This window comes from Ovis canadensis, chromosome 9, assembly GCF_042477335.2.
Source record: "Ovis canadensis isolate MfBH-ARS-UI-01 breed Bighorn chromosome 9, ARS-UI_OviCan_v2, whole genome shotgun sequence".
Taxonomy (NCBI): Eukaryota; Metazoa; Chordata; class Mammalia; order Artiodactyla; family Bovidae; genus Ovis; species Ovis canadensis.
Genome location: NC_091253.1, coordinates 69,796,136 through 69,868,224, shown reverse-complemented (window position 1 = coordinate 69,868,224; position 72,089 = coordinate 69,796,136).

Here is a 72,089-nt window from a genome sequence, read left to right as displayed (position 1 = left end):
TCTTGAAATTATTTGTTCTAGCTCCGTGAAAAATATGGCTGGTAGCTTGATAGGGATTGCATTGAATTTGTAAATTGCTTTGGGTAGTATACTCATTTTCACTATATTGATTCTTCCGATCCATGAACATGGTATATTTCTCCATCTATTAGTGTCCTCTTTGATTTCTTTCATCAGTGTTTTATAGTTTTCTGTATATAGGTCTTTAGTTTCTTTAGGTAGATATATTCCTAAGTATTTTATTCTTTTCGTTGCAATGGTGAATGGAATTGTTTCCTTAATTTCTTTTTCTACTTTCTCATTATTCGTGTATAGGAATGCAAGGGATTTCTGTGTGTTGATTTTATATCCTGCAACTTTACTATATTCATTGATGAGCTCATTGGTGGAGTCTTTAGGGTTTTCCATGTAGAGGATCATGTCATCTGCAAACAGTGAGAGTTTTACTTCTTCTTTTCCAATTTGGATTCCTTTTATTTCTTTTTCTGCTCTGATTGCTGTGGCCAAAACTTCCAGAACTATGTTGAATAGTAGCGGTGAAAGTGGACACCCTTGTCTTGTTCCTGACTTTAGGGGAAATGCTTTCAATTTTTCACCATTGAGGATAATGTTTGCTGTGGGTTTGTCATAGATAGCTTTTATTATGTTGAGGTATGTTCCTTCTATTCCTGCTTTCTGGAGAGTTCTTATCATAAATCGATGTTGAATTTTGTCAAAGGCCTTCTCTGCATCTATTGAGATAATCATATGGTTTTTATTTTTCAATTTGTTAATGTGGTGAATTACATTGATTGATTTGCGGATATTGAAGAATCCTTGCATCCCTGGGATAAAGCCCACTTGGTCATGGTGTATGATCTTTTTAATGTGTTGTTGGATTCTGATTGCTAGAATTTTGTTGAGGATTTTTGCATCTATGTTCATCATTGATATTGGCCTGTAGTTTTCTTTTTTTGTGACATCTTTGTCAGGTTTTGGTATTAGGGTGATGGTGGCCTCATAGAATGAGTTTGGAAGTTTCCCTTCCTCTGCAATTTTCTGGAAGAGTTTGAGGAGGATAGGTGTTAGCTCTTCTCTAAATTTTTGGTAGAATTCAGCTGTGAAGCCGTCTGGACCTGGGCTTTTGTTTGCTGGAAGATTTCTGATTACAGTTTCAATTTCTGTGCTTGTGATGGGTCTGTTAAGATTTTCTATTTCTTCCTGGTTCAGTTTTGGAAAATTGTACTTTTCTAAGAATTTGTCCATTTCTTCCACGTTGTCCATTTTATTGGCATACAACTGCTGATAGTAGTCTCTTATGATCCTTTGTATTTCTGTGTTGTCTGTTGTGATCTCTCCATTTTCATTTCTAATTTTATTGATTTGATTTTTCTCTCTTTGCTTCTTGATGAGTCTGGCTAATGGTTTGTCAATTTTATTTATCCTTTCAAAGAACCAGCTTTTGGCTTTGTTGATTTTTGCTATGGTCTCTTTTGTTTCTTTTGCATTTATTTCTGCCCTAATTTTTAAGATTTCTTTCCTTCTACTAACTCTGGGGTTCTCCAACTCTTCCTTTTCTAGTTGCTTTAGTTGTAGAGTTAGGTTATTTATTTGACTTTTTTCTTGTTTCTTGAGGTATGCCTGTATTGCTATGAACTTTCCTCTTAGCACTGCTTTTATAGTGTCCCACAGGTTTGGGGTTGTTGTGTTTTCATTTTCATTAGTTTCTATGCATATTTTGATTTCTTTTTTGATTTCTTCTGTGATTTGTTGGTTATTCAGAAGTGTGTTGTTCAACCTCCATATGTTGGAATTTTTAATAGTTTTTCTCCTGTAATTGAGATCTAATCTTAATGCATTATGGTCAGAAAAGATGCTTGGAATGATTTCGATTTTTTTGAATTTATCAAGTTTAGATTTATGGCCCAGGATGTGATCTATCCTGGAGAAAGTTCCATGAGCACTTGAAAAAAAGGTGAAATTCATTGTTTTGGGGTGAAATGTCCTATAGATATCAATTAGGTCTAACTGATCTAATGTATCATTTAAAGTTTGCGTTTCTTTGTTAATTTTCTGTTTAGTTGATCTGTCCATAGGTGTGAGTGGGGTATTAAAGTCTCCCACTATTATTGTGTTATTGTTGATTTCCCCTTTCATACTTGTTAGCATTTGTCTTACATATTGTGGTGCTCCTATATTGGGTGCATATATATTTGTAATTATTATATCTTCTTCTTGGATTGTTCCTTTGATCATTATGTGTTGGCCTTGTCTCTTTTTACAGCCTTTGTTTTAAAGTCTATTTTATCGGATATGAGTATTGCCACTCCTGCTTTCTTTTGGTCTCTATTTGTGTGGTATATCTTTTTCCAGCCCTTCACTTTCAGTCTGTATGTGTCCCTTGTTTTGAGGTGGGTCTCTTGTAAGCAGCATATAGAGGGGTCTTGTTTTTGTATCCATTCAGCCAGTCTTTGTCTTTTGGTTGGGGCGTTCAACCCATTTATGTTTAAGGTAATTATTGATAAGTATGATCCCGTTACCATTTACTTTATTGTTTTGGGTTCGGGTTTATACACCCTTTTCGTGTTTCCTGTCTAGAGGATATCCTTTAGAATTTGTTGGAGAGCTGGTTTGGTGGTGCTGAATTCTCTCAGCTTTTGCTTGTCTGTAAAGCTTTTGATTTCTCCTTCGTATTTGAATGAGATCCTTGCTGGGTACAGTAATCTGGGCTGTAGGTTATTGTCTTTCATCACTTTAAGTATGTCTTGCCATTCCCTCCTGGCCTGAAGAGTTTCTATTGAAAGATCAGCTGTTATCCTTATGGGAATCCCCTTGTGTGTTATTTGTTGTTTTTCCCTTGCTGCTTTTAATATTTATTCTTTGTGTTTGATCTTTGTTAATTTGATTAATATGTGTCTTGGGGTGTTTCGCCTTGGGTTTATCCTACTTGGAACTCTCTGTGTTTCTTGGACTTGGATGATTATTTCCTTCCCCATTTTAGGGAAGTTTTCAACTATTCTCTCCTCAAGGATTTTCTCATGATCTTTCTTTCTGTCTTCTTCTTCTGGGACTCCTATAATTTGAATGTTGGAGCGTTTCATATTGTCCTGGAGGTCTCTGAGATTGTCCTCGTTTCTTTTAATTCGTTTTTCTTCTTTCCTCTCTGATTCATTTATTTCTACCATTCTATCTTCTATTTCACTAATCCTATCTTCTGCCTCCGTTATTCTACTATTTGTTGCCTCCAGAGTGTTTCTGATCTCATTTATTGCGTTATTCATTATATTTTGACTCTTTTTTATTTCTTCTAGGTCCTTGTTAAACCTTTCTTGCATCTTCTCAATCCTTGTCTCTAGGCTATTTATCTGTGTTTCCATTTTGATTTCAAGATTTTGGATCATTTTCACTATCAATATTCGGAATTCCTTCTCCGGTAGATTCCCTACTTCTTCCTCTTTTGTTTGGTTTGGTGGGCAACTCTCCTGTTCCTTTGCCTGCTGAGTATTCCTCTGTCTCTTCATCTTGGTTATATTGCTGCGTTTGGGGTGGCCTTTTTATATTCTGGTAATTTGTGGAGTTCTCTTTATTATGGAGCTTCCTCACTTTGGGTGGGGTTCTATCAGTGGCTTGTCAAGGTTTCCTGGTTAGGGAGGCTTGTGTTGGAGTTTTGGTAGGTGGAGCTGGGTTTCTTCTCTCTGGAATGCAGTGGAGTGACCCGTAATGGGTTATGAGACATCAAAGGTTTTGGGATAATTTTGAGCTGCCTGTATATTGAAGCTCAGGGGAGTGTTCCTGTGTTGCTGGAGAATTTGCGTGGTATGTCTTGTTTTGGAACTTGTTGGCCCTTGGGTGGAGCTTGGTTTCAGTGTAGGTATGAAGGCATTTGATGAGCTCCTATTGCTTAATGTTCCCTGAGTTCAAGAGTTCTCTAATGTTTTCAGGCTTTGGATTTAAGCTTCCTGCTTCTGGTTTTCAGTTTTATTTTTACAGTAGCCTCTAGACTTCTCCATCTATACAGCACCGATGATAAAACATCTAGGTTAAAGATGAAAAGTTTCTCCACATTGAGGGACACTCAGAGAGGTTGACATCTCTGCAAGGACTGAGATGAGGCATGACTGCTGCTTTTTTTTTTTTTAAAGTACCACAGTAACAAGCAGCTTTTGTATGAAGCGACCTCTCCAGGTTGTTTGATGCAGTACAGCCAGAATGATGTTTCTAGAAATCTGTTCGAACCAAATCCATTTGCCCAACACGACAGCCAAATGCTGATGCCAATTCACTTGCAAGACTTGCTGTGGAGGAAAAGCTTATTCACAAGGCAGCACAGCGATAACACCAGAGAACAAGCCCCACTCACCTTCTCAAGGTGAGGGGGTTGGGGTATTTATGGGCTAAGTAGGCAGGTCTTTGGCATGGGGAAATGTTATTGGAGGTAAGGGGGAAAGGGAATTAAACTGTTCTGCGCAGGCACAAATGGTGGCCCTTAGAAGGCTAGGAAGGTCTAAAGTTGTCTTTAGTTCAGTATGTCAGCTGTGTCTCAAAGAACGAGTTTGTCAGATAAGATGAACTAAAAGAGAAGAAGCGAAGACTATTGGTAAAAGCCCTTGGCTAATAGGCATAATTATTTTTTATGCTTTTCAAGGGAAACCTTTGGGAAGAGCCTAAAACGAATATGATTCTAATGCTTTATGAGAAAAATATTATTTTTCAATAAGATATAAAATATTTACTATCTGCCAGTGATGGTGTTCTGAGTGATTTGTAGCTATTACTGTGACAGTGTAGTGTTTAAGGATGTATTTCATCCTACATAAACCATAATTTGAGCAGTATATCAAAACCTTAAAAAAAAATTCAAACCCCAGTAGAGTAGAAATTGACTATTTCTGAAAATAAATGTGTGCATATCCTCAATGTTACCAGTTTTCTGTGGGTTTTTTCAAATATTCTCATTTAGATTTTCCCACCAAACTAGTAAATTTTGATCGAACATCAGGAAGTGATGTACTATATAAAAATATGCAAAAAGGAAACATGATACACTTACTGCCATATTTATTTGATTTGCCAGAATGATTTTCTTGCCTTTGGGTTTCTCTCTGGGTCCTGAAGGAATACTCTGTCTTTCTCTAGAGTGGGAGTGCAGTGCATGAATCTTCCCCAAACCTGGCTTACATTTTAGCCTCTTACTAATAGAAAACAATCTCTCTAGTAGGCATTCAACCTTCTTACATTAATGATATCACCTCACTGACCCAACCTCAACCCATCAACTTGGCCACGGTGGCCTCTATTCCACACAATGCCACTCCCGACACTTTGGTCGACTACTGTCTAACCTGTCTCTTTGCCTTCTCTTCTGCTTAATTCCTCTCCCCTTGCATTTGTCTTTCTTGTTGGTCTTCTAGAATGTCCTCTCTCTACCATTTGTGATTCCAAGCTCTATATTTCCTTTATGGCCAGCTCCACATCCCAGTCCACCTTTCAACATTCTTTTTACCTTGACTAATGATGGATAATTTTCAAAGCCCTATAGATCAGGCACATCCAGTCACCTCACACTTTCTTACATGATGACATGGAATTATTTACTCTTTAGCTCTGTAGATAGATAAATATGTCTGACTTACCCAACTGGTATCAGTAGAAAATTATCAGACTAGGAACTATGGTTCCATAGCCCACCACACAATTCTTTGTGAATACAGTTACACAGAGCACCAAACAGCTGTTCCTTTCTGTCAAAAAGACAGTGCTGATTTACCATAATATTATTTCACACCTAGTATTCTATGAATCCTACGACCCCTATGAATGTCTTTTGTTTCCCTTATATCTCTATAACATCTACTACAGAGCTGGACAAATAGTACTTTAATAAATGTAATTTAAGAAGAAGCTGTTGCTAGATAGATGAATGAATGGGTAGGTGGACGAACGAACAGAGTCAGTTTTTTGATCTTATTAACTTTATAATCCTTCATTTCTCTGAAACAGCTGAAGTAAAAACTATCAAATATTTAACATTTTCTTTCTATACTGATTACATATGCTCCTAATGAATATTACACTCATTCTTCTTTTGTTTGCTTCCCAAATATGCTCTAATAAAGCAACTGTCTCCTTTCAGGAAAGTCCTGTGGAATCTACCTGCCCCAATGAAGATATTGAGTTGCTTTTACAACTTTAATTACTAAAAAAGAAAAAAATTCAACACTGAGAAATGTTACAATTTTTTAAAAAAATAATTGGTTCTTATGAGATGAAATGATGCTGCATAACCAAGACCCAAAATTTGATTCTCATCTTTGGTAAGTTTGGATGTTTCAATTTTGTAAAATAATTTTCACCAACAATTTGACAGAGGAAAGCAACAGAGAACTATTTTGTGTCTTCTAACAGCTGCAGATTTGTGAACAGAGAGTAAATGGCAGGAGTATATTTGGATGAAAGTGTGAAGATGTACTTAATTCTCTTCTAACACTCATTCTCAATGCCATTTTTAAGATATAAGAATTAATTTCTATGTACACAAACCAATTCAGATTTCCATGTGATTTGATGCTTTACATTTCCAGCAAAAACTGCCTGTTAAAAACAAAGGAAACTATTCAGTTCAGTTCAGTTGCTCAGTCATGTCCAACTCTTTGCGACCCCATGAACTGCAGCACGCCAGGCCTCCCTGTCCATCACCAACTCCCGGAGTTCACTCAGACCCATGTCCATCGATTCAGTGATGCCATCCAGCCATCTCATCCTCGGTCGTCCCCTTCTCCTCCTGCCCCCAATTCCTCCCAGCATCAGAGTCTTTTCCAATGAGTCAACTCTTCACATGAGGTGGCCAAAGTTTTGGAGTTTCAGCGTTAGCATCATTCCTGCCAAAGAAATCCCAGGGCTGATCTCCTTCAGAATGGACTTGTTGGGTCTCCTTGCAGTCCAAGGGACTCTCAAGAGTCTTCTCCAACACCACAGTTCAAAAGCATCAATTCTTTGGTGCTCAGCCTTCTTCACAGTCCAACTCTCACATCCATACATGACCACTGGAAAAACCATAGCCTTGACTAGATGGACCTTAGTCGGCAAAGTAATGTCTCTGCTTTTGAATATGCTATCTAGGTTGGTAACTTTTCTTCCAAGGAGTAAGCATCTTTTAATTTCATGGCTGCAGTCACCATCTGCAGTGATTTGGGTGCCCCCAAAAATCAAGTCTGACACTGTTTCCACTGTTTCCCTATCTATTTCCCATGAAGTGATGGGACCAGATGCAATGATCTTCATTTTCTGAATGTTGAGCTTTAAGCCAACTTTTTCACTCTCCTGTTTCACTTTCATCAAGAGGCTCTTTAGTTCCTCTTCACTTTCTACCATAAGGGTGGTGTCATCTGCATATCTGAGGTTATTGATATTTCTCCCAGCAATCTTGATTCCAGCTTGTGTTTCTTCCAGTCTAGCGTTTCTCATGATGTACTCTGCATAGAAGTTAAATAAGCAGGGTGACAAAATTCAGCTTTGATGTACTCCTTTTCCTATTTGGAACCAGTCTGTTGTTCCATGTCCAGTCCTAACTGTTGCTTCCTGCCCTGCATACAGATTTCTCAAGAGGCAGGTCAGGTGGTCTGGTATTCCCATCTCTTTCAGAATTGTCCACAGTTTATTGTGATCTACACAGTCAAAGGCTTTGGCATAGTCAATAAAGCAGAAATAGATGTTTTTCTAGAACTCTCTTGCTTTTTCCATGATCCAACAGATGTTGGCAATTTGACCTCTGGTTCCTCTGCCTTTTCTAAAACCAGCTTGAACATCAGGAAGTTCACAGTTCACGTATTGCTGAAGCCTGGCTTGGAGAATTTTGAGCATTACTTTACTAGCATGTGAGATGAGTGCAATTGTGCAATAGTTTGAGCATTCTTTGGCATTGCCTTTCTGTCTCTTTAGGTCTTTTTCCCACTTTTTGATTGGGTTATTCGTTTTTCTGGCATTGAGTTGCATGAGCTGCTTGTATATTTTGGAAATTAATTCTTTGTCAGTTGTTTCATTTGCTAATATCTTCTCCCATTGGCTATAAGCCAAGGAAACTATAAACAAGGTGAAAAGACAATCCTCAGAATGGGAGAAAATAATAGCAAATGAAACAACTGACAAAGAATTAATTTTCAAAATATACAAGCAGCTCATGCAACTCAATCCAGAAAAATGAATAACCCAATCAAAAAGTGGGAAAAAAAGACCTAAACAGACATTTCTTCAAAGAAGACATAGATGGCTAACAAACACATGAAAAGATGCTCAACGTCGCTCATTATTAGAAAAATGCAAATCAAAACTTCAATGAGATATCACTTCACACAGGTCAAAATGGACCTCATCAAAAAGTCTACAAACAATAAATGCTGGAGAGGATATGGAGAAAGGGAACCCTCTTGCACTGTTGGTGGGAATTTAAACTGATACAGCCACTATGGAAGACAGTATGGAGATTCCTTAAAAAGCTAGGAATAAAACCAACATATGACCCAACAATCCCACTACCAGGCATATACCCTGAGGAAACCAAAATTGAAAAATAAACATGTACCCCAGTGTTCATTGCAGCACTATTTATAATAGCTAGAACATGGACGCAACCTAGATATCCATTGACAGATGAATGGATAAAGAAGTTGTGGTACATATACACAATGGAATATTACTCGGCCATAAAAAGGAACACATCTGAGTCAGTTCTAATGGGGTGGATGAACCTAGAGCCTATTAAACACAGTTAAGTAATTCAGAAAGAGAAAGATAAATATCATGTACTAACACATATATGTGGAATATAGAAAGATGGTACTGATGAATTTATTTGTAAGGCAGCAATAGAGAAAGAGACATAGAGAACAGATATATGGACACGGGGGGAGGGGAGGAGATGGTGAGATGTATGGAGAGAGTAACATGGGAACTTACATTACCATATGTAAAATAGATAGCCAATGGGAATTTGCTCTATGTCTCGGGGAACTCAAACAGGGGCTGTGTATCAACCTAGAGGAGTGGGATGGGGAGGGAGATGGAAGGGAGGTTCAAGAGGGAGGGTACTTATGTATATATATGGCTCATTCATGTTGATGTTTGACAGAAAACAACAAAATATTGTAAAGCAATTATCCTTCAATTACAAAATAAATAAATGTTAAAAAAAAAAATGCCTGTAGAAAGCTTGTAGGTTCACGGGACGAACCTACAGGGAAATTGCATCTGCGAATCCATTCTGGAGGATCAGGGTCCCCTGCAAAAAGACTGAAATACTGTCTTTCTGGGAGTTTTTTCTTTGCTGGTCTTTAGCCTCCATCCTCACTCTGCCCTCTAGTTTTCAGGTTCCTGTCTACAATATCAATAGAGCACCCATGGGACAGTAAACGTTGTTAGGACCTAAACCCTTAATCCTAATATCTAACATTTAAGACAGTTCTCTTTCTCATTTATACAACACCCCACCCTGTTTTCAGGCATAATTAAAATATCTGTCTCCTCCAAAGTCAAGATATTTCATGATGAGGACTTCCCTAGCAGTCAAATGGTTAAGACTCTCTGCTTCCAATGCAGGGAGCACAGGTTCCATCCTTGGTTGGGGAACTAAGCTCCTGTACAGCATGGTACGAAAAAAAAAAAAAGATATTTCAAGATGATGAAAGAAGGGACCACATATTCTGGTTTTTTTTTTTTTTACAGGGAGTTCTAACTTTAAATATTGTATGTGATTTTTGTCCCATTATATAACTGTTTATCGGGTCATATTTCAACTTTTAGTTACATGGTCACCAAAGCCGGGGATGATAAACTGATGTGAGTGATGATCCTGTCATTATAATCTCAAACATGTATTCATTCAACAAACATTTACTGGTTAGATATTTATTCACTCAGTCTTTACTGAGTGCCAGGTATCGTGCAATGATTTGAGATACAGTGATGAATAAAATACAATGTCAGCCTTTTAGGACAGAGGTCAGCAAACTTTTCCTAAAAAGGACCAAGAGTAACTATTTTAGGCTTCTGGGCCATATAGTTTCTATCATAACTGTTCAACTGTGCTGCCCTACTGGGAAAGAACCACTAAGAATATGTAAGTGAATGAGCCTGGCTGTGTTCCAATAAAACTTTATTTACAAATACAGGTGACAGAACAGATCTGGCCCATGGGCCACAGTTTGCTGACCCCTGCTCTAGCTGATTAGCAGGTAGGCCAGTGACATCCAATAGGAATAAGATGCGAGGCACAAAGGTGAGCTACATTTATAGTTTTAAATGTTCTGGTAGACATGTTTTAAAAAGTAAAAAAGCATCAGGTGAATTTTATTTTTAATAATTATTTATTTGACTTCCTGAAATATTTCAAAATGCAACCAGTATTAAAAAATTAATTGATATTTCACATCTTTTGTACTGTTTTTGCAATATGGTATTTTACACAAATGGTGTGTCTCACTGTATCCTAGCTATGTTTCAAATGTTTAATACCACAGTAATTACTGACCACCATGTTGGACAGCCAGATCTAGATAAATAAACAGTTGGCTAATGGGAATAAGTACAAGGTACTTTAGAGTGAACACAAAGGAGGAAAAGACAATCTCAATTTCCATAGTGGTTGTGACTAAGGGCCAGAGTGGGCTTCTCTAAGGAGAGACATCCTGAGGGTGAACAGGAGTGCTTAGCTGAAGGCTGGGAGAAGGAAAGAAGGAGGATTCGGGGCGGAGGAAAGAGATGCATAAAAACCTGGAGACAGGGAAACGTGCAGCTTCTCCAAAGACTGTAAAGTAGCTCAATATGCACAGAGCCCAGGTGCAAGGGTGCTGACCCCCATTAAGGCAGTGGGAGTGAGAGCGGAGTGAAGTGAATTAGTTGCAAGTGAAATTAATGAGACAGAATTGATGGAACTTGGAGATTGATTGGACATAGGTGATGAAGAAGGTGAGGAAAGGATGAAGTTGAGGGTTCTGGCTCATACAAAATGCAAAGACAAAGCCATCATTAGTCAAGATGGGATACTCAAGAGCAGGGGCAGATTTGGGGAAAGATGAAGAGTTCAGCCTTTGACACTTTGAGCTCTGAGGCTTCAGAGAGACGCACACAAAGATAATGGGAGACACATTCAGGCAGCACCCACGTACAGAATATGTCTTCACACCCAGGAAAGCCCTTCATGTCGGCAGCTGCCCTCATTCTGTGATCAAAAGTTTCTCTCTCACCTCCCTCCAACCAAAACTTTTTCCTAGTGGCTCTGCCCTCACACAAATGCTTGAAATATCCTATCTGCCAAGAACATTGACTCTCTCCTCTTTACCTAATTAGCTACTGATCATTTTCAGGATCTCAATTCAAATGTCACTTCCCAGAGAGACTTCTCAGTCCCCTAAGAAAAGGTCAGAGCCCCTTGCTATATAGTTCCTATATCTTTTTCCTCAGTGGCAATTTCCACACTTGTAATTTTGCATCTATTTGTTAAATTAGTTGATTAATGACTTTCTGCCTTGAAAATAAAATGTATTCAGCAAGAACTGTGTCTATTCTTGCTCCAACTTCTCATACTAGTCTCTACCTCTTCTCTGGTACCTGGTAGAGAGATGCTCAGGAAATATTTGCTGAATGAGTGAATATCATATTAAAAGATCCCTGGCAAGGATTATAAATCTTAGCATGAATCGGTGCAATGGATTCCAATATTATCTACTAATACCATCAAGTAGGAAGTAATTACCTTTATTTTTCTATAATTTACCTGAATATTTTTTCAATGCCTCATTCACAGCTGAGATAAAGCAGAAATTTAATCCCAGTCATTGTCCAACATTGCTAATGGCATTCTCTGCCCAGGGAGCCTTTCCAACTGGAGTGAATTATGCCAAGAGTCCTATCCCTTCCTTTCAGGGAATAGGCTCTTAGAAACTAGAGCCAGAAGGACTGACCTTTCCCTATTTCCTGCCCTGTAATATCCATTTTCTTAGGCAATGTGTGGACCAAACTCTACATGAGTGGAGGGGTATGGTAGAAGACAGCAATCAAAAATAAAAGTAGGGGATGGGCAGAAATAGGTCAATAGTTGTATAATGTTATCCAATCACATTCAGTTCAGTTCAGTCACTCAGTTATGACTCTTTGTGACTCCATGAATTGCAGCATGCTAGACCTCCCTGTCCATCACCAACTCCCGGAGTTCACTCAGACTCACATCCATCGAGTCAGTGATGCCATCCAGCCATCTCATCCTCTGTCGTCGCCTTCTCCTCCTGCCCCTAATCCATCCCAGCATCAGGGTCTTTTCCAATGGGTCAACTCTTTGTATGAGGTGGCCAAAGTATTGGAGTTTCAGCTTTAGCATCAGTCCTTCCAATGAATACCCAGGACTGGTCTCCTTTAGGATGGACTGGTTGGATCTCCTTGCAGTTCAAGGGACTCTCAAGAGTCTTCTCCAACACCACAGTTCAAAAGCATCAATTCTTCGGTGCTCAGCTTTCTTCACAGTCCAACTCTCACATCCATACATGTCCACTGGAAAAACCATAGCCTTGACTAGACATTAGTTTATTTAAAAATTCAGAGCTCATAAGTGACTACCAATGACTGGATATCAGACTGGAAACATTTCCACTGCAAGAGGGAATATACAGCTGTGAGAAAGATGAAGAAAACCTAAAGTTCTTTCCAGGGAAGTCTAACTACTGAACAGAACAGACCCACATCTTCACTTCATGTCTGTGTCTTCCATGACACGTAGCACAGCCCAGGATGGAGTTCATAGTTCCTAAATTCAATAACATTCTAAATTTCTCCCTCATAGTTCCTCGTTAAATGTCTATTGAATGGCACCTCCCTCTATGGATCAGAGGTTGCATGAAGGTATGAACACTGAATCAGTGACACTGTGCCCCTTTTACTGCCTGCTGCATCTCTGACATCCCATGATGCCTGATGCAAAATAAGTGCTGGATAGTATTTATGGAATCAATAAATATGTTTAATTAGAAAAGAGCAGGTGAGAACATGTAGAGCCAAAATTCCCTTTCTTTCAAGCCCCAGCTCAAATTTTAAGGCTTTGTCATAGTAGCAGTTCCTCCTAGACAGACGTTTTTGCTCCTACCTCTGACTTCCTCAACCATCTTGCTTATCCCTCTTTGAGCATTGATTTAGCTGTTGTTTTTCCATCACTAAGTTGTGTCTGGCTCTTTTGTGACCCCATAGACTGTAGTCCACCAGGCTCCTCTGTCCATGGGACTTTCCAGATAAGAATACCGGAGTGGGTTCCCATTTCCTTCTCCCAGGGATCTTCCTGACCCAGGGAGTGAACCCATGTGCCTTGTTTGGCAAGTAGATTCTTTACCATTGAGCCGCCTGGGAAGCCACTAAGTTGCTCTGTACATAGTGGTTAAGGGTACAAGCTCTAGCAACAGAATGCTGTTGTTAAAGTACCAGCTCAGACATTTCTAAGCTGTAGCACCTTAGGACAATTACTTAAGGTCCCTGAATTCTGTTTCTCATCTTCAAAATGAATAAGGGTTGGTGTAGGACGAATGAAGTAATACATTCAACTGAGAAATTCTCAGCTGAATATCCAACACATAATAAGCATTCAAAAATTATCTATTATATTTATCACTCTACTTTTAGGATGATAGTTTTAAAAACTGCTACATTTATTGAATGCATAATATATTCTGAACATGGCAGAAAGCATTTTATATGGGTTTTTACAATGAAGCCATAATTGATCCTATGGGGCATAATTTCACCCACCATTATGAAGCTGAGGCTCACAGGGTTACACAAACTGTCCAAGGTTACATAGCTAGTAATTAGATTTGCTGTCACTGAGCCCAGCTGATAAAGCAGCAGCCCTGCTCACTGTCTCCATGAATGCACACATCTTAAGTCTCACACTAGGTTATAAATTCCATTGCAGGCAAGGATTTGATCTGATTTATTTTTGCATCCCCCAGAGGATCTAGCTTAATGCCTTATATGCCAATGATCGGTAAATATTTATTAAATGACTGAACACAAAGTGAAGGGGCCCCAAAGTCAAGTTTTATCAATGTCATCACTTTGTCCCAGCCCTGGCTGCAGAAGCTGTTTCCATGCATTTTGAATAGAGGGAATCCTTCCCATGTTTGAGAAGCATCTACACTCACATACACATTAAACAGAGCAGTGTTCCCCTAACAGAAACGTCATGTAAATAGGTCCTTCGTATTACCAAGTCTAACTGCATCTTGATTCATCAAATATGTAGTATCCAAAAAAGTTTGCTATATACCTCAAAGCTATCCTCCCAAATCATCCCACCCACTCCTTCCCCCACTGTGTCCAAAATGTCTCTGTCTCCTTTGCTGCCCTGCAAGTAGGATCATCAGTACTATCTTTGACTTAACTTTACTCTGTATAATAGGCTCTAGGTTCAACCACCTCATTAGAACTGACTCAAACTCGTTCTGTTTTATAGCTGAGTAATTCCATTGTGTATATGTACCAGAACTTCCTTATCCGTTCATCTGTCAATGGACATCTAAGTTGCTTCCATGCCCTGCTGCTGCTGCTAAGTCACTTCAGTCGTGTCTGACTCTTAGCGACCCCATGGACTGCAGCCCACTAGGCTCCTCCATCCATGGGATTCTGTACTGGAGCGGGGTGCCATTGCCTTCTCCGCTTCCATGCCCTAGCTATCGTAAATACTGCTGTGGTGAACATCGGCGTATATGTGTCTTTTTCAGTTCTGGTTTCCTCAGGGTATATGAATAGACAGCCAGTGGGAGTTCGGTGTATGATGCAGGGAACCCAAAGCCAGTGCTCTGTGACAACCTAGAGGGGTGGGAGATTAGGAGGGAGGTGGGAGGGGGGTTCAAGAGGGAAGGGACATATGTATACTTAATGCCGACTCATGCTGATGTACAGCAAAAACCATCAAACTATTGTAATTATCCTCTAATTAAAAAAAAAAAAACAACTTTGCTATATACCATGTCAGCAACAGTGACATACTTCATTAATGCCCTCTCTATACATTTGAATTTTTTTGTTGTTTTAAAACTTTTAAATTTTGTATTGGAGTTTACAAATAACATTGGCTGATTAACAATGCTGTGATAGCTTCAGGTGGACAGAAAAGGAACTCAGCCATACATATACATGTATCCATTTTTCCCCAAACTCCCCTCCCATCCAGGCCACCACGTAACAACTGAGCAGAGTTTCCTGTGTTATAAGTATAGGTCCTTGTTGGTTGTCCATTTAAAATATAGAAATGTGTACCTATCTATCTCAAACTCCCTAACTATCTTATCCCCCAGAAACTATAGTTTGTGCTCTAAGTCTGTTTTGTGAAGAAGCTCATTATCAAAATTATCATAAAAGTATCATAAATTATCAAAAGCATATATTCTGTATGATTTTGTTTGTATTAGACAGGCTGCCTTTGACAAGCGCTGGGAAATGGCAAGAGCAACTGGAATGATGATACAACCTTCCTCAGAAAACACCAATAGTGACCATTATACAAAATAACACGTAGAATTGTGTGGCCCTGCAGACCCAAAACAGGAGCAGGCAGTGAGTTGGTCACCAGCTCTGGAGAAGACATGATTTGAAGAGTATAAGTGTTCACAGGACCTTAAACATACTAGAGCAGCAGTTCTCAAAAGCTTGGCCAGTGAACCCTCAGCAGCGGCATCGCCTGGGAACTCGACAGTAATGCACGTTCTCAAGTTTCAGCCCTGCCTTCACACTCAGAAACTCTGGCTGGGGCTCTGAGAAGTCTTCTTGGTGATTCTCACGAACATTTGGGTTTGAGGACCACTGATACAGGGCATAGATACTCACCTTCTTCTTCTCCAGAAATGAATTCTGAGGCACATAATTTTTCTAAGATCACACAGCTACTTAGCAAGACCAGAATGTGCATCTCCTGGTTCACAGGAAGGAGGGTTGAGAGAGGTGAAGGCAGATCCAAAGGGACTTGATGTCCTTGGAGCCTAAGTTCCATTTATATCTAAAGACTGTGAAACAATTTAGCAGGTGTCTCTGGGTGAAGGCTGCATGCACGGGTTCTGACAACCGTTGGATTAATGGCTGGAAGCCCTGGAGTAAACAGAGTTAAGCCAGTGTTCTTTACTGTAGAACATTTAACATGATGGTATGTGATATTCATCTTCCAGAGGATAACAGAGTTATGCAGTCATTGCCAAAATTGTTTGACCACGACCTCCATATCAGGTTATTAAAAAAAAAAAAGTTGTGAAATGCCAATCTACGTTATGTCAAAATGGTAAACAATTTTTGTTATATAACTGGTTCATTTTTCAAATGCCAATCAAGTCATTGCTTATCTCGTAGCTCATATTTTCCTAAATGCTTCCTGGTTCCCAGGGATCTATAAACACCCTGAAATATAAGCAATGTTTTCTAAGTATGTGCAAATGTGATATTTTTCTGGAAGGTTTCCAGAGATTTTTCTTAAATTTACTAAGGGATCTAGGGCTTATTTGATCACTAGCTTCACTGGCTTCATAAAGACATAGCCAGTGAAATTTGGGCATCAGCTTTTCAAGATTTCTCACTTATGCCACTACAAAGTCTCCTGACTGCTAATTCTACTTCCCTTCCAGTCTTCCTGGTCCACCCTTCAATTTTCTCCAACTTCAAACTGATTTACAATCATGCTTAGAAACCATTGGCAACCAATTCGAGTATAAATGCTTCCGTCCTCTGCAACAGGCTTTTTCCCTGGACTCATCTTTCACTCTCTCATGTATCTAGTCAGACAGTTTGTTTTCCCCAGACACACTCAGTGTAACCACCTCTGTGTCTGACACTACCAACCTCTATTTCCTTTTCAGACATTTTTTTACACCGGTCTCTAAAGCCTTCTCTTCATTCAAGTCTCCTTGATTCCCCAAACATTCACAAATTTCTCCTCTAATCCAGTCTATTATGATATTAACCAAACTTGGAATATCTATGATCACTATTGGTATGCTCCTCACCCATCCCATGCTTGAGCACAGTAACTGCTTTTACCCTTGCCTTTCATTTGTACTGGATCTTTTTCCTGGGTCACCCACTCAGGGCTGTCACCAGGAAAGCAGTATTGACCTGTTAGATGTTTTACCCTCAACTGATCAGATTTTGTCAGGAAAAGTTCCTTTCAGTTCAGAAACAAATTCTTATCCCTTTAGAAACCAGGAGACCTTTAGATGCTTTGTATGATTCTGTTTGTATGAGAAGAGGCAGCCATTGACAAGGGCTGGGAAACGGCAGAAGCAATAGGAATGATGTGGATTCAGAAGCAGACATCTACCCAGCAGGTACAAGCAGAAGCTTTTGTGCAAGCTTATTTCTGAGATGAAAGAATTCAGTTAAGGAAGATCAATAACACAGTAAACATTTTCTCTTTTTTTTGTTCACCTTTTTCCTAATGTTGAAGATCTATCATGTATATTTTCAGAAGTCATGAGCCAAAAAGAATCATTTTGGGTTGTAATACATTAATTGATCTCTAGTATTCATCATTCCCTAGTCCCACTTTCTTTCTCCTTCAGTAGAAATGCCTTTATTTGAAATAAAAGAAAAGGATAAAATAAGATGTTGGGGGCAGAGGACAGGAGGCCAAAAAGACTTAATTACATGGACAGAAAATTCTAAAATACAAAATTCCAGCCAAAGTTGTAATTTCCCAGGAAGAAGTACAGAGAATTAAAATCCTATTTCTAGACTTAGTGGCAAGGCCAAACCCAAAGAAAGAAAGACACATGCCCTTCCATATACACCCAAACATCAACCCAGAACTCCAAGCAGTCTGCTTCAGCCAGAGACATAGTGTCGAAATCATAGCAGAGTTTGGGTTGGAACAAAACAGTGGGCAGCCATGACTGTGGAAACTGCATAGAAAGAGCTCAGAGTCAGCTCTGTCTGTGTATGTTAGGGGTTTGAAGGGTCCCAGCTGAGAGACTAAAATCCTCTGTGATCTAGGATTCCCTTTTGCTCATTCCAGTTGGAAAAGAGGATTGTAAATAAACCCTTTGGCTCTGGGTCTACTGACACAATCAAAATGTTTTCTGAAACAGAATGAGGTATAGAACTTTGAGTTTCCACACTGAAAAAATCTACCATATCCATCAATTTACACACTTATAAAAGATAATCTGGGTTTACTATTTCCCATTCCTGTCCCTCCCTTCTCTTGTTGGCTAGTAACAAATACCAATTGGCAGAGACCGATTACAAATGCAAACAGAATGATAGCTAAGTAAATACAGGAGTTTACCCACCACTCCTGCAATTATTGATACTTACACATCCCAACTACATTCCCAAGTTCAAAAATTAACTTTTTCTCAGTACATTTTATTTCTTCATGATATATATTTTCCCAGCAAGTTCAGCTTATGTACAAGTGAAAACAGCATTCTACCAAGGATAACCAAACTGGGTCCCTAATCGCCTCTCAAAATTTTGTCTGACTTTGAGCAAGTCTTTCCCCTCCCACCTGTCTTAGTTACTCTCTCTGTAAACTGGGAATGGAATGTCTTGCTTTTCTCATTAAGTCTAGTGTCTGCTCTAAGTCATGTGATGCTATAATTCAATAAATGTGAAATGATGCTAACAATTTGCATCATATCCTTCAAAAGCACCTTGAGTGCTGAGGATGAATCCAATAAGTAAACTAAAATAAATCTGATTCCCTAAGAGAATTGATTAATAGAAGAGGAACTGAGATACCCTCAAATTAATTACTACCACTCAGTGGGTGCAAGAAATGATTCGCTTCTTTCAACTTCAACTTGAAGGATTGATTTTATGGTTTCTCAGGTCTCTTTCACTGTTGAAATCCTACAAAATAAATGAATAATCAATAAAAGAAAAACCTGCTGTTGCTTATGCCTGGGTTTCTGCTCCCTTCATCTTTTTTTGTTTTTCCAAAATCAGTGTTGCCATCATGATAAATACCCCTTCTGTTCCAATCACAAATCTAGATGCACAGTTTTCTTTATATAATAAAATATGCATGGGTAGTGATATTCTTTGCCATTGCCTTTTACTGTGCTGTACACTATCCCAGAACACTGGAAAACTCTATATTCAAATATTAAACAGAAGACCTACATGAAATATATACTTATTTTCATTTAAGTTTATTTAATAAGCCATTTGATCCAGAAGATCCTTCCTTAGTGTGAGTGAAGTCTGGCTAATTTGCTGCCTTAGGAACCACTATAAAAGTTATGATATTGCAAAAGTCATATTATAATTTTATTTTATAATAATATAGAAAATATGTCCTGCACCACACAATAGCAGACTCAACGATATAGAGTAATGCCTCATTTATCCAGTATGGTTGGGTAATGAGGTGGTCCACTGTGATTCGTCCTGAGAACTCAAGCTTATTCCCTTTGCATGCCAAAAGGCTGTGTTTGAACTAATTTTGATGGAAAGATTTCCCAAACGTATTACACAATTTCTGGCTTAATCAAATATATACAAAAGCTATTAACATATTGTTAATGATGAAGTCAGCATGTGGCTATCAGCCATCGCACTGGGCAACAGCACAGTCAGAGCAAGGCCTGGGAGGGGAAGGCTTGCTTGCTTGCTCCTTTGCTAAATGTTCTCAGTTGGTTATGCTTTCCAAGTCATGCATATGAAAGACTTTATGTTTCCTTTCTCAATATTAGTTGCCCTTTTATCATTTCCAATGCTCCTGCTCCAAGCAATTTTCATTCCTTTAAATTCCTGTTTTTAATTTGTAGAAAGCTCTGTAACAAAGAGCCGCTAGGAGGCATTGCAATTTTTGCATATAAGCTAAAGGAGGTACAATTAGAGATCAGTAAGAATGAATGAGGGGCCCTGGGTAGTCAAGCAGCAAATGCTTCCACTGCCTAGTTCTTTACCAGGACCCGCAGAGTGAGGTTGCTAAGAATCATCCTCAAGAGCAAGTACCCTGATTCTGCCTCATATTTTTATCTCATTATTTCACCCAGATGGTGTCTCTTTAACTAGATTATAAAGTCTACACAGGAAGGAAATATATTTCATTCACTGTTCATCTGATTTGCCCCACTACTTACTATAGTGCTGAGTACATAAAATGTTTTCATTTGATTTGTTTTTGCTTTTCCCCAGAAACCTGGAAAAATCCACATTTAAATGTTAATACAATATAATACTTAAAATTTCTGTCATTAACAGCATTAATTTTGCCAAAGCTTCCCTCCAATAGAGCTGACTGACTTGCCCTAGGCATTGTTGTAAGTAAAGATTTCTTGTTTAATTTGTGGCACTATAATTAGAAACCAACCTCCGTATCAGTTACTCTCTTTTCCTGATTCACATTTTTTTTTCAGAGAATTTTTTTTCTGTCTGTGTAATTTGTAAGAAAAATTTTCAGCTCTGTGCTGAAAGCCCAGCTGTAGCCTTTATTTTCACACTTACCTATCCAGTAACTCATTAATATTTCTTAAGCTGTGCCTGCATCAAACTTTTCTTGGCATGTCAAAGGATCTTTCTTTTGATCTTAGCAGTCAAGAGAATTGTGAGTGGAGACTGCTTCTAGAAAAGAAATGCAAAGGCATCTGACATTAATTTAACTCTCTGGCCCATTTAGATATTTATTCAGAAATTTCATTTAATGCCCTGCGTTATCTCAATTCTTTTCACACTGCAAAAGTCACTTCAGGATATCAACTTTTCTTACAACATCAATTTTCTCAGCATTAAGTTCTTGATTTGCCCAGGATGTAAAAGCCCACACTCTTGGTCACACTGCAAACCTCTCTTGCCTGTGTCTATAATGTGTTGGTTGCTTCTGAAAACATTCTCTAAACCTATAATGTGTCCAGACCACTTGTGTGTAGACAGTTGGAATGTAGCATGATCAATCTAAATACAAAACTCTAACATCAAGCATTGATTATCATTTTGTACCTGCAGAGGAACTTACAGAGTGACACAGCCTTATAAATGCTGCTGCAGTCACTAAGTCATGTCTGACTCTGTAGCCTGTCAGGCTCCTCTGCCCATGGGATTTCCCAGGCAGGGATACTGCAGTGGGTTGCTATTTCCTTCACCAGGGAATCTTCCTGAGCCAGGGATCAAATTCACATCTCTTTCATTGCAGGTGGATTCTTCACCACTTAGCCAGCTGGGAAGTCCCTTATGTATGCTACCTGACATCAAATCCTCCTGGGGACAGTAAGGTCTGCTCAGATTCTAATACTACTGCAAGAATTCACTGAGTATCTCCTTTAACATGCACTTGTTTTCTCAAAGCTAACTTTTAAAAACACCATCTCATTTAGCTGTGAAAAGGCAAGTACAAAAGCCACTTTTGTGCTCATAGCAAACATTTATTTTTCTTCCTGATACTCTCAAAAGTCCAGAATGCTTGTGGCTTATCCTGGTCCTTAAGCCATATTCTCTGCAAGCAGAACATGGGACTGACACAATATAGTCTCATGGCTGGCTGAATATATTTAACCGTAAAATATATGAGTGAATAAATATATATATATATGTACATCTAATAGAGAAATAATAAAATGCTCATGTACTCACCAAAGATTAGAGATATCCAGCATGACAACCCCCTTAGCACCCTGTGAACCCATCCCCAATCATATTCCTCCCATCCAGAGGTAACCAGCATTCTGGGTGGCCTTACTGACATATATACAACAGCAAAATATATTCTCATCAACTGCACATGGGACATTCTTCAGGACAGACCATTTGTTAGGCCATAAAACAAATCTCAGTAAATTTAAAAGAACCAAAATTGTACAATTTATGTTCTCAGACCACAGTGGAACAAAAATAAATAACAGAAGCAAATATGGGAAATTTACACATAGGTGAAAATTAAACAACACAATACTAAAATAACCAATGGGTCAAAAAACACATTGCAAGAGAAATTAGAAAATATGTAGAGGTTAATAAAAGTGAGCACAAAACATACCAAAATTTATAGGATGCAGATAAAGCAGTGATTAAAGTGAAATTATAACTATAAATACCTGTATTTTAAAAGAGAAAGACCTCAAATTAATAACCTTCCACCTTAAAAATATAAAACAATAAAGCCAACTACCCTAAAGTCAAAAGGAAAATAATAAGAAGAAAGGATAGAGTGGAAATAAAGGAAATTTTAAAAATTTAATAGAGACTAATCAACAAAAGTTGGATCTTTGAAGATATCAACAAAAGTGAGACAATTTTAGCTAAACTGAGCAAAGAAAACAGAAAAGACTAAAACTACTAAAATCGAGAAAGAAAGAGGACATCCCTACCAAAGTGCCAAATTATAAGGAAATTCTGTGAATAACGGTGTGCCAACAAATTAAATATTCTACCAAAATAAGCAAAATCCTATAAAGATTCAAACTAACAACACTGACTCAAAAGAAAAATAAAGTTAAATAGAGCTTAAGGAAATAAAAGACTGAATCAGTAATCAAAAAATTCCCCACAAAGAAAAACCCAGGGCCAAGATGATTTTGCTGGTGAATACTACCAAATGTTTACAGAAGAATTAATAACAAGCCCTCACAAATTTTTTTATAAAATAAGAGGAACACTTCACAAGTCGTCATCTGAGATCAGTAGTACCCTGATGTGAAAACCAGACAAAAATATCAGTTAAAAAAAAAAGGAAAACTATAAATCAATATACCTTACAAACAGAGTTGCAAAAACTATCAATAAAACAGAGGCAAACCAAGCCCAGAAACAAATAAAAAGGATTACACACTCCAACCAAATGGGATTTACCCCAGGAATGCAAGGTGGTTGGTTCAACCTATAAAATATAATCAGCCAATGTAATGCACCAAAATAATAGAGGACCAAAAATATCATCTCCATACATGTAGAAAAATCATTTGACAAAACCCAATATGGTTATTATCTATGATAAAGACACTCAAGAGCAAGAAAAGAGAAATTTCTCAATATGATAAAGGACACCTATTAGAAACCCATCGCTGACACTGTATTTAACAGTGAAACACTGATTCCTTTCATGCTAAGATCAGGAAGAAGACAAAAATGCCTATTCAACGTAATACTAGAATTCTAGTGAGGAAATAGATTAAGAAAAAAATTCTAAAGCCTTGCATATTGAAAAGAAAAATTTTTAATTTCTTACTTACTGATGGAATCATTCTGTATACAGAGAATCCTAAGGATATTCACTTTAAAAACCACTAGGATTAATAAAACTTGTTCAGCAAGATTTCAAGATTTAAGATCAATACACAAAACCAACTGCATTTCTTTACACTAGCACTAAAAGCCAAAAATGAAATTAAGAATGCAATTTCATTTACAACCCCACAAAAAGAATAACATTGTTATAACTAAATAAGTTATACACTAAAAACTACAAAACAGCATCAAAAGAATCTAAAGACCTAAATACATGGAAAGACATCTCTGTTCATGAAAGACTATTTTAACCTAGGAATTCTTAGGACTTCCCTGGTGGTCTAGGGGTTTAGACTCCACACCCTCAAAGTGGGGGACCCAGGTTCCTTTCCTGGTCAGGGAACTAGATCCTCCATACAACAACTAAGACCCAACATAGCAAAAAAAAAAAAAAAAAAAAGAGCAATTCTTCCCAAATTATTCACCAATTTGATGGAATCTCTGTCAAAATCTCAACTACCTTTTTTTTCCCCAGAAAGTAACAAACTTAGCTTAATATTCCTATGCAAATGAAAATGGCTAGGCAAAGACAAAATAATCTTGAAAAGGAAGAATAAACTTAAAAGTACTCTCACTTTCCAATCTCAAAACATACAGTACAAAGATACAGTAATCAAGACTGTTTGGTGCTGGCAAAAGAATAGACAAATTGACACATGTACCCCAATGTTCATCGCAGCACTGTTTATAATAGCCAGGACATGGAAACAACCTAGATGTCCATCAGCAGATGAATGGATAAGAAAGCTGTGGTACATATACACAATGGAGTATTACTCAGCCGTTAAAAAGAATTCATTTGAATCAGTTCTGATGAGATGGATGAAACTGGAGCCGATTATACAGAGTGAAGTAAGCCAGAAAGAAAAACACCAATACAGTATACTAACACATATATATGGAATTTAGGAAGATGGCAATGACGACCCTGTATGCAAGACAGGGAAAGAGACACAGATGTGTATAACGGACTTTTGGACTCAGAGGGAGAGGGAGAGGGTGGGATGATTTGGGAGAATGACATTCTAACATGTATACTATCATGTGAATTGAATCGCCAGTCTATGTCTGACGCAGGATGCAGCATGCTTGGGGCTGGTGCATGGGGATGACCCAGAAAGATGCTATGGGGAGGGAGGTGGGAGGGGGGTTCAAGTTTGGGAATGCATGTAAGAATTAAAGATTTTAAAATGTAAAAAATAAAAAACTAAAAAAAACAAAACAAAACAAAAAACAAAAAAAAAACAAAAGGATAAAAAAAAAAAAAGAATAGACAAATTGATCACTAGGATTGAACTGACAAGTAGACCCATTTATGGTCATTTTCAGCAAAGGTGCCAAGACCATTCTATGGGGGGAAATACTCTCAACAAGCGGTGCTAAGACTTTAGTGAAATTGGACCACTATGTCATACCATATACAAAAGATATGGCACCAGAAGCACAAGCAATGGAGTAAAAAATTAAATGGGTTGGACCTTAATGAGAATGAGGCTTGGGTATCTTCAAGCAGAGGAGCTGCCACTACTACATATTGGTGGCTCAAACAGGAGTCTAAGGGTCTGGGCATCCCTCTGGGTGGTTCCTCGGGAGTCAAAGGGCCCAACCATCCCTCTTGCTCCTGTGGCATGGTCCGTCCGGGCTTCCGGGACCTTCTCTGCCCAGGGTGGCTAGGGCCTCAGCTGAGCGAGCGCCGATACCCACCCGTTGGAGGAAGGGGATGCTGCCACACATACACCAAGTCCCCGGCTTCTAGCAGAACCCTAAGAAGCTTAGGATTACCTGGATCCTGCAGGTTTGTGACAGAGGAGCTGACACTGAATTCTGAATTCTGGGGAGCTGGTGCTGCGGGGCGCCCTGACCAGCGGCGCCATCTTCAACCCTGGCTGCCTGGCCCGGAGCACCGGCCGACAGGACTTGAGCGGCTCACCTGGCGGCCTCTGGCCTGGCGCCAGGGCTGGGAGTTCTTCCCGCATTTGGGGGCCCCCGAGCTGTCCTTCCGCTCTTGGACCACGCTGGAACGGGGCATCCAGCTAGTACGCGAGCCAAGCGTGCTCACCTGGACCTACGGGCAGCCACCCTCGGCGTCCTCGCCCTCCTCGGGCTGCACAAATGGAGCACGTGACCTGCGAGGTACACCTGCAGCACCTGCGGATAGCCACGCCCCCTGAGCTGCTGTCCTGGCTGGTCAGCCTGCTGGGCAAGGGCGTGACGGCGCGGGGGGGCGGTGATGGAGATGCGTGGCATCGCTCAGGTCAGCTTGCTCTGGTGCCAGAGCCAGCCTGGCCGCACCAAACTCACGCTGAGGCACAAGCCCATGCGCAAGGACCTCACGGGCTGGCTCCAGAGCCACTGCGCGCCCAAAGACAGGGTCGCCAAGCCGGCCAGCAAGGGCCTCTGGGAGCTGTGCATCAGTGAGACCAGCTGCAGCTGCGCCCACAGGGCCTGCGGGCTGGGGGAGGGAAAGCCCCGTGACCCTGCTCCAACCAGGCCTGCGGGGAGGAGCCGCTAGTGTGCCTTGACCAGGCTTCCCCCCACACCCATCCCCAGGGCCGTCCCATTGACACTGAATGGAGGTGGGGGCGTTACATTTTAAGGGAGACCACAGGGCAGGGAGCCGGGGACATTGAAGGGGAGATGCAGGGTCTCAGCCAGTGCCTCTGAGCACCCTAGGATGGGCCGAAGGACGCCCCACGTGCTCTCCAGTCTAGACTGGGCAACCCGACCCCTGATTGCGCGTTTGAGGAGCATGGACAGGATGGGCCCATTGGCACGATGGGTGAGCCCAGCAGTGCTCCCGCTCTGTGCCACTCGGGCCCCAAAGCACTGCAGTCGAGTGAGGAGACCCGATGAAGGCAGCCTGAAATTTGTACTTTTTGTCTTAAGAGTGTCTTCAGTGTAATATTTTTAATGTTTTAAGCATGTACAGCACTTTGGTTTTAGGGATGCTGATTTCCCCTTTTGCAATAGTTTTTCCCTTCAGATTTTTTTTCAGTGTCTTTCCGTTTTAAAGTGTACTTTTACTGGGGAAAGGGCGAGCAGTTTCTTGTGGTTTCTCCAGCTTCTCCAAAAACCTCCCCTGGGTGTCTCTACACCACATCTGCGTTAACGGTGTTGAGGCCAGAAATCACAGCTTTGTGAGGAGGGCCAGAGCCCTGGCCAGCAGTACTGGGAACACCGGCTAACATCAACCAGTGTACAAAAGGACTTCCCTGGCGTTCCAGAGGTCAAGACTTCAGCCTTTCAAGGCAGAAGGTGTGGGTTCAATCCCTGGTCTGGGAGCAAAGATCCCACATACCTGAGACTGAAAGACCAAAACATAAAACAGAAACAATAGTGTAACAAATTCAATAAAGACTTTAACAATGGTCCACATTAAAAAAAAAAAAAAAGATTTAAATTGTGTGTGTGTGAGTCAGTTAGTGGTGTCCAGCTCTTTGCAACCCCATGGGCTATATAGCCTGCCAGGTTCCTCTGTCCATGGAATTCTCTAGGCAAGATACTGGAGTGGGTTTCCATTCCCTTCTCCAGGGGATCTTCCCCATCCAGGATACCACAGAGATACCACTTCAAACCTACTCTGGCTATAATTAAAAAACAAACAAACAAGAATAGGTGTTGGTGAGAATGTAGAGAAACTGGAATCCTCATGAAGTGCTGGTAGGGAAGTAAAATGGTAGAGCTTCTTTGAAAAACAGCTTGACAGTTCCTCAAAAAGTTAAACATAGAATTACCATAAGGCCCAGCAAGTCTACTCCTAGGCATGTATACAAGATAGTTGGGTATATGTAAGTTTAAATATACTTTATACCCATGTATGTGAAAGTGAAAGTCGCTCAGTTGTGTCCGACTCTTTGCAACCCCATGGACTATACAGTCCATGAAATTCTCCAGGCCAGAATACTGGGGTGGGTAGCCTACCCCTTCTTCAGGGGATCTTCCCAATTCAGGGATCCAACCCAGGTCTTCCGCATTGCAGGCAGATTGTTTACCAGCTGAGCCACCAGGGAAGCCCAAGAATACTGGAGTGAGTAGCCTATCCCTTCTCCAGTGGATCTTCCCACCCCAGGAATTGAACCGAGGTCTCCCGCATGGCAGGAAGATTCTTTACCAGCTGAGCTACAAGGGAAGTCCCATTTATGCCCTTGGATATATACAGATTTAAGCATAAGTTTGTACAAAAACTTGTTTATGAATGTTCATAAAACTTTTATTCATAGTAGCCAAAAGGTAGAAATAACCCAAATATCTGTTAACTGATGAATGAAAAACAATATGTGAAATATTGACTATAAAAGGATTAAGAATAAATATGCAAATAAGTGAACATATTCAGTCAGTTCAGTTCAGTCTCTCAGCCATGTCCGACTCTTTGCGACCCCATGGGCTGCAGCATACCAGGCCTCCCTGTCCATCACCAGCTCCCAGAGTTTACTCAAACTCATGTCGACTGAGTCACTGATGCCATCCAACCATTTCATCCTCTGTTGTCCCCTTCTCCTCCTGCCTTCAATCCTTCCCAGCATCAGGGGCTTTTCAAATGAGTCAGTTCTTCACATCATGAGGCCAAAGTATTTGAGTTTCAACCTCAACATCAGTCCTTCCAATGAATATTTGGAATTGATTTCCTTTAGGATGGACTGGTTGGATCTCCTTGCAGTCCAAGGGGCTCTCAAGAGTCTTATCCAGCACCACAGTTCAAAAGCATTAATTCTTTGGGGCTCAGCCTTCTTTATAGTCCAACTCTCATACCCATACATAATTACTGGAAAAATCATAGCTTTGACTAGACAGACCTTTGTTGTCAAAGTATGTCTCTGCTTTTTAATATGCTGTCTAGGTTGGTCATAACTTTTCTTCCAAGGAACAAGCATCTTTTAATTTCATGGCTGCAGTCACCATCTACAGTGACTTTGGAGCCCCCAAAAATAAAGTCTGTCATTGTTTTCACTGTTTCTCCATCCATTTGCCATGAAGTGATGGGACCAGATGCCATGATCTTAGTTTTCTCAATGTTGAATTTTAAGCCAACTTTTTCATTCTCCACTTTCACTTTAATCAAGAGGCTCTTTAGTTCTTCTTAGCTTTCTGCCATAAGGGTGATGTCATCTGTATGTCTGAGGTTATTGATATTTCTCCCAGCAATTTTGATTCCAGCTTGTGCTTCTTCCAGCCCAGCATTTCTCATGATGTACTCTGCATATAAATTAAATAAGCTGGGTAACAATATACAGCTTTGATGTACTCCTTTTCCTATTTGGAACCAGTCTGTTGTTCCATGTCCAGTTCTAACTGTTGCTTCCTGACCTGCATATAGATTTCGTAAGAGGCAGGTGAACATATTAAAATTTTTTTGAAAGATAAAGGACAGATAGATGTTACAGCATAGATGAAGCATGAAAGCATTATGCAAAGTGACAGAAACCATACTCAAAATGCCACTTATCGTACAATTCCATGTATATGAAATATCCAGAATAGGCAAACCTTAACAACAGAAAGCTGGAGAAGGCAATGGCACCCCACTCCAGTACTCTTGCCTGGAAAATCCCATGGGTGGAGGAGCCCGGTGGGCTGCAGTCCATGGGGTCGCAAAGAGTCGGACTCAACTGAACAACTTCACTTTCACTTTTCACTTTCCTGCATTGGAGAAGGAAATGGCAACCCACTCCAGTGTTCTTGCCTGGAGAATCCCAGGGACGGGGGAGCCTGGTGGGCTGCCATCTCTGGGGTCGGACACGACTGAAGCGACTTAGCAGCAGCAGCAGCAGTAGAGAGTAGATTGGTGGTTCCCAGGGCCTGAGGGTGGGGAAAGCAGGGCATCACTGCAAGCAGGTGTGGTGTTTCTTTCTGGAGTAATGAAAATGTTCTGGAATTAGTGATGATGGTTGCACGTATTTGGGACTATACTAAAAAAATCATTAGTAAACTGTCAGTTTTAAAATGGCAAAATTCGTGGCATATAAATTGTTTCACATGAGTTGATTTAAATACTATGTGTTTGTTTTCTATTCATTAATTTTTGTTCCAGTCTTCAGTCTGCTGTTATTTTTCTAATTCTTCAAGTTAGAAACCTAGTTTGTTATATTTGTGCCCCTCATTGTGGTTTTGACTTGCATTTCTCTAATAATTAGTGACGTTGAGCGTCTTTTCATGTGCCTGTGGAGAAAAGTCTGTTTAGGTTTTCTGTCCATTTTTTGATTAGTTTTTTTTTTTTCCCAATATTGAGTTGTATGAGCTGTTTGTATATTTTGGATATTAATCCCTTGTTTGGTCACATCATTGGCAAATATTTTCTCCCATTTCATAGGTTGCCTTTTATTTTTGTTGATGGTTTTCTTTGCTGTGCAAAAGCTTTAAGTTTGATTAGATCTCATTCATTTTTGCTTTTGTTTTTGTTGTTGTTGTTGTTATTTTGCCTTGGGAGACTACTCTAAGAATATTTCCATATGATTTAGGTCTGAAAATATCTTTCCTGTGTTCTCTTCTAGGAGTTTTATGGTGTCATGTTTTACATTTGCATCTTTCCCTCATTTTGAGTTTATTTTTGTATATGGTGTGAGGGAATGTCCTATTGATAATTTCGTTGTTTTTCATGCAGCTGTCCAACTTTCCTAGCACCACTTGTAAGAGATTGTCTTTTCTCCATTGTATTTCTTGCCTCCTTTGTCATAGGTTAATTGACCATAGGTGTATGGATTTATTTCTGGAGCCCTCATTATTTTTAATTTTAATACTTAAGGCAATATTTTTCCTATAAATACTGTTTAAGCTATTCATACACAGCCAGATAATTGGTGTTTAAATTATTATGCAGCTTTGAGTACATTCTAATTTTCATCGTTATTTATTCATGCACCTGAGTTGTTTATAAAATGTGTTTCTAAACTTTTGAGCTTATAGCTTTTCTTCTCATTATTATTTATGCTAAGTTTTTAACCTAACTGCAATTTTGTCAGAGAATGCAGTTTGCACAATACCATTTTAGTCAACTACTTGGTAGAATGAGAACCTTTAAAATCTCAGTAGCTTAACACACACACACACGTTTCTCACATCAAGCTACTGTTCAGTGGACTTTCCTGAGTGGCTTCCCTCCAAATAACACCTCAGGGATCTAGGCTACATCTAGGTAGCCTAGATGTACTTAGATTCTTTGTCCCCCAGGGCCTCACTCAACACCCTGCTGCACTGAGCTAGCTGATGAATGCAGAGAGTGGTTAGAGATCGCGTAGGATATAGTCAGTGGTCAGGTTTGAAAATAGCATTATCACTTTCACCTACTTTCCTTTGACCAGAAGTAATCCCATATTCCCATCTAGGTGCAAGGAGACTAAAATGTGGTAGATGCAGAAGAGGAAGCATAGTTAGTAACCATCTAACTAATCTTTGCCTCGGATAGCCACCCTTGGAAATCTGTTGAGACTAATTTTGTGGCTTCGCCATGGAAACTTTCATCAACCTTTTATGTTTAATTAGAAGTAATGTGTATTCTGCAGTTGTTGGATAGTGTTTTATAAATCTCTAGCAGGTTTCATTCAGGCTTAAACACCCTTACTAATATTTTTAATATGCTTGTTGTGTCAATTGAGAGAAAACACTAAAATTTCAGACATTGTGAAATTGCCACTTCCTTCTTGTAGTCCTGTTAATTTTTTTGGATATATTTGAGGTTACTGGGTATATACAAATTTAGAATTATTACATCCTGGTAAGTTGAATGATTTATCATTGATTAATGGTCATCTTTATCTCTAATAATTCTTCCTTCTTAAAATATATTTTGTCATATATTAATATATCAATTAGCTGAAATCATATATTTTCAACTAATACTATAAGTTTATTGTTTCTTTTATATTTAATGTACCATTGTTGTATCAATAAAAATTTGGGGAATTAAAAAACTTTAAGGTAAACATTTTTAATTTTCATTAAAATATTTTTAAGAGCATCTGATATTGCTGTAAGTCTCTAAAAAAATCTATTAGCTGTGAAGTGCTAACCACCCACAATTATGTCCATGTCTTGAATGATAACTAAATATGCTGACAGTTTATTTTTTGAAGTACAATTGATTGACAATGTTATGGTGGTTTCAGGTGTATATAGCAAAGTGATTATATAGCACGCACATATACACATATATTCTTTTCATATTCTTTTCCATTATAGTCATTATAAGATATTGAATATAGTTCTCATGTGCTATACAGTAGGACCTTGTCATTTATCTATTTTATATATAGTAGTTTATACCTACTAATCCCAGACTTCTTCTTTACCCCTCTCACACCCCCTTTCCCCTTAGTAGCCGTAAGTTTGTTTTCTGTCTGTGAGTCTATTTCTGTTTGGTGAATAAATTCATTTATATCATACTTTAGAAGCCACATGTAAATGATATCATATGATATTTGTCTTCTGTCTGACTTACTCCACCTAGTATGATAATCTCTAGGTCCATTCATGCGGCTGCAAACGAATGCCAACTTAATTAACATCACATAAAGAATCTTCTTAACTAATCAGCTGATGGGATAAAGTATTAATATTTTACAGACTAGAATTACACAGGTATAAAATGAGATTTAAATGTTTTCTTTATAATATTTTAAATATGCTTTGACTTAGACATCAAATTAAGCAACTAATTTTTAACCAATACTTACTTTGGACTTACATTTCCTCTGTAAAACATAAACCTTGATCAATACTCCAATCTAATGGCTGATTGTCTCGTCACTTTTCTCTTCATTGCCTGCTCTGTTGACGTGCATTGCCTTTGCAGTTTCAAGTGTCGTGCCATTACAACAGTAATAGTACTTCTCCCCTCATATGGTTCCCTGAAGTATGCAAAGAACTTTCAGGCATATTCATAGGTGCTCAATAATTATATTTGGAATTGAATTATCCTACTTCTTGATCACCAAATAGGAGTATAATAAAGAAACAATAAAGAATTATCTGTGGGTGGTGTTGAAGGCCCTGAAGTTTGCGTTTGCTCCCAGTCTCTACACTGCATGCCTCCAGCTCCATGCTCTTGAATTGTCTCCCGAGCTCTCATTCCTTATTATGTACTAAGAGTGCAGCCAAAAAGGCCGCTCACTTTTTGAAGTACATCTAAGCTAAGGACATTAAATTCCATCTTTACTTTTGAATACAGATTTCTATGAAAAGCCCAATCCATTTTAAAAAGCTGAATGGATACCTTGAAAGTAATTTATAGCTGATTAATATTTAGGGACCAAAAAAAAATATCTAATACAAGAGTATTTCTCAGATTTATTGAACACTATTTTGATTAGGACTTGATTGAATTTTCATTCGCTCAGTTCTTACCTTTCTTCGTTCATCACTAGCCGATGGAATGTCACTGGCCATGTTGAGCTCTGCAGTTCTGCCACCCGTATTGAAATGATCTATTTCTATGGCAAGACTACCAGCTTGAGATGGTCTTTTTCCTGCTGAGCCATTTGCAGTGATGGATGATACAAGGAACAGTAACACTTTCCAATTTGGCGTCTTTTAGGCATTAACTGGATCTTTTATTCCACATCCTTTCAGCCCTACCCTTATTTTTCTTTGAGCTCATTGACTTCCAGACAAGAAAATGACACGTTTCCTTAAGGAATCCCCCTTAGGTAGGAGTTGATGTCATTTTTTTTTTTTTTAATAGAACTTCTTCAAAAAGACAGAAGTAACTCTTCAACCTGATGTTCTTCCATTGGAATCAAGGTGGGAATTTTGTTAAAATATGTGAACGGGGATTTCTTTACCTAATAATAGAATACATTGAGTAGAGGGAACCACATGAAGCTTGAAACAGAACATTTTACAAAAATTAAGAGAAAATAATAATTTACAACATTTGTAGTAATCAGTGATTCCTTTGTATCAACAGTTGTTGCTTTTGCCAAATATTTTCATTTCTCCTTTCCCATACACATGGTAGAATTGTACTCCTTAGGTCCTTCGTGCTTGAGGCCATGCAGCTAGTTCTGCCCAGTGAATTTTCTGGGGATATGAGTGTATCACTTCTAAGCTGGATCATCAACATGAGATCCTCAAGAGCTCTCTTCCTTTTGGCTGGTAACTGACAGTGACTAGCTTATCATTTCCATTTCCTGAGTTCCTACCTTGAGGATTTGCAATTGACAGGTAACATGATCAAGAAATAATCTTTCTCTATCATAACAGCTGAGATGTGGAGGTTATGTGTTATTGCAACATAGACTATTAATAGTTTATACTTATTGGATGAGACATTATAAAACTTGCTATTGCCAATAGCTAACAATTACAAATATGTCTAAAAACCATTTAGATAAATTTAGAGATGAACCATCTTTTAAGGATTTCTAATTTTCTAATCTTCTCATAAAATACTACTTAGTGTTGCTGGACATAGCTATAGGTAGGACACTCCAGATGTGAGCGTACTAGGGCCACTTGTAACTTCTGAGAAGTAATGTAGATTAAAAAGCATAGACTTAGGAGCATGGGTTTTATATCTAAAGGAATGGCAACCCACTCCAGTATTCTTGCCTGGAAAATTCCATGGACAGAGGAGCCTGGCTGGCTACAGTCCGTGGGTTGCAGAGGGTCGGACCTGACAGAGTGACTATCACTTTCACTTTTCACATTCTGTGTTAGCTCCTGTTCTCTGAACTGTTTTTTAATACCTATTTACTTTTGGCTGTGTTGTACCTTAGTTGCAGCATGGGGGCTCTTCCTCACGATGCATGGGCTTCTCTCTAATTGTGGCACACAGGCTCAGTAGATATTGTGGGCAGACTTAGTTCCTCCTCCACATGTGGCATGCTATTTCTCAAGCAGGGATTGAACCAGCATATCCTGCACTGGAAGGCAGATTCTTACCCATTGGACCACCAGGGAAGTACTTTGTTCTCTAAACTCTTGAAGCCTCAGTTTCCCCATCTGTAAAATGGAGATAATAATAACAGTGCCCCATATGGCAGTTAGAGGGCAAGTACCAGTGACACTGATTTGTTGTTCAGTCACTAAGTCATGGCTTACTCTTTGTGACTCCATGGACTACAGCACGCCAGTGACAATGATAGAGTCCCATTATAAAAAGGAGTAAATATTTACTCGAGGGCTGGGCTTAGAGACGGCTTGATAAACAGTGGTTCTCCTCTTATTTTGAAGGAATAACAACACAAATCTAAACCTACCAATACTGCAGGGCTGTTATATCACTCAACCACCTTCTTTCCTTCCTTTTTCTGTTCTTCCTGATTCTTTCTGATCCTGCTTCATATTTCATGGGAAAAATCAACCTGGATAGCAATTATCCCATGACATTTGTACCCAATAAGTATTGGCAAGAGGAGCATAGATTTCCCAGGTGGTAAAGAACTCACCTGCCAATGTAGGAGACATAAGATACAGGGTTTGCTTCCTGGGTCAGGAAGATCCCCTGGAGGAGGGGCACAGCAACTCACCCCAGTATTCTTGCCTGGAGAATCCCAATGGACAGAGGAGCCTGGGAAGCTACAGTGTACAAGGGTCACAAAGAGTCAGACATGACTGAAGCGACTTAGCATAGCACAACACAAGAGGAGCATGGTGATAACAACTGTTTCAAGCAGTGAGCAGCTACTTCGTGTAACTGGTCATTGCTCTGGACACTTTCTATACAACAGCCCAGTAAGGCAGGAAGTTTAGTTCTCAGTTTGCTAATGAGAAGGTTGAGGGTAGATATCTGCTTATAGTCATGCAGCTATTAATTAATACAGCCAGAATTTGGTCCAGAATGGTCTGAAGACTGGCCTCTTAAATGCCAAATAGGGGACGCAAATATCCAGGTTTGCTTAAAACTATAAAGTTATGAGAAACCTAGATAGCATATTAAAAAGCAGAAATATTATTTGCCAACAAAGGTCCATCTAGTCAAGGCTGTGGTTTTTCCAGTGGTCATGTATGGATGTGAGAGTTGGACTGTGAAGAAAGCTGAGCACCAAAGAATTGATGCTTTTGAACTGTGGTGTTGGAGAAGGCTCTTGAGAGTCCCTTGGACTGCAAGGAGATCCAACCAGTCCATTCTGAAGGAGATCAACCCTGGGATTTCTTTGGAGGGACTGATGCTAAAGCTGAAACTCCAATACTTTGGCTACCTCATGCAAAAAGTTGACTCATTGGAAAAGACTGTGATGCTGGGATGGATTGGGGGCAGGAGGAGAAGGGGACAACAGAGAATGAGATGGCTGGATGGCATCATTGACTCGATGGACATGAGTTTGAGTGAACTCCGGGTGTTGGTGATGGACAGGGTGGCCTGGCGTGCTGCAATTCATGGGGTTGCAAAGAGTCAGACACGACTGAGCAACTGAACTGAACTGAACTGGTAACTAGTCTAGTGTCCTGGAACTCCATCTGTTTGAGCATGTGTTTTGGGTTTTTCATTTTTATAAAAGTATTATTATTAATAATTGTAGTAAAACATTCTGAATTTTCTAGGCTTTTCACTTTAAAACTTAGCTTCTGCCATGGCTTCAGGTAGTCCATATGTGAACTGCACATGCCATAAAGAGAGTTAACTTAATAGCTGGTTGTATTTGGAAACCAACCAGAGATGACCTTTCTTCTTTCTTTCTAGATGCAGTGTAATAATACCTTTCTTGGAAGGACAGAAAGTGATCCTCCACACTAGGGCTTGGGAAGCAAGCTCCTTCAGTCTTTGGAGGTGTTAGTGACAGAATGTTTACTACTACCGCCCCTTCCAAGTCAATGAGCACATGTGCAAATGGTGCCATGCCAGCACTACAAGCAAGACACGTGAAGCCACCGAGTACCAGGGCGCAGGGGCAGGGGGAGCTGAGAAACCGGGGGTTAGGTGGATGTAAAGCATATGGGAAATGGAGACTGAGGGTCCTTCCACAGAGTACATAGAGAATAATTCATACTACAGTGCTTTTATTATTTATCATATGCTCTAAACCTATAAGTTTTTAGTTATTATCTGGTAACTTTATTATCTGGTAACTTTTAAAAATATTTGAATAACTCTTTAGCAGCAGTGAATTCCAGGGGCAAGAAATCACATGTTTAATGATAATTTAAGCACTAAACTTCTTAAGAAAGTTGATGAACACATTACTTGCACAAAATGTTTGCTAGCATTTGTCTAACTTGGGAGCCATAATGATATCTGTGACTGTGTGAAACTGTAACGTGCTAATCTGCTGTGAAAACATCAGCAGTGATTTCAAAACCTAACAGTTACTTGGTGTAGGTTTTCCAGAAAGTCATGACTTAATGAAATATTGCTAAAGTTATCTTTAAAATATCACAGAAAGAAGTGAACAAATAAAAGGATGAATCCTCTTGCTGTGAAAAATATTTAAATTTAAAATTCTATAATGTAGTTTGGAATGTTTCAACTTGTACTGAGACTCTTGTTGTAACTCCTATTTTTCAATGAGACTAAGTTGAAAAAAAAATACATTTTTGAGAATGCCGGAAGAATGGTATTAGAAGCAGTTAATACCAAGAAATTGATTAGCGTATGGGAAGTATATCAAATACAGTTACTCTGTGTATATAATTTTTAATGTTTCATATAATCAACATAATAAAAAAATTTTATTTTGTTAAATGTAAATAGATATGTGCTGTTCTTACTTTTAGAAAGAATTTTATTTTTGAAAGCATTTTTCAACAGAACTATTTTATAATTATAAATGTGTTTTCTAAAAACACATCTTGATCAATAAGCGAATATTCCAAAAATAATTCCCAAACATCCCAAATGGGGAATCCATGTGCCAACTGAAAAGAAGAGCAGCGTGTAGGGTGTGGTGACCTCTCTGTGTCCTTCCCAGCCCTTTGGATGTGGAAGGTCAACTTCCTCTAAGGCACCACAGTGAGTCGTTTCAAGTGAAGAATTGAACATAATCATTTTCCTACTTCTACTTTTAAAAGGAAGTGTCTTTCTTCTGGATTCTTTTGATTCTATGGTATCAAGGATTCCAGGACACGCAGTCACCTGAGAGTTATGGCTGATAAATGTCTTCATTGCCTCAAAGAAATGTTCTGGGGCTGTGACGCTCTCCAGTATTGCCTGAATTCCAAAGAGAACTACATGCCTTTCTGACTTTGAAGATTAATCTCTGTCACTCACAGCTCGTTGGCCTCCCCTGCTCATTTCTGCAACGTCTGCAGATGGTGCGGAGCTCTGTGCCAGAGTTATTTATCCACAAGTTCACTTCGCACATAGCTTCCTCTTTAAGCCATTCCAGGGAGAGTTAAATACTGAGCAATTATGCAACTCTTCTGTCAACCCGTGGGTCTTTGCAGCTCCAGTAATACCTGCTATTCCTGGAGGTTGCGGCTGCTGCCATCTTTCAACTGAATGCAACAGGGACACTGCCTTCAAGAAGTCTCTCAAACCACAAAAACACACATTCTCAAAACACACATGAACAAGCAACTTCTCATTTGTAAGCATTCCTTACCACATTTCCAATGCTGCTAACTCCCTCATTGCATTTTTCTTCTACAATATGAGTCATAAAATTCGCCAGTCTTTGGTCTTTTTATGAATTTATAAGTCAGCAAACATTTGACACTGAAGACTACAACTTTGGGAAAAATGTGGAAAGGAAAGTTGGACAAAGGAAGACAGAAATAATAATTGTGATACGAAGTCCTTAATATTCATTATTAATTTTTCCATTATGAATACTTTTATTATCCCAGTTTACATATAAGGAAACTGAGACTTAAAGAGATGCAATAACTTACGCAGGGTCACATTCTTAACAATGACAGAAGTAGGACTTGAATCTAGACAGTTAGAATTTAGAGCTTGCAAGCATCACCCCTAAGATGTAGCTCATCAATACTACTGAAAGTGCAGGAACAGAAGTAAAAGAAGAAGAAAGGGGGGAAAAGCATGGGGAAAGGTGGTAGGTAAATGGAAGGTGGTGGGATTAAGGTAATAATGGTAGAGGTGGCGCTAGTGCTAAAGAACCCATCTGCCAATGCAGGAGACCTGAGACACGGGTTCCATCCCTGGGCTGGGAAGATCCCCTGGAGGAGGGCATGGCAACCCACTCCAGCATTCTTGCCTGGAGAATCCCATGGACAGAGGAGCCTGGCGGGTTACAGGTCACAAAGAGCTGGACACGACTGAAGTGACTTACCAGTAGGAGGAAAGACTGAGGAAGAGAGAGAAAGAGATGCAGTATGGGTGATGGCCCCAGAACCTCCTGTGATTTAGGTTAAGTTATCTATGCCTTGATAAATCTTGGGTAAATTTAACAATTATTAAAATAGCTAATATTTTGTTTTTGTTTTTTCGACAGTCATCTTCTTTCTTTTCTCATCCTGTGAGAGTATGCTACCACTGACTTGCTACAGGAAACTTCACATTGAAGAAGAATACTGGCTATCACATCAGTGAAGTTGAATTTCCTCTTCTAGAAACTGGGAATAAATACCCACCTCACATTCCCTGGTGGCTCAGACTGTAAAGAATCTGCCTGCAATGCAGGAGACCCAGGTTCAATCCCTGGGTCAGGAAGATCCCCTGGAGAAGGGAGTGGCAAGCCACTCCAGTATTCTTGCCTGGAAAATCCCATGGACAGAGGAGCCTGGCAGGCTACAGTCCATGGAGTCACAAAGAGTTGGAATGACTGAGTGACTAACACTGACACACTCACATCTCATTATAAATTAAACACTGTAAGCAAAGCATTGGAAATTTTACATCAGTTTCCTGTGCACTGAGTACCAACTCTCTGGTCAAGTAATTCAGGCACAAAAAGAGGGAATTAGACAAGAGGAAGAAAAAGGAAGAGGAAGAAATAATCATAAGCAGCACTCACGGAACACTTGTTATGTGCCAAGGACAGCATGTACTACCATGGTTTGCTCAGGATGGTTAAGTTTTCTTTCTCTCTTCTCTGGAGTGACAGCAAGCACTGGCTGGAACCTCTAGATCGAGACCTCCTAAACCTCAGGCAAGGGGTGAAATATACAGTAGCAGTTATGAGAATGGGCTCAGAGTAATACTGTGTTTCACTGCTGGTCCACAAGTCAGCTCATTTTTCTCATTGCCCCTCAGATCCTCTTTCTGCTTTGTGCTGATTCTGTGGAGGTCTGAGTTCCTTCAGCTCTAGCTTCCATTAGATCTGACCAATCTGGAGACCCAGGTTCTGTCCTCTCCCATATCCTTTGCAGCCAGCCAAGACATGGTTGGTTTGGGCAGTAAGGAACCAGCTCATATTCAGGGATCTCTCACACAAGTTTTTGCTGTTTCAGCAACATGATGTCTAGAGTGGAAAAAGGATTCAATCACTGCCCATCTTTGGAGGCTTTGGAATCATTCTGCATCAGTTCCCTCAATCCTATCCAATTCAGTTCAGTTGCTCAGTCATGTCTGACTCGCTGAGACCTCATGGACTATAGCATGCCAGGATTCCCTGTCCATCACCAATTCCCGGAGTTTACTCAAACTCATGTCCATCGAGTTGGTGATGCCATCCAAACATCTCATCCTCTGTCATCCCCTTTTCCTCTCGCCTTCAATCTTTTCCAGCAACAGGGGCTTTTCAAATGAATCAGTTCTTCACATCAGGTGGCCAAAGTATTAGAGTTTCAGCTTCAACATCAGTCCTTTCAATGAATATTCAGGACTGATTTCCTTTAGGATTGACTGGTTTAATCTCCTTGCAGTCCAAGGGGCTCTCAAGAGTCTTCTCCAACACCACAGTTCAGAAGCATCAATTCTTTGGCACTCAGCTTTCTTTATAGTCTAAATCTCACATCCATACATGATTACTGAAAAAAACATGGCCTTGAAAAGACAGACTTTGGCGAAAAGTAATGTCTCTGCTTTTTAGTATGCTGTCTAGGTTGGTCATAGCTTTTCTTCCAAGGAGCAAGCATCTTTTAATTTCATGCTGTAGTCACCATCTGCAGTGATTTTGGAGCCCAAGAAAATAAAGTCTGTCACTGTTTTCATTGATTCCCCATCTATTTGCCATGAAGTGATGAGACCAGATGCCATGATCTTCATTTTCTGAATGTTGAGCTTTAAGCCAACTTTTTCACTCTCCTCTTTCACTTTCATCAAGAGGCTCTTCAGTTCCTCTCTGCTTTCTGCCATAAGGGTGGTGTCATCTGTGTACCTGGGGTTATTGATATTTCTCTCAGCAATCTTAATTCCAGTTTGTGCTTCCTCCAGTCCAGCATTTGTCATGATGTACTCTGCCTATAAGTTGAATAAGCAGGGTGACAATATACAGCCTTGACGTACTCCTTTTCCAATTTGGAACCAGTCTGTTGTTCCATGTCTGGTTCTAACTATTGCTTCTTGACCTGCATATAGATTTCTCAGGAATCCTATCCTCATCTCTGTAAAAAGTTCTTTCATTAAACTGTCTTCAATTATCTTTTAGAATTAGCCATCTGTTTCCATCAAGACTGTGTCTGACACAGACATATACAGTCTGTCTGATCTTAGATTAAGATCCTCAGCATCATAGGCCTCAGTTTCATTAGTGATAAATGGGGATGTTGTATTCAGAGAGATAATATAAAGATTAAATGAAAGGGCATGTCCTAACCCTCAGAATGGGAAAAAATAAGAGCAAATGAAACAACTGACAAAGAATTAATTTCCAAACTATAAAAGCAGCTTATGCAGCTCAATACCAGAAAAACAAACAATCCAATCAAAAAGTGGGAAAAGACCTAAACAGACATATCTTCAAAGAAGACATACATATGGCTAATAAACACATGAAAAGATGCCTAACATCACTCATTATTAGAGAAATGCAAATCAAAACCACAATGAGATATCTCACACTGGTCAGAATAGCCATCATCAAAATGTCTACAAACATTAAATGCTGGAGAGGGTATGGAGAAAAGCGAACCCTCTTACACTGTTGGGAGGAATGCAAACTGGTACAGCCACTATGGAGAACAGTGTGGAGATTCCTTAAAAACTGAAGAAAGAACTGTCATATGACCCAGCAATCCCACTGCAGGGCATATACCTTGAGGAAACTAGAAATGAGAGAGTCACGTGTACCCCAGTGTTCATTGCAGCACTATTTACAATAGCTAGGGCATAGAAGAAACCTAGATGTTCATCAGCAGATGAATGCATAAGGAAGTTGTGGTATATTACTCAACTATAAAAAGAAATCATTTGTGTCAGTTCTAATGAGGTGGATGAACCTGGAGCCTATTATACAGAGTGAAGTAAGTCACACAGAGAAAGACAAATACTGTATATTAACACATATATATGGAATCTAGAAAGATGCTACTGATGATCCTACATACAGGGAAGCAAAGGAGACGCAGACATAAAGAACAGAATTTTGAACCAGTGGGAGAAGGTGAGGATGGGATGATTTGAGAAAATGGCACTGCAACATGTGTATTACCATATGTAAAACAGATGACCAGTACAAGTTCCATGCAGGAAGCAAGGGACCCAAAGTTGGTCCTCTGGGACAACCCGAGGGATGGGGTGGGGAGGGAGGTAGAAGGTGGGGTTCAGGATTGCAGGGGGAACACATGTATACCTATGGCTAATTCATGTTGATGTATGGCAAAAACCACCACAGCATTGTAAAGCAATTTTCTTCCAATTAAAATAAGTAAACTAATTTTTTACAAAGAAAGTGCATGTCCTTTGGTGCTTAATACCTTGTCAGATAAATAAATAGTAGCTGTTATTATTTACAGCCAACATAGGAAATGTGAATGCATATGAGATCATATCTTAAAAACAAGTTCCACTCCATCTGCCCATCAACATACATATACTTTTACTCTAGGAAGTTCTCTGTGGTATCCAGAATTTAAATGATTACCTTAGTTTCAGGTTCTCTGGTAGTTTCTGACTCATTCTATTTCAAATGGGCTTAGAATTTTCAGCTTGAGGATCTGAAACTCAGAGTGTGAAGGAGGACAGGATATAGGTATGTATGGAATCAGTCTGCCTCGAAGACAGAATACTGGCCCTTTATACAATTAGATAGAGGCCTGTCCTATTCCTGGTGGGTTTTTCCAGAACCCAAGGAGCCCCAACAGTATCCAGTGGCCTAGGACCCACAATTATACATCTGTTAGGTACATCAGATGTAGAAACAGTCCACCTCTCCAGCATTGTTCTGTGTCTGGAGATTGCAGATAAGTTTTGTTTTAAGTGCCAACTTGGATCAATCGATAGTGGTTGCCTGGTGCTGGGTGGAGAGGAAGTCTCAGGCCAAGTGCAGGCTCAGCAGGAAAATTAAGTGTTGTGATTGATTAACAATGTCTGCTATGGACACGGGGTGAGGGGGTACACTCCCACACTTGCTGCATGTAAGCTGACTCTGCAGTAAAGTATTAAGGGATTTTTGGAAGATAGTAGAATGGGATGGACACCCCAAAACTTGCACTGCTTCATGCCTAATGATGCTCTTCTTTGCACCCTTGTCATAGAGAAGCAATTTCAAATAAAAGGTAATGACTGAGATTACAGATAGATTTTCTCATTTTGGATCTTTCATTTTTATGTGCATTTGCATTCAGCAGTGAAATTATAACACATATTTGGTATCTGTTGTAAGCATCTGGGGATGGTTTATATTAAATAGATTCAAGAAATAGAGCTCTCTACTGGACAGTGATTCCGTCAAAGATGTTCAGCACAGCTCACTGAGCTCATCTCATCAATGATATGTTCACACAGTTAAAGGCAAATGTTTAAACATTTAGTTAATGCACCATATGTCTTAAATGTTTTAGTTCCATCTGACATTTTTTAAAATCCATTTTAGTGGAAACCTGCCAAGTAAATTTACTTCTCTGGAAGATGATTATTCCATTCATCTGAAACTCAGTCCTCCTGGACCTCTCAAACACAATGAACTCTTAATTTGGAGGCTTCTCAATCCAGCGGCAGTGTGGCCTTCATGTCCTGCTTCCTGCTTGAGATTTGGGAAGATGCCAGGCCAGGTGGCTCCATGTGATATGGTCTGAGGGCCATACAGCTTGTTGTAGGCATAGAAGGCTTTGAAAGGAACTGATCATCACCCATGGGGGATCAGTGGAGTGATAAATAAATAAACAAGGACAAAATAGAGGATTAGCATGATAAAGGGGACAAAATCAGCGAGATTAAAGAAGCAGAGGGTAAGAAAAAACAAGAACTAAGAACCAAGGCAAATAAAGGACATTTACAACAGGCTATAGTTAATACCTCTTATTTTTCAGGCCACACCCTCCTACAGATGAAAAACAACACAGGGTCTAAAAATAATAGCCATATAACTCTGAGGTATAGGCACAGTAGTTAGAATCACAAGCTTTGATTTCAGATTAAATTAAAGTCGTGGCTCTGCTAATTACTAACTATGACCTTGAGCAAATTATTTGATCTCTCAGAGCCTAATTTCCTTACAGGATTGATTAAAGTAATAAACGAGTACAGGGGGTGAGTATAAAAACTCAAATTTGAAAAAAAATAACTTTTTTGAATCAGTGAAACCAACTCTATAAACTGCCCATCTGTCTTTAGCCAAAGATATATTTTATCACATTCTAGTCTACTCCATTCGTATTCAGTGATTTTTATAAATTCAAATTAAAGTATACCTTTCTCAGTGTTTATCCCAGTCAACTCTTAGACCACCTGGGTAAGAATTCATTCTTTCTTATGTTTCCCCTGCTGCATCTCACCTTCTATCTGAGGATAAGTAAGTCTGTAGAGGGGAATATTACATGATGTTCTAGCTTCTAACCCTTGCCAGTTTGCAGCTGAGGCACCATATTATGCATGACTTTCAGGCAGCTGGCCTCTTTCCTTGTTCATCTGTTCTACCAAATTGGACCCACCAAGCCCTAAGCATCAAGATCTGACATCCATTCAGATAGGACTGATCAGGTCTAACCTTTGTGATGTCTTGATGGCACTCTCAGCCAAAGCCTCTGTCAAAAGATTCTTGCCTCCTTCAGCTTCCTTCTCCAGACTTCAGACATTTTCCTATCCATCAGTCCTTTCTCCAATTCTGTAGCCCCATTGAGAGGCTAAGGAACTCTCAGTTACTTCATTCATACCCTACTAGAGTGATAAGACCCTGAAGCTTTCTTCACATGCCCATCCCTTGGCCATTGCTACTCCATGCTTACTCTACCATATTGGAAATTGGATGTTGCCAATAATGGGGTTTCTCTAAGAGAATGAATGCACCTACTGAGGAACAGTATACAGAGATAACCAAGAGAAAGAAGAAAAGGACGAGCAGGGGAAACAACTTTAAAGCTGATTTCTTGAAATCTAAATATTTGAAAGAACCAAAACCTTTCTTGGAAAGGCAAGGATGATTCTGGCAGCCGTAAGTCACATCATGAGTTCACTGATTTTGGACAAGTTGTGTTTCAGAGAAAGAAATCAGATTCCAAAGTCTGGATGGAAGGTCAACCCATAACTTGGGTTACATAGAAGTAAGTGGCCTCTGTTCAGCCAGTGCTGCCTTTTGGCTTCCTGTTGCCAGAGACGAAACAGTAACTAAGGCTGGGAGGTGCTGGGATTGGGGTCAGAGGGGGACCCTTCACTTTCTCTAGATTTTAACCAAAAACAGCTGCTTAACACCCTCTAGTAATTCAAGGTCATTTCAAGGCTTATCTCTGTTCCCTGCAAAAACTCTGCCTGCTATTGCTGATTGAACTCTGTGGAGAAGGGGGGATCAAAATAGAATCTAGACAAACAGCTCCTACTTTCTTTGAAACAGGACAGACATAAAGGCAAAGATATTTTGTGGGGAAAGGTTGAATGTGGAAAGATTTACTAACAAGAAATGACTGCAGTTAGAGTATCTTGAAAATATTTAATCAATGTATTGTCTTTCCTTTTAAACCCTTAATTATTGCTCATTTCCCTGTCACTCTTGAAACATCCAATATTTCTTGATCAAGTAAATCATTGCTTGGCTTTGAGTTTTAAAATATAGATTTGTTGATGCTGTTCATTGTAGGATGATAGGCTAAAGACAAGTGCTTTTAATTTTCAGAGTCTCGGGCTTTGATGAGGTGTTTTCTTTGAACCCTGAAAGCTGAGCTTTATAAATCAAGAGCCAAAGCTAGAAAGACCAGGGCCCAGGGTCTTAGCATAAGCCTTGAGGCGAGGAAGGGAGAGGACTGGACTGAAGGGCAGTTTGTGTCAATGGAGTTGAAGTAGAAAATAAGCAGTTAGAGCCTGAGAATGAGAGAAGAAAAGCTGGAGGACAGATACAAGTGAATTCATTTCCTTGCCCTTCTGAGGATAATGTTGGGGGGAATCTAAAAGCCTCCAGTTAGAGACAAGTGTTACAAAGTCACACGAGTATCCCTTGCCTTCCAGTTCAGTTCAGTTCAGTCTAGTCTCTCAGTCGTGTCCGACTCTGCGACCTCATGAATCTCAGCATGCCAGGCCTCCCTGTCCATCACCAACTCCCAGAGTTCACTCAGACTCACGTCCATCGAGTCAATGATGGCATCCAGCCATCTCATCCTCTGTCGTCCCCTTCTCCTCCTGCCCCCAATCCCTCCCAGCATCAGAGTCTTTTCCCATGAGTCAACTCTTTACATGAGGTGGCCAAAGTACTGGAGTTTCAGCTTTAGCATCATTCCTTCCAAAGAAATCCCAGGGCTGATCTCCTTCAGAATGGACTGGTTGGATCTTCATGCAGTCCAAGGGACTCTCAAGAGTCTTCTCCAACACCACAGTTCAAAAGCATCAATTCTTCAGCGCTCAGCCTTCTTCACAGCCCAACTCTCACATCCATACATGACCACTGGAAAAACCATATAGCCTTGCCTAGATGGACCTTAGTCGGCAAAGTAATGTCTCTGCTTTTGAATATGCTATCTAGGTTGGTCATAACTTTCCTTCCAAGGAGTAAATGTCTTAATTTCATGGCTGCAGTCACCATCTGCAGTGATTTTGGAGCCCCAAAAATAAAGTCTGACACTGTTTCCACTGTTTCCCCATCTATTTCCCATGAAGTGATGGGACTAGATGCCATGATCTTCATTTTCTGAATATTGAGCTGTAAGCCCACTTTTTCACTCTCCTCTTTTACTTTCATCAAGAGGCTTTTTAGCTCCTCTTCACTTTCTGCCATAAGGGTGGTGTCATCTGCATATCTGAGGTTATTGATATTTCTCCCGGCCATCTTGATTCCAGCTTGTGTTTCTTCCAGTCCAGCGTTTCTCATGATGTACTCTGCATAGACGTTAAATAAGCCTTTTACAGATGCCCTGAGTCTATTCAAGGCTACGGTTTTTCCACCCTCCACCCACAACCCTGCCCTCACCCCATTCCCAGAGTCTGTGGGGGATCTAACATTCCCAGGAGCCCTAGTGAAGGAAGACGAGTCTCAGTCAGAGCCTAAGGATCAGCAGTCCCAGGGACAGCTAAGATGAGGCCCATGTCCACTATGGGGGGAATCACCAGGCCCTAAAAGTGACATGCAAACAAGTTCCTCCACTGCAGAGACTTCGACAATGGATACAGCACAAATCCCTTCCCTAAAGATGACCAGAAGGATCTCAGACCTCAACACCTCAAGCAGAAGAAAGTGTCCCTGTTGGTGGGAATGTAAATTCATGTAACCACTGTGGAAAACAGTATAGAGGTTCTTCAGAAAACTAAAAACAGAATCACCATATGATCCAGCAACCTCACTCCTGGGCATATATCCAGACAAAACTATCATTCGAAAAGATACATGCACCCCTATGTTCATCAGTCAGTTCAGTTCAGCTGCTCAGTCGTGTCTGACTCTTTGTGACCCCCTGAATTGCAGCACTCCAGGCCTCCCTGTCCCTGTCCATAGCAGCACCTAAATGTCCATTGTCAGGTGAATGGGTAGAAAATGTGTGGTACATATACAGCCATAAAAAAAGAATGAAATAATGCCATTTACAGAAACATGGCTGGACCTAGAGATGATCATAAGAGAACTAAGTCAGAAAGACAAATACCGTATGGTATATGTGGAATCTAAAATATGACACAAATGAAGCTGTCTACGAAACAGAAACAGAATCACAGACATAGGGACAGACTGACGTTTGCCGAGGGGTTGGGGAGGGATAGAGTGGGAGTTTGGGGTTAGCAGAAGTAAACTACTATATATAGGATAGATAAACAAAAAGGCCCTACTGTACAGCCCAGAGAGCTATATTCAATATCCTATAAGAAACAACAGTGGGAAAAAAAAATTTTTTTTTTAAAAATCCAGGCTGAAAAAAAAAAAAAAAAAGAAATGTCACTCTGCTGCCAGATGCCATCTTGGGAAAAGAGAGGGGAGAGAGCAATTATCCAAACAGTTCATTTTAAATCAGAAAGCCTGATACTATGTATAAAATAGATAACTAATGAGAACCTACTAGGTAGCTCAGGGAACTCTACTCAGGGCTCTGTGGTGACCTAAATGGAAAGGAAAGCCAAAAAAGAGGGGATATATGTATACGTATAGCTGATTTACTTTGCTGTACAGGAGAAACTAACACAACACTGTAATGCAATTATAATCTAGTAAAAGTTAATTAAATAAAAAAAAATCAGAAAGCCGAGAAAGCTTTAATTGGCAAGATCAAGTGTTCTTCCTGTCAGTTGGGTAGGAGAGCAAGTAAGGTCTTAGAAAATGAATTATGGAAAATAAAGGATTGGGGAGGAAGAGTTGGTTTTTAATGTTTGTTTTTTTGGTATATGTATCAGTCTGCTCAACCGGCCACAACAGAATACCATCAACTAAGCATCTTAAACTATGGAAATTGGTTTTCTCACAATTTGAGAGGCTTGAAGATCAAGGTGCCAGAAGGGCTGGTTTCTGGCAAGACGTCTCTCCTTGGCTTGTAGACGATGACTTCTCACTGTGTCCTGGCATGGGCATTTCTCTGTGTGAGCAGAAAGAGAGAGTGCTCTGGTGTCGTCTTCTTGTAAGGACATCAGTCCCATCATATTACAGCCCCACCCTTATGATCTCCCAGGTGGCGCTAGAACCCTGCGGTAAAGAACCGCCTGCCAATGCAGGAGACATAAGAGATGCATGCACATTCAATTCCTGGGTCGGGAAGACCCCCTGGAGGAGGGCATGGCAACCCACTCCAGTATTCTTGTCTAGAGAATCCCATGGACAGAGGAGCCTGGCAGGCTACAGTCATGGGGTCGCACAGAGTCAGACACAAGTGAAGTGACTTAGCACTTATGATCTCATTCAGTCAATTGCCTCCTTAGAAGTTCCATTTCCAAATACAGTTCTACTGGAAGTCAGGGCTTCAGCATGTGAATTTGGGATGGGGAGGGTACAATTCAGTCTATAATAGTCTATAAATAGAATCATGGCACAAACATGTTGTTTGTATTTTACAAATAAAGACCTTGGTTCAGCCCCTGAACTTAATAATTGCTTAACAAGAGGAAACTATGATATACTATTATTACTATATTTTATTAGTAAAATTAGCTAATTTGTAATAAACACCAGACATGGTTTTTCCTGCTTTACACCTTGCTATTCAATTTAATACAATGTTACAAGATACATACTAGTCCTTTCTGACTTTGCTCCTATCAACTCTCCTGGAAAAATAGCCTCTTTACCCCACACCTGACGCTCCGCCTCTGACAATCCACAGCAGGTGCCTCACTTGGAGCACTCGTTTAATTGGAAACTGCAGTGTTTCAGCTCTTTTCCTCCCCACTTTCTTTAACTGCTGTGGTGATATCATAAGTCACTCCTGACATTAAAACTTTCAGTCATGTCTTTTGTACCCACTGAAGACATCATGGCAAATGCTTTTGTCTGACAGAGGCTCTGCTATTGATGCTGCTACTGCTGAATATATATATGGAGCCACAAGGTCACTGCAGCAGCCACCAGTGATGACCACAGCCAGCCATATTCCTGTCACCACCAATGTTACTATAGTTACACTTGTTCAAAACAATGCCACTTGGCCATCACCCAAACCAATGTCCCTTCAGATCAGATCACCGCTGGTGATTTACTCATTGAGTCCTACTGTGCTATGCCCAAAATCACCTGGCACTTCCAAACTTTCACATCTTTCCTTCTCTTGAATCTACCTGTCCTCAGTACTTATGTTCTTATTTCTGAGTTTTAAGATACATATAGCTTATTTATGATAAATACAGTGATGAAAGCAAATGGAGACAAATACAAAAAGAAAATAAGAAGAACAGCACTCAGACTGAATTAGTAATTAGTACTAAGGTTGGTGATACAAACAATAAAATAAACTAATTTTGGATTAAATGATATGTTGCAAGTGATATCACTATCACCATAAATGTTTTTCTGGGAATTTAATCCCAAAGCACCTCACTCCTTTTGTGCCTGACGGTTAATTGGTGGGTAGTCAATACCTCTACAGATTTTCCCTGTCATTCAAGGGAAAAACACTTTAAATCTTAAGGGATAATAATTTTATTCATAGATTTCACTACCTTTCTTTCTTCAGTCTTATTTGATATGAAGCTAACAGCCTTCTGTGAACATACCACAGCCCTGAACTTAAAAGTGAGAAATAAATCTCCAGTTCATCTTCCCATAGGTGTTATTTTCGATGGACTCCATTTGATGTCTCCAAGATAAAGCAATCAACCTGGAAAGGAATGAGGAGCTCATATACTATGAACTGACATATCATTATGACCATACCTATTAAGTGACTAAGCCAGCCAGAGCCCAATTATATCTTTGCAACATATAATGAAATACCTCCTAAATAGTTCTTCAACAAAGAAATAAACCTGTCATACAAGAAAAATTTGCGTACATCAAGGCAATGTATTGAGGAAGTAATGTTGGTGTCAGGGTCGTGCTGGCTGTAATTCAAAGTGCAATTAAGGGAAATTAGAGGCAGTCCTCATTACATACATTTTACACTTTGTTTATTGTGCTACAAATTCTGTATTGGAACCATTGACTTGTAGCCACAATAGCTCATTTAGTAGAAAAGGAGAATGTTAACAAAGGATGTTTGATGGCCACAGAGCAGAACACAGCAATTTACATTTCTTGACTTGTGTCCCTTCTCCAAAATTGGGTCTTTGGATTGAGTTGAGATGAAGGAGCCACAGGCAGAGCCAACAGGGCACATCTGAAATTCTTCTTGAGATTCAAATGAATAGCCAAAAAAATTAAATAAACAAAAATCAAGACAGAAAACAGCACTTGATAATACTTAAACCAAAGAACGAATTTCCAATCGCTTAATTAACTCAAAGACCCAGAAAGGGAGCATACAAAAATGGCTGAAACAGCCATGTTGGAACCTGAAACTCATCAAGAAGAAACTGCTGGTCTCTAAAGATCACTTCTGAAAGCTAATAGTTCCCTTAGGGAATATGGGGTTGGCCAAAAAGTTCATTTGGGCTTTTCTGTAAGATCTTACTGAACACTCTGGTGAATTCAATTCTTAATGAAAATTCTGCAAATGCTGAAGTCTTATATATTCTGTCTCAAACCCTACAGTTTGACGGAAGCATTATTTCTATAAACTTCCGCTGTTCTATCACAGGAAAATAGTAGAAAGTAGGGCTATAAGAAGATGAATTGGAGAGGACTAGCATGGCATTCAGCATGCTGGGAATCTTGGGCTTGAGGGAGGGGGAGAGTGACTTGGTCACATGGAGTGTGGGTTCATAAACTGGCCCCATACATGGAGGGCAAGGAGAGACTAAAGAAAGAGGCAGCTACCCCAGATTGGTAGGTGGCAGTTTTTACAATCAAGAGAACTCATATGCAAGGCTTGTCTTGGATACAAGATGAATAGATGGCTGCACCTGCCCAGCAGAATTTTAAAAGTTTATATAGAAGCCTTAACTGGATTCAGTCACATATACCTCCCATCTATCCATATGGTTTCAACAACCCCTTATTCTCTCAAGACTGCATCCTTGGAGCAGCTCCCACCCTGGAAACTGCTGACAGAACAGACCTTCCAAGAATAGGGGAGGAGGTGAGAACCTTCCTGCTTGCCGTGGTCTCGCTCCAATGTCAACTGGCTGACACATCCTCCTGATGTGCTCCTTCAGCATGAATGCAGGTAATCATTTTAACTGCCTCGAGTACTGGACCACTTTGAAGACCTCAGAGAGTGAGTGTTGGATTTCCAAAGTTAAACACAATGCATGGTTGCCTATAATCTCACTTAGATGTCAGAGGGGGAGTTCAGGACTGAGGGAGTAGTATCAGTATGGGCAGCAGAAAAATGGGACCATGAAGGCTTTGCAAAACCTTTTACAAGACATGAAAGTCTAGGATGACTTTTGGATGAAATTTCTGCATCTGAGAAGTTTTCTCGTCCCTGGAGCTTCTGCTTTTCCTGGTGTCTTGAGGACTAACACTCTCCAAACATACGAGGTATTTGCATGTTTGATGCTAACTACCCATGTAATCAGACTACAGTTACCATTATCGTCTCTCAAGAAAAATTAAGAATGGCCCAATGACATTGAACCACCTCTTACCCTTTCATTTTGGAAACTCTTCTCTTTTTTTTTTTTTGCATGGAATATTTATTTATTTATTTATTTTTAAATATAAAGTTATTTATTTTAATTGGAGGTTAATTACTTTACAATATTGTATTAGTTTTGCCATACATCAACATGAATCTGCCACAGGTATACACGTATTCCCCATCCTGAAACTCTTCTAAAAGTGAAAAGATGCCTGGAGTCTGAGGTCAGGCAAATCAACGTTCATGCTCAGTAAATGCACGGATGTGTGTTGAGTGAAAGGATGGTGCAGAGGGTTGGGAAGAATGCAAAGAAAAAGACTGAAATAGCCTAAAGCATTTTCCAGGTTTCTCAAGGAGAGAAGGTTGTGCATCTGAGCAATTAGAGACATCTTCCAAAATCAGAATACTGCCAAGCTGGGGAAGAGGAGCTGTTTAAAATTCTCCTTCTCTTCCATAAGGAGAAAAGAGAAAATCATATCCTTAACTCTCCCCTGACTTTGCAAAAACATTTATGAAATAATGATTTTAAAACTCTGTGTTTTCAGGCTCCCTGTATGCTCCCCTTGTATAAGTTGGTTTACATCGCTGGAAAATTTTTTCTTGTTAGTGCTTCAATGCCTGATCTTAATTGATTCACTGGAGGGAGTTGGTGTCTAAGGTTACCGAAAAGACTGAACTGAACAAAGTTTCAAGAATTTTATTCCACTTCCTACCTACACTCTTTGGCCAAATTACTTAGTAAATATTTTCTATAGACATCATTCTGAAGCCTTTTTCCTAACTGTCCCTCTAGGAGTGGCATACTATCTGACTCTGTCTTCAGTCTTGGCTCCATCACTTTAAAGCTATGTGCCCTCAGCAGAGTTATGTAATTTTTGTGCCTCAAAATTTTGTGCCTCAAAATTTTTGTACCAATTTTTCTTCATTGGTAAAGTTAAAATAATAATAACGTCTTTTACCTTACAGCCTTGCTGGGAAGAATAAATTATTGAAACCGTGAAAATTACTTGGAACTGTGCCTCATACATAGAAAAGTCACACTACACATTAGTTATAATCTGAAGCACAGAGAAATGTGTGACTAATTCTACCTTGGTTCACCAGAGGAGATTTTACCAATGAGTTACCAATAGAATTCTCTGGAACATTCAATCAAAGTATGTCTGACAAAGACAAGAAGGACATTCATGGTGGAGTGAGTTGCAAGGACAAACGTAAGGAGCTTAACCAGCAGAATGTATTCAGGAAGAAAACTCAGAAGAAATGTCAAAGAAAAAAATCATGACTTCCAGTCCCCCAACCTTTCCTAAATTCTAACCACTCTTCTAAAACTTTTAACTTAGAAGGATGCAGCAGGTAATATTTTCCAAAGGTGACAGCAACACCAACCATCCAACATGCTCATCTTATAATGTGACCTTAAAATTCCCGATCAAGGGATAAAGTGTACGTCTCCTCCACCTTGAGCTGAATAGAACTTTGTTATTGTCTCAACCAACAGGGAAGGACAGAAGTGACCTCCAAGGGAAGATTAAAAAATGTCAGGCACTCCTGCTGTCTTGAAACACTCAGTCTTGGAAACTAGTCACCATGTGATACAGAGACTCAAACTAGCCCATGCCAAGAGGCCACATGGAGAGAAAACCATATGTAAGTGCTCCAGCCAACAGCCCAGCTGAGGTCCTGTTGACAGCTGACATCCCCCTCCCAGGATGTAAGTAAAGATGCAGCCAGATGATCCCAGCCTCGGTCCATCACATCACTTCCAGTCTTTAGGTCTCCCCAGCTGAGGTACCAGACACAATGGAGCAGAAAAAAGTCACCCCTGCTTTGCCCTGTCCTAATTCCTCACCCACAGAATCTGTGAGCAAAAAGAAAGGTTGTCTTATGCGACTACATTTGGGGGTGGTTTGTAACTCAGCAATGGTAGCTAGTGCAGGAGATATTCCTTTTTCTCTTACTGTGGAGAGAGATGTTGCTTTCCATGACACCATTCATGGTTAGTGATCACTCCCAACTAAGGGGTCACCTCTACCCAAGAGCCACAGGAGAAACAAACAAAGCAGGCATCATAAGCATCCCTGGAATAAGAGGCTTAACCAAATTGTAAGGTCAGGATCTCAAGCCTAATATGAGGGTAAGGAAAGGAGGAAGGGATGGGCTACACAGTCAGTCCTTAATGTCCTTCCCTTCACCTCCTACTCTCTCTGTTTTACTATCATCCATTTATACTGTTTCTTCTAATAGATTATTATCGCAGTTTTAATAACCATCCTGTCAACATGTTATCTTTAAAACAGTGGCTTGGGTTTGGGTTTTACTGGAGTATAGTTGCATTACCATGGTGTATTAGTTTCTGCTGTACAGCAAAGTGAATCAGTTGCATGCTATGCTTGCCACGTTGCTTCAGTCATGTTCGACATTTTGCAATCCCATAGACTGTAGCCCGCCAGGCTCCTCTGTCCATGGGATTCTCCAGGCAAGAATACTGGAGTGCGTTGCCATGCCCTCCTCCAGGGGGATCTTCCAGACCCAGAGACTGAACCCACGTCTCTTATGTCTTCTGCACTGGCAGGTGGGTTCTTTACCATTAGCACCACCTGGGAAGCCTGAATCAGTTATACATATGTATACATTCACTCTTTTTTAGATTTCCATCCCATATAGGTCACCACAGAGCACCGAGTAGATTTCCCTGTGCTATACAGTCGGTTCTCATTAGCTATCTGTTTAAGCATATGTCAATCCCAATCTCCCGATTCATCCCATGCCTCCTTTCCCCCTTGGTATCCATACTTTTGTTCTCTACATCTTTGACTCTATTTCTGCTTTACAAATAAGTTCAGTCGTATCATTTTTCTAGATTCCATATATAAGCACTATTATATGATATTTGTCTTTCTCACTTTTCTAGATTCCATATATAAGCACTATTATATGATATCTGTCTTTCTCTTTCTGACTTACTTCACTCTGTTTGACAATCTCTAGGTCCATACAGGTCTCTGCAAATTGCGTTTTGTTCATCTTAATGGTTGAGTAATATTCCACTGTTATGTACCATATCTGCTTTATCTATTCCTCTGTCAGTGAACATTTAGGTTGTTTCCATGTCCTGGCTATTGTAAATAGTGCAGCAATGAACACTGGGGTGCTTGCATCCTTTTGAATTATGGTTTTCTCTGGGTATCGGCCTAGGAGTGGGATTGCTAGGTTATATGGTAGCTCTATTTTCAGTTGTTTAAGGAATCTCTGTACTGTTCTCCTAAAAAAGTTTTTTGAATACATCCCTTTTGTAAACTGTGCTTCCACTTAGAAACACACTGCCTTGATATTCTCCCCAAGCTTGCTTAAGAGCCTCACTTCATGGATAGAAGTAGCAAGGAAAGTGATTGAACTACCTATGATGTGCTCACTGCCACAGAGAAGCAGAAGTGATGGTAGGTGACTGAGTAGGTGGTCAAGGCACTTTTCTTTTTAAATAACGTATTCTTTCTGTCCCTTTTCACCCACATCATAGGTTCTACAGAGAATCACAGAAAGGAGAGTCTCTGAAGAGGTCAGAGGGTTGGCCAAGGCACAGTTTGGAGAATAACCCTACTTGGTGCCATCTGATGCTGCCAGAGTAAACCTCAGTGTCCAGAGAAGACTGAGCTCTTGGGAGCAGGAGTCTGGTTCAGTCTCAGCTGTCTTCTGGGGGAGCCCTTCCTGTTTCATCACAGCTGGGGCACAGCTGCTGGCCAGAGAGCTGATCTCTTGACATAGTTTGGATCTAGAAATCCCTGGGTCTCACAGCTGTGCCCAGCAGCTGCCTTAGCCAACCCTTCTCTTTTGGGGTAAAGCAGTTTGATTTCTGGTAGAAAACTTCAGATTCCACAAAGACAAGAGCTTTGTCTGTTTGGCTCCAGCATATAAACATCCCTTGGAGGATTACTTGAGATGTGTTTATGTAAGAGTCCTGACTCTTAGCCAGACTGAATAAGTCATGGTAAGTCAGAGTATGCCTAATAATCTTGAAACAATTTTCTCTCTTATCACCACTATTGGCATGAAAGGGCTACGATAAGAGAGGTGCATTGGTTCAGTACTAATCCTGTCACTACAAAAACAGCCACAGTCCCTGCCCTTTAAGTACTTAATCTCTAAATTCCTTATGTTGATTGACAACCTTCTGTGGACACAGCAGGAAGGGATAGAAAGCTTCAATCTATATCTTTGATGTATCCATTGAGAAACCAAATGAATCTTATCAATTAAGATGTGATGATCCTTAGGGGATCAGAAATGAAAATATTGTCAACAACATGTGGTGGTATTTTTTTTTGAATTCTAGTGAGAGGAGAATAGCACATTTTCCTTGATCTGTATATAAGAAGACTTGGTAATTCTTATGTGATTGATCTAAAAGTGGAATGACTAGCCATCCTACTTGGCCCAAGACTATCCCCATATTGGGGCTTCCCAGATGGCACAGTGGGAAAGGATCCACCTGTCAAAGCAGGAAACACAGGAGACCCGGGTTCCATCCCTGGGTGAGGAAGAGCCCTTGGAGGAGGAAATGGCAATCCACTCCAGTATTCTTGCCTGGAAAATCCCACGGACAGAGGAGCCTGAAGGGCTACAGTCCATGCAGTCACAAAGAGTCTGACATGAGTGAGCATACACGTACGCATGCACACCCATGCTAGCAGTGAAAAGTCCCCAATCCTGGGAAACTCCTCAGTTTCAGCCAAATCCAGACCCTTGGTCACCCTAGGAATCAGAAGACTCCTTTGGAAAAAAAGTAGCTCCCCTACCAGCCTGTTAGTAGAAGAATCCAAAATTCCTGCCTGCCCTTTTCTATTGGGTCAGCCAAAAAGTTCATTTGTTTGCTTGTTTTCTCCAAACTTTTTGGCCAACCCAACATTAAAAAGCAAACATTTCTAAAGGGCAAGACAGTAACATTTGGGAATAAATTACTTTATCCTATCAGCACTCTTTTTCATCAAATGTTCAGGAAATATTTATTGAGCAGCTATTATATTCCTTGCACAAGACTGGTTAGTAGGGGTATGATGATAAGCCACAGTGCCTGACCTTAAAGACCTTAATGAATGAGAAAGACAAATAAACAGGCCCTGAAAGCAACATGCGATGGTTCCACGCTTGTGTTTCAGACATGGTGAGGAGGACTGGGACACACAGGAGGACCATTCCTGGCCTGGGGGACACAGCAGGTGTCTAAATGATGTGACCTCTGAGCTGTGAGTGTGACCAGGCACTAATGAGGAGGAAGATAAAGGTGTGGGAGGAATCTTCTGAGAGGAAATGGTCAGACAATGGCCTCAAGGGAAAATAGATCTTTGTTTTTCCCACAAAGGAATAAGACAAAGGAAAGACGAGTTTTCTAAGTCTGGGATAGAACAGGGAAAGGATTACTTCTCAGGTTTATCTGGGGTCAGCCTTTTTGGTAATTTCTCAAATTAGAAAGAAAAAAGTTAAACACATTCTGAATATGAGTTCTTGCTTCTCACAGGGAAATAGTCTATTCTGGCCTTAAGAGAGGGAAAGAGAGTGAGAGAAAGTGAGAGAGAAAGTATCTACCACTCTGCCTTTAAATTTCTCAGTATTTGCCTTTGTCTTGATGCCAAAAGAACACAAATCCAGTAGCAACTCATCACTGCCACTTCCCCCCACTCTTCTCCACTGACCTCCTCAGTGTTGGGGACTAATCTCTGAGAGTTAGAGATTATGTCTCTGTTGAAAGGATACAGATCATATTTGTGTTTTATCAGAGCTTGGGCATTTCTTGTGGATTTTTTTCCCAGCAGAAATCATAGTATTTTAAAGGTATAATGACTTGATAAAAGCAATGCTCAAAATTAGAATATAGTAACCTGAAATAGCAAATACTAAAAATGAAAACTTTTCTTAATATTTTATTATTAAAGTAACCCATGTTGATGAAGAAGTTGAACAGTAAAAATATGAATTAAATACTAAGTCTCTCTTCCCTCTCATCCTCCTGCCTCCAACCATTCCAGAGGTGCCCATGGTTGACAGTTCTCTTTATATCTTTTCAGATATTTTCTATACATATATTGGGTTGGCCAAAAAGGTCATTTGGGTTTTTCTTAAGATGTTACAGTAAAAAAAACAATGACAACAACAAATAAACTTTCTTAAGATGTTACAGAAAAAACCCAAACAAACAAAAAATACAAGCAAAGATGGATGGATAGATGATAGATATTTTAAATGCAAATCATATTGACTATGTTGTTATATAATTAGCTTTTTTCATTCAGCATATTCCTGACATTTTTTCTACATGAGCTATATCAGTCGGGTTTTGCTGCAGGAATGCTATGTAACAAAAAAAATCTCAAACTCTCAATGGCTACAACATTCATGTATTGCTATGTCACCAAGAGTAGTAGGTCAACTGTAGTTCTTGGGCTTGGCTTGACTTAGTTGGAGTCATCTGGTGCTCTAATAAGTTCTGTTCAACTCGTTTTCTTATGTTGGAACCCAAACTGGGAAAGGAGCCACTATGTGACACTATGCTCATGTGGCAGAGAGTTGGAACTAGAGTCCCAGACAAGACAGGCAATCACATTTCAGAATGTGACAAATATCATACCCATTCACATCTCATGGGCAACGCATGTCATATGACCAAGCATGAAGACAACTGGCAGGGAAACATTAGCTAGGATTTGAAGAATTGTAAAGAAACAAAGCCATTTACCATTTTGTACCTATTCCAATATTCTGAATGCCTACATAGTACTCTACTGAGAGATACAGAGATTGTAATCGTTAATTCTTCAATCAATTATTTTGCAATCAGTGTATTACAAAATCATGCATACCCTTTAAATATATATTCTTAAATACTTGTGGAAACATCTGTAGATGCAGAATTACTAGGAAAAATGGTGTATGCACTTAATATTTGGGGGGATACTTCTCAATTGCCCTCCAAATTATGTATCAATCTATACTATATCTATGAGGTTACATCCTTCCCCAAACTCTTTGTATTACCAAATTTTTCATTCAAAAGATAAAATATTGATGTTTTAAATTTCATTTCTTTCATTAGTGGTGCGATTTTAAGTGTTCTAAACTTGGAGATAATTCTATCATAGCTGCAGACTTCAGATTAGCCTAGCTCTCTTGAAAAACATTTTAATTATATTACTACCAATCCACCCCACCCACCACACACGCCCTGTTTCTCTGTACCTTTGGTTTTACTCTGGAGGAAAGCAAGGTAAGTCAGCTTGTTCTCAAACAGGGAAAAATGAAGTCACTCGGTCATGTCTGACTCTTTGCGACCCCATGGACTGTAGCCTACCATGCTCCTCCGTCCATGGGATTTTCCAGGCAAGAGTACTGGAGTGGGTTGCCATTTCCCTCTCCAGAGGATCTTCCCAACCCAGGGATCGAGCCCAGCTCTCCTGCACTGTAGGCAGATGCTTTACCATCTGAGCCACCAGGGAAGTTTCAACCGGGGAACCAAGTCCTAAAGCTTGACTGTGACTATGTTTAGTGCCACAGTGAGACAGATTGTGAACCGAGGACAGACTCAGCAGGGAAGAACAAGGCGATCCATTAGTGATGTCTGCCATGAACTTGAGAATGGCAGGTGGCAACATGTATAGCATTTATTTCCCTATCCCTGGCCTGGAAGCTGCTAGAAATCTGCCAGCATTTTAATCTTAGCCTCTACCATTTCACTTGTCTCCAGTCATAGAAGATAAGTATTGAGCAAATGCTTTGTTTGTTGTTTTTTTTAAAAAAAAGGATTACCTAGGCTTTTCCTCATGCTTGTACCACCTGCCTGGATCTCATGATGCTTTTAAGAAAACATCAGACAATGATTTGAAAAGAGATAGAGACCAATACTTTGGTCGTGTTTTAGCATGGGGTTTGTTTTGGTCCTGTTATCTTTGCTGAACTAAGTGGCTTAGGCTTTTACAGATACTTTTACCATCAGGATAATAGTTTTTGGATAACTAATATCCTGGTGATGTCTGAAAGATGGTTAATTATTGTGGAGGGTTTAAATGCAGTGCTAAAGTAAATCATAACAGGATTCTTCATTTGGGCTCAAGGTTTAAAGGCTACCTCATTTCCCAACAACAGAGAAACATAATCATTCCTTTTCCCACAGATAACTATGGTCTTCCTGGCAGCCTACAGGAATCCTGTTCCTTTCCCCCCAGTGTAACCAGACTCCCTGCCACAGAGAAACAACACTCTCCTTAGCTTGGCCACAGGGCAATCCGTCACTGCTCCCAAGTCCCCATCCCCAGTGCTGCAGTAACCACAGAAACCACACAGGGTATGGACTGAGCACGTGGTTACAGACACAGTCATCATTTCTAACACAGAGATGAAGTCACTCAATCTTCTCTCTGATGAAAACAAACTATTGAAATACAACATCAGAAACAAACGCTTTTCATCCCGATGGAGATGTGGGAGCTATAAAGACGAGACTCCACCCTAGGGCCCTGAACAGAGGAGGGGGAGACTCAGGGGACAAATTCCCGAGAAACTATTAAAAACTGGAGTCCTCTGGTCTCAGAGACGGTCACTGCAGGGCTAAACAGATTGTCACCTGCTGGACAATTAGGCATGTTCTCCCAGAAGAGAGAAAGATGAAGTCACCCCAGTTGCAAAAAGGTGCAGACCCCAAAGGAAAAGAAGCAGTGAATTCAAAAGCACTGAAAAATAAGTAAGCAAAGAAAAGCTTGGCTTTAAAGTGGCAATTTTTTCTGGTGTCTGAACAGTAATCTTCTAAGGAGAATAGCACAAGTCCCTTCCCAATAGACTCTTAAGCTTCAGCTGTGAAAAGGCTATTCTTGGCTCACCAACTCTGCTGATTTATTCTCACCTTGAGGCAGCTCCCTAACATTCCGTCCTACCTCAGCTTCCCAGTCAGCCAAGTGGGACCTCCTGCTTGCAGTCTGCTTCATTTGCTAAGATGTCATGAAGATTAATTAACAGCATTAATACACTAAACGTTCTTTGGGATGGTTGGGGAGAAAGTGTGATTATGATCATTATTGCTATGGATTACTAGGTAGAATGTTGTCAGAACCATTCCGAATGAGACTGTTGCAGGGACTATATCTGAAAGTAGGGGAAAAAAAAAAAAAAGACCAAATGGTGATCAGTGGATGGTTTCAAATGCCCCTGGACCAAAAATACTTCTTCTATATTCTTGCTTAGGGACTTAAAATGTTAATAGAATGGAAAATGCAACAGACTTAGAGTAAGAAGGTCTGCATTTCAGCTGCTTTGCCACTTAGTGGCTAGGTGATCTTATGCAACCTACTTAAACTGCCCCAAACCTCAGTTTTCTCATCTGTAAAATAGACTTATTGACACCTCCAATGTTGATGTGCCTCATAGTGTTTCTGAGAAGTCTAAATGATACGGGGATATTTCTAAAAATTAGGCCAACTATACAAAGATTATTAAATCAGCTCTAATAAAAAATGTTTCAGCCATTGGGGCGAGGAATGTGTATGCTCAGTCATATCTGGACTCTTTGTGACCCCATGGACTGTAGCCCACCAGGTTGCTCTGTCCATGGAATTTTCCAGGCAAGAATATTGAAGTGGGTTGTCATTTCCTACTCCAGGGGATCTTCCTGACCCAGGTTTGAACTGGCATCTCTTGAGTCTCCTGCATTGGCAGGTGGATTCTTTACCATAGCACCACCTAAAGGTCTGCTTTAGCCATTATAGGCTATTTATTCCTTACTGCAAAATTAGTTTATGAGATGCCATCCACCAATATATATACATATAAGACAGTTGATCTTGACTCTGGAGGGGATCAGAAAACTTGTTGTGGTTGTAAAACTGAGGGTTTTGCTTATCCAGGGATCTATTACAGGTGGCAGGGTGCCAATGGGAAATCAGAGATACACCAAGTAACAAATGTGCCTTTTGCTGTCTCCTAATGTTAAGTGTCCTGACAGGGGTGAACAGCAAAATTGTAATGCCTTAAAGTCTTCCCATTTTAAAATGTTAGGCCTGGAAAGGAGCTGGAGATCATTGTATTTCAACTCCCTTCTTTCTTAAAATAGAAAATGAAGACTCAATCTTGCCTTGGAAACCTCTTTATTCTTCCAGATGCTAAGACCAGGGTTTTTCCCATTAAACATTAATATGAAACAAGTTATTAATCATTCTGTGTGCAGTCACACCGAATTATCCCTCACACCCCCATCTTCCACTCCAATCCCACCACCTCTTCCTAGGTCCAGACCCCTACCATGACAAGTTTGGGCTATACAACAATCTTATACGCTCAAACTTCTTTTACGACCTCCAATCTTCTCTAAATACTGCTCTCAGGTTAACCTTCTAAAAATGTCCACTGAATAATGCTTCCTCTGCTCAAAACACATTATTGGCTATGGTGTATGGAAAGAGCATGTCTGCTTACCCGATCTGAGTTAGAGAGCACGCTCTGTTCCTAAGGGGGTGACACGGTGTGCCATCACCCCTAGTGCTCAGGTTCTAGAGAGGGATTGACAAAAATGATAAATGCACCACTTCCCTGGGTGTGCTGTTCATCTTAAAAAGAAATCCAATTACAGTTTGCAATTGCATTTTGGTGAACCATAATGAGCTCTCTTTGGAGTTGCCTTATTCAGATCAAATTACTTCTTGGTAATTTAAAGAATATTACATTTCCCAGATACCTCTCAATCCACCCACAGTGTTCAAGGCTCTGTGTATCTATTACACAAACACTGGCCAGTCAACTCTGGATGAGTTCATAACCAAAGGACCATTTCGCGGTTACCCACAGACAAGTCACCCTTCGTTTCCCTCAAGCAGAGACGTCAAAAGTCATGTAACTCTTAAAGAGCAAGTCACTTCTTGGGGGCTGAAAATGGGGAGTTAGGGAATGCTTTATTCTGAAAAAAAAAAAAATTATGGCAGAGAGGTCTAGATACTTGTATATGAAGGATCCACATCGTCAGTTGATGAAATTTCTTGGTTAGTTACTTTCATATATTGACATAAATGACACAGAGCCATCTGATGAGTAACAAAAATGACAGTCCCTGATAACATCAACCAAAACTTTCAAGGATGACATTTTCTAAAGCATTTCACTCCCCTCCCAAAAAAAGGGCAAAGGAAAAAAATAGGTGTGATCAAAAGTTATGACAGTAAGAGAAAAGTAGAACTGAAACTTAAAATGGCATGTTATCCCCTGATTTCTCAAGAAAGTTCAGCACATAAAACATCAATAGATCTGAATATCATTAAAATTTTCTCCACTAATTCTGACAGGCCAGAAAGGTCATCTAAGAGTTTTTAAAGTCCAGCATGACCTGATTTTTCTGCAGTGCTAGTGTGGCAAGATTCTCATAAAGATATGTTTTCCCCCCTTCCATACAACAAGAGCAATAGTCTTTATAATCTTTTGTTTTTGACATTTTTATCCTCATTTCAGAGACTCTGTGCTGCTGAACTATATCAACTCTAATTTATCTTCTGATGACTTATCTTCTAGTTTTAAGTGGGAAAAGCACGAGTGTTTCCTCTTGGAGATTAATTTCAAAGAATCTAAGATTTCAAGGATCTTAAGAAAACAGAGTCAATTTCCTCTCAACTGCTGGAATCACAATTGTACCATTTCTTATAGACAATCACAATATTTGAATATGGATGAGTACTTTAGTGTTGGGCAGCATCCATTACTGGACAGTGGTCCTTTGGGTAGCAGACTTATTCATTCCAAATTAAATATGTGCTCTTTTCTGTCTGCTGAAAAGAAAGCAAATCGTAAGTTTGGGGTATGAGAAGAGGAAAACTACAATCAGATGACTCCTAGCAATAGAAAAATAGATTTTCTTCTGAGAAATTGCAAAATAAGAACTCTTGGTCAGAACATACGTATACAGAGACAGTTGATGGAGGCAGGATAGCTTCTAAGCCAACAGGACTTTGAGACAACCTATTGGAATACATTATCATAGCTTTGAGAGTATGTCCAGCTTGGAGTTGGGGATGGAGAAAGGGAGAAAGTTGGCCAATTATGAGAAAAAACGAAAAAGGAAGTAATCAAGGCCAATGTTGGCAGAGCCCAGTACTGTCCAGGGAGAACAGAGCCTTGGCCATTGGACTCAGAGTACTCTAGTCTGTAGGGTAATATAACTCCAATGTGTGTGCTTTGCCACTCAGTCGTGTCTGACTCTTGTGACCCCCATGAACTGTAGCCCACCAGGCTCCTCTGTCCATGAGGATTCTCCAGGCAAGAATACTGGAGTGGGTTGCCATGCCCTCCTCCAGGGGATCTTCCCAACCCAGGGACTGAACCCTGGTCTCCCACATTGCAGGTGGATTCTTTCCTGTCTGAGCCACCAGGGAAGCCCAACTCCAATATGTAGCTGGATAGAAACAACAGATTTTAAATGATCTCAGTTTTAACTTATTTATGATGAAACAGAGGTCCAAATATAATATAGCTAAATGGTAAATGACAGCAATATACCCTTGCTCCCTCAGCCAGGATCACCACTCAAACCCATAATCATCTCCCTTTTGACTAGCTAAGGACTTTTTAACTGTTAGGTTATGGAGAAGTGATTTATTCCTGGAAAACCTTCTCTAATGCATCTAATGTTAATTTGATGCCTCCCTTGTAGGTTTGTATAACATCTTGCACTTCCTTTATCGTTGCCCTGCTTATCCAGTTATTATCATCTGCACCTCAGTACTTCAATACCTCCTTAAGATTTCTGTATGAGGGGTCTTTTGTCTCCCATAACCTCAGAACCTATATCTGATGTTTTATAGATGCTGAATGAAAAAGTGTTGAATTGATTAATACAGTTTGACTACAGAAAAGAGATGTGCTGACCAGGCCAATGCTAATTATTCTAGTTGTGGATTTGCCTCCAATTCTAGAGTGATTTTGGCGGCACAAACTTTTCTAGGTTCAGGCATTCCTGGGGCACTGACCAGAATAAGCCTCTCCTTGGCCTTTTAAGCAGATCAGAGTCAATTGGCCTCTCTCATCTAAGGGTACCATTTTTATATAGCTTAAACCTTCTAACTTCCTTTATCAATCCCTACATATACCAGAAGCCCAGGCCATATTTGTCTCTCTCAACCTTATAATTTTCAGGAAAAACAACTTGATTTTTCTAAACTCTTTTGCAGGCTTTACAGAAAACTTGGGAGCAGGTATGGGTGGAGGAAGTGGGGGGTGGTGGGAGTTCACTCATTTGAGCAGCAAAATGATGAATACTAAAGACACTCCTTCAGTTCAGTTCAGTTGCTCAGTCGTGTCCGACTCAGTGACCCCATGGACTGCATCATGCCAGGCCTCCCTATCCATCACCAACTCCCAGAGTTTACTCATACTCATGTCCATTGAGTCGGTGATGCCATCCAACCATCTCATCCTCTGTCGTCCCCCTCTCCTCAACCTTCAATCTTTCCCAGCATCAGGATCTTTTCAAATGAGTCAGTTCTTCGCATCAGGTGGCCAAAGTATTGGAGTTTCAGCTTCAGCATCAGTCCTTCCAATGAATATTCAGGACTGATTTCCTTTAGGATGGACTGGTTGGATCTCCTTGCAGTTCAAGGGACTCTCAAGAGTCTTCTCCAACACCACAGTTCAAATGCATAAATTCTTTGGTGCTCAGCTTTCTTTATAGTCCAACTCTCACATCCTTACATGACTACTGGAAAAACTATAGCCTTGACTTGATTTATGTTTTGAACATGAACTGCATATAAGTTAAATAAGCAGGGTGGCAATATACAGCCTTGATGTACTCCTTTACCTATTTCAGTCTGTTGTTCCATGTCCAGTTCTAACTGTTGCTTCCTGACCTGCATACAGATTTCTCAAGAGGCAGGTCAGGTGGTCTGGTATTCCCATCTCTTTCAGAATTGTCCACAGTTTGTGGTGATCCACACAGTCAAAGGCTTTGCTATAGTCAATAAAACAGAAATAGATGCTTTTCTGAAACTCTCTTGTTTTTTTCTATGATCCAGCAGATGTTGGCAATTTGACCTCTGGTTCCTTTGCCTTTTCTAAAACCAGGTTGAACATCTGAAGTTCACAGTTTATGTACTGTTGAAGCCTGGCTTGGAGAATTTTGAGCATTACTTTACTAGTGTGTGAGATGAGTGCAGTTGTGCAGTAGTTTGAGCATTCTTTGGCATTGCCTTTCTTTGGGATTGGAATGAAAACTAACCTTTTCCAGTCTGGTGCCCACTGCTGAGTTTTCAAAATTTGCTGGCATATTGAGTGTAGCACTTTCACAGCATCATCTTTCAGGGTTTGAAATAGCTCAACTGGAATTCCATCACCTTCACCAGCTTTGTTCGTAGTGATGCTTCCTAAGGCCCACTTGACTTCGCATTCCAGAATGTCTGGCTCTAGGTGAGTGATCATACCATCATCATTATCTGGGTTGTCAAGATCTTTTTTGTATAGTTCTTCTGTGTATTCTTGCCACCTCTTCTTAATATCTTCTGCTTCTGTTAGGTCCATACCATTTCTGTCCTTTATTGTGCCCATTTTTGCATGAAATGTTCCACTGGTATCACTAATTTTCTTGAAGAGATCTCTAGTCATTCCCCTTTTATTATTTTCCTCTATTTCTTTGCACTGATCACTGAGGAAGGCTTTCTTATCTCTCCTTACTATTCTTTGGAACTCTGCAGTCAAATGGGTATATCTTTCCTTTTCTCCTTTGCTTTTCGCTTCTCTTTTCACAGCTATTTGTAAGGCCTCCTCAGACAGCAATTTTGCTTTTATGCATTTCTTTTTCTTGGGGATGGTCTTGATCCCTGTCTCCTGTATAATGTCACAAACCTCCGTCCATAGTTCTTCAGGTATTCTGTCTATGAGATCGGATCCCTTGAATCTAGTTCTCACTTCCACTGTATAATCATAAGGGATTTTATTTAGGTCATACCTGAATGGTCTAGTGATTTTCCCTACTTTCTTCAATTTAAGTCTGAATTTGGCAATAAGGAGTTCGTGATCTGAGCCATAGTCAGTTCCTGGTCTTGTGTTTGCTGACTATATAGAGCCTCTCCATCTTTGGCTGCAAAGAATAAAATCAATCTGATGTCAGTATTGACTATCTGGTGATGTCCATGTGTAGAGTCTTCTCTTGTGTTGTTGGAAGAGGGTGTTTGCTATGACCAGTGTGTTCTCTTGGCAAAATGATCAGCCTTTGCCCTGCTTCATTCTGTACTCCAAAGCCAAATTTGCCTGTTACTCCATTACTCCAGGTGTTTAACTTCCTACTTTTGCGTTCCAGTCCCCTATAATGAAAAGGACATTTTTTTGTTGTTGTTAGTGTTAGTGTTAGTTCTAGAAGGTCTTGTAGGTCTTCATAGAACCATTCAACTTCAGCTTCTTCAGCATTTCTGGTTGGGGCATAGCCTTGGATTACCGTGATACTGAATGCTTTGCCTTGGAAACAAACAGAGATCATTCTGTCGTTTTCGAGATTGCATCCAAGTACTGCATTTCAAACTCTTTTGTTGACTATGATGGCTACTCCATTTCTTCTAAGGGATTTTTGCCCACAGTAGTAGATATAATGGTCATCTGAGTTAAACTCACCCATTCCAGTCCATTTTAGTTTGCTGATTCCTAAAATGTCGACGTTCACTCTTGCCATCTCCTGTTTGACCACTTCCAATTTGCCTTGATTCATGGACCTAACATTCCAGGTTCCTATGCAATATTGGTCTTTATAGCGTCGGACCTTGCTTCTATCACCATTCACATCCAGAACTGTGTGTTGTTTTTGCTTTGGCTCCATCTCTTCGCTCTTTCTGGAGTTTTCTTCACTGATCTCCAGTAGCATATTGGGCACCTACTGACCTGGGGAGTTCCTCTTTCAGTGTCCTATCTTTTTGGTTTTTCATACTGTTCATGGGGTTCTCAGGCAAGAATACTGAAGTGGTTTGCCATTCCCTTCTCCAGTGGACCACTTTTTGCCAGAACTCTCCATGACCTGTCCATCTTGGGTGGCCCTACATGGCATGGCTCATAGTTTCATTGAGTTAATCAAGGCTGTGGTCCATTTGATCAGATTGGTTAGTTTTCTGAGATTGTGGTTTTCAGTCTATCTGCCCTCTGATGGAGAAGGATAAGAGGCTTATGGAAGTTCATGTTGAAAACTCAACTGCATTTGCTATTTATATAATCTGTTAGAGAAGAAAATGAATGCAAGCGTTGGGGAATGCCCTCCCATACCACCCTTATAGGAGAAAATGATAGATTCTTAAGAGAGAACAGTAGGAAGATTGTAAACAGAAATCAGTATAGCCATTGATAAGGAATAGAGAAATGAATGGTAAGGATTAAGAGAGTTGAAGAATGAGAGACTGAAGGAAAGATAATGAGGAAAGCACAATAGAGTTGCCATTTGGAGATTAATTTTAAACCTCCTAATGAAGTAAGACCATCCTGTACCAACTGCTAGGAAGAAATCAAAGGCTGATCCTTTGTGAAAGAACACAGGTAGTTCCTCAAAAAAGGAAAAGACTCATCAGGGTGGTTGGTAGTCCCTTTTATGGTGCTCAGACCTGACCAATTAATAGTGTAGGTTTGCGTTCTTGGAATATATACTCAAGATGAGGCAGAGGGTGTAAGAACGTTTATCAAGCCCACAATTTGCTACTAATTTTTGATGATTAACTTTGGAATAAATGATAAAACTGGGGGAAAATAACTGAAATGTGTCCTTAAAAATTCTACTATTCTGATTAAAACTCAGGAGATAAGAAACTTTCAGTGGTTTCCTCTTTCTTATCCTTTTTTTATCCCTTATTCTAGTTATTTTTAGAACTGAGGAAAGAAGACTGCCACGTTTAAGCTACATAAAAGCATAGATACTGTCCATGGTCATAACCTCCAGAGCCAGGTATAAAACCTGGAAAAGAAGTACTTTTGTGATTGAATGAATGGAGAATGTGAACGGATGACTAGATAAATTATATAAGAGAGGGATGAGTTAGTTTTCTGATTTAACTGTGGTTCAAGTTTTTAAAGTAGAAGGCTGGAAAGCATAGGGGATGAAAATTACAACTTAAGATATCAATGAAGACAATTCAAAATGTACCTCATTATGTTTCTGCCAATCCTGGGATCGAACCCAGGTCTCCCGCATTGCAGGCAGATTCTTTACCATCTGAGCCACCAGGGAAGCCCCAGAAACCAACAAAAAATTGTAAAGCAAATATTCTCCAATTAAAAAAGAACAAATCAAAACAAAAATGCACCTCACTCATTTAATACATTTGAATCAACGATACAAAGAGAACTATGTTCTAGGATACTAAAGACACACACAGTTACAATCTCAAAGCAATTGTTAATAGCATTCAACCAGCTGTGAAAAATGGAAGAGGGTTCAAAAGTTCAGAGATAGGGAAATTCGAGTTTTAGAAATGGGGAAAGAGGCATGCTGGCTATGACAAACAGGTAAGGTTGATGCCAATCCACAACCAAATTAATCTAGTTTCTTGGCATTTAGAAAAGATGGTAGCAGTTAGGAGCCATCAGTAATAATTCCCCCCAAAATTCTAAAATTAAAATGGAAGAATATGAGTATCATTATTAAATAATATTTTTAAAAGAACTATGACAAAAGGTGACATTTATGAGGTTTATTTTAAAACTTATTTTAAGTAATAATTATGCAACCTATATGGTAATATTTCAAAATTAGAGAAGTTATAGAACACAAATAATTTATGATTTTAAAATACTTCCTATAAAAAAGGAAGAAAGCAAACATAATATATGGAGTTAAGATAATAACATGAAGGGTAAAAAATATAGATATATTCTAGTAAAACTAAAAAAAACCTAAATGTTTTCTTTTAATCAAATAATCTGGGGAAAAAACAGGTCCAACATTTATGCCATTAAGAAGAGATGGTTACTTTGCAACTAAAAATATTTTTCTATAATAAATATTTACTAAGCAACTATTCTGCCAGGCACTATACTAGGTCCTAAGGAGTCAGTGATAAGCAGGCCACACAAGACTCATGCTCTCAAGGAGCCTACATTCTAGGGAGAAGAGCCAAGCACTAAACAGGTAAACAGATTAGGAAAGAAAATAATTCAGGAGAGTAATAACATGACCAAAAAGTCATTATAAACTGTACATAAAATGAAAAGGGAACATAATTGAAAAAATATTTCCATCAAAAATTATAGAAAGGAACAATTCCTTAATGATCTCAGAATGGATTCATATATTTTTAGAAACTGCCCATAGGACTTCAATAGCTAAATGATCAAGTCTCAAACAAACAAAATTTACACAAGAGAAAATACAAATAGAAAACAAATGTCTGGGAAAATGTTCCAGCTAACTTGTAATCAAGAAATGCAAATTTAAGCAACTTTGCAACATCTGCTAAGTTAAAAAAAAAAAAAGTTTGAGAAAATAGAAAACAGACTTACAGGAAGGAGGACAACATAAACACAGTTTCCACTCCTCCCCAGGGAAAATCACTGAAATGACCGTGGAAGAAGAGGTAGGGCTGGGGGAGGACACAGAGTCACCCACTGTGAACCAGGGAATGGTGCCAACCCCATCTGAACCACAAACTGAGGAATGCCTGCCAGCTTCAGTACCAACTGTGAAAAGCAATAACTACCTTTCCTCTAAGGCAGTTACAGGAAGGAAAGGAGGGTAATCATGACAAAGCTCACGAGCAGGTCAAGAGCAGATGGAGGATGGCCACACTTGGAGTCAATTTCTCTATAGCTGGGGCCAAGCCACAGCTCTTCTGGCTAAATAGGAAAGAGAAATCATTGTGCCATTCCAAGCCATTTTTCACTAGGAAGTGACACTAGTCAGAGGACAATAGGCTTGAGAGGGAAAAATTCTTGTGATTTGAAGGAGTAAGGTCTAGAAGCAAAGGCATATTGGAGAGAGACTGGGATTAATCAAATATAAATAACAAAGGCAGCTGTTTGGGAGAATGTATTTGTAGCCACATCAAGCAAAAAACCCAGAGGCCAAAGACTTTATTCTCTTAACTGAACTATTTTTAATATTATTCTTCTGCTGAATTTAAAAAAAAAAAAAAAAAAAAACCTCTCCCTAAGGAACTAGATACTGCTCCAGTTCAGTGAGGCCACCACTTCCGCAGTAGTTTCAACAGAGAAAAATTAGGCAAAGTATCCAGGTTTCCAATGCCCTTGACTCACGGGGCCTTTCTCCCTTTTTGCAGGTTGCTGAAGACTTTTCTACTCTGAAGATGCTCTTTCATCCATCTTTCTACTTAGTTTCTATGGGGAAAAACCAAGTAGCACCCAAATAACCACAGAATGAGGCTCTCCTGTGAGTTCTTTAGAGAGAACAGTTCTGGACAGAACCTCCCCCATTCAAAGATGAATAAGGAAAAAACTGGGGCTCCCCAGGTGGCACTAGTGGCTAAAGAACCCACCTAATAATGCAGGAGACATAAGAGATGTGGGTTTGATCTCTGGGTTGGGATGATCTCCTAGAGGAGGGCATGGCAACCCACTCCAGTATTCTTGCCTGGAGAATCCCCATGGACAGAGGAGTCTGGCGGGCTGCAGTCCATGGGGTTGCAAAGAGTCAGACATGACTGAGTGACTGAGCACGCATGAGGAGAAAACCACCACTGTGAATCGAAAAAACCACACAAACTAATGTAGGAAGCATTTAAGAGGCAAGTTCCAGAATCAGAATCCAAGTTCTACCATTTTCTAGCCATGTAACCTTGGAGAAGATAATTGGCTTTTCTGTGCCTCATTTATAAACTGAGGTTAATCACTACGGAAAATAAAGATGTGGCAGTTAAGTGGGATAAGTATATAAAATACTTACCAAAATGTTTGACACATGTTAAATGTTAGGTTTATAATATCATCCCTATATTACTATGCCTTTGCAAAAATTTCACAACTAGTAAAAGAGAAATAATATTGGATGCATTGTTAACATTTTTTACTGAGTGTTTCTAGTTGTTCTCCCAGGCACATGTACTTTCCATCTCATTTAGTGTTAGGCAGGATGGTGTGAGTTGTTTTGATCATTGAAATGTGAGTAGAAGTCACATGTAACACTTTCGGGATGCAGCTTTAAGAATTAGTGTGTGAATTTGCCAAGCTCTTTCTCCCTCCATCTCTCCTCTTTCCAAACAGTGGGCATTCCATCTTACTTGTATCCTGGAGTAAGGATAACCTGAAGCAGAGCCCCAGCCACCGATTATGAGTGAAAAAGAAAATCTTGTTGGGCTAAGTCACTAAGAAGTTTGGGTTTTTGTTACTGTAGCACAACTTAGTCTATATTGACTTATACAGAAGTA